The sequence below is a fragment of the Capsicum annuum genome, chromosome 1 (assembly GCF_002878395.1).
Source record: "Capsicum annuum cultivar UCD-10X-F1 chromosome 1, UCD10Xv1.1, whole genome shotgun sequence".
Taxonomy (NCBI): domain Eukaryota; kingdom Viridiplantae; phylum Streptophyta; class Magnoliopsida; order Solanales; family Solanaceae; genus Capsicum; species Capsicum annuum.
Window position 1 is genome coordinate 40,676,705 of NC_061111.1, and position 72,089 is coordinate 40,748,793.

The window sequence follows — 72,089 nt, forward strand, 5'->3', positions numbered from 1 at the left end:
TCAAAAAATAGATGATGCATATTTTAAATAGAAAAAATACAAATTCCCTATATGTTACCCTCTAAAATGATATTGACAAATCCAACACCGTTCAAAATATATATAGCTTTGCATATGTATCTATATCTATATTTATATCTATATCTATATCTATATCTATATCTATATTTATATCTGTATTAAAAGTGTGAAAACCCTTAGAAAAGTGATTCGAACTTCTTGTCCTTCATTAAAACACTCTGCAATAGACAAAATCGTCTTTTCACCTATTTCCTTCAATATATGAAAATATCCTGATAAAATAAATATATGGGAGATTAAGAATCCTAACCTACATAAAATATATGAATCCTAAAATATTGATGAATCCTAAAATATATGAAAATAAATTAGCAGTCCTAAAATAATATATGTAAAGAATCACATTAAATTCTTTTTTACCTTTTTCAATGTTTTCTTTTGATTGCAAATAAGTTCGTCTGGGGTTTTAAGCTTCTATATTTGATGCCTTTTTTTGTTTGTTCGTTTAAATTTACCTTCAAAATAAGTTCGCTTTTTTTTTTATTGCTTTAAATTAGGCTTAACAAAATTGAACATCCTTTAACTTCTAAGATGATTTTTTCATAATCTTTTATTATTTGTACTTGCCTTCATAAATAAATCGTTATTGATTGATTCTTTAATATGTTTGTGCAGATGAAGAAATATTTATGTGAAACATGCGGACAAAACTTCGTATCGATTACAAGTGAATTTAAGGTATTTTTTTTCTATTCTAAATTTTATTTTTTTTATTCATATTAGTTCTACTTCTTATTGAGGCGTAATTCATGTTAATACTCTTTTGTCAAAATCATACTTACATTAAAAAAAAAACTATTGAGATAAAAATAAAGTGAAAATTGTGGTTTCTCATAATAGCAAACAAATCATAGTGTCAAACAAGTATTAAACAAAGTCATTAGTTGGCTAGAAGATAAAACATAATGGTAATTGGTGATTTCATGCTTTAATAAATCAAATTTATAATCAATTTCATTTTTCCATCAGGGATAATTTGAATTGCTTATTTTACATTTTAGTATCGTCATCAAGACTCCAAAGTATATTTTTTCTTTCAAAGTATACTATTAAATAATTGATATTTCAATGTCATATTTTTTTCAAATTTTTGTGCATATCTTTATTTCTAATTTATAATTATTTGTCTTTGATGAGGAGATGCATGAAATGGAATGTGATTTTACGTGTCTTGACGTGAACAGTATGAAAAGAGAGAAATAAGAGATCTTTTGAAGGGCAAGCTTTTCTTTATCAAGAAATAAGCCTTATGCGACTTTAAATGGATCTGATTCATAGTAATAAATTTTTTAAAGGTAGATCAAGTATATGGTTCGATATAAATGATAGAAATTTATTCTTTTATATACACTTATTATTACCTTCATACACATGTGCAAAACACCTACACTTGACTAGTTTACAGAATACATACCTGATCCATATGTATAATATCATATAAAAAATACAAATATGACTCTGATATGTATTCACGAAATACATTATCAGATTCATACTAAACATCATCGAACATAACAATAATATATATCTTGATATGTACTTCCGAAATACAAATGTGACTCATATAAAACAATAAATGCAAATGCAAATCTTAAATGGTAATACATATACATATAACTAAATCAAAAAATACATAATACATATCATGAACATTAAAAAATACTACTAATATATATGTTACCCTCTAAAAAAATACATCAATATAATCATATGTGTATAGAAAATACATAAACTGCACATGACCTATAAGCTAATAAAAATACAAATACAAATACTTCTTTAAACTAAACTAAGAACATGCCACGTGGAGTTCAAAAACTTCAAATACAGAGAATAATATTTCAACGATATTTCAAATATAAATACAAATACATGTCTGATCCACATGTATATTACCATACAAAAAATACAAATATGACTCTGAAATTGAAATTAAGGGAGAAAAAGAAGGGAGAATTGAGAGAGACAGTGATCGAAAAGAGGGAGAGAGACGCACGAGAGAGAAAATAGTGAATGGAGAAAAAAACTAGCGAGTGAGTCACTATTCTGGCAGTAAATCCACTACCGAGGCTGACCAAAATGCCATTTTCATTGATGAATCAATCCCACCAACTTCGATTGCGGACCAAAACATCGCCAGATCTGCCCCATCGGAAAACAACAACAACCATCCATGTACACCCATTAAATCCCCCAATTTCTCCATTAACAATAAAAAATCTAACCTTCAAAACAACACACACAAAAATTCTCATCACCGGTGAGCTGCCAGTGGACCAACACTGTCCAGCCACAAAACAGAGTTGAGGTTGGGTTTGTCAACAATTTCAGAAAAAAAAAGGCAGAAATTCAAAAATAAAGGGATATACCTTAATTGATGGAGCACAATATTATCAACAATTCCAGAAAAAAGACAAAATTCAAAAATAAAGGGTAGAAAATACGGCTATATTTGGAGGGGGGAGTGAAATAGTGGAGTAAAAATAGGAAAAAGGTAAAGTAGTGAGAATAAAAAAGGTGCTTGTCCAGTTAATGGATAAAAATAATGCTACTTTTGTCATAAATTGTAATTTTATAAAAGTATTGCTATTTCTTGTAATTATAGCCTTAAGTATGATATTTTTTTGTATATTTTTTTTTTCAAAAGTCCAAAACAAAAAATAACCGGACGAGGCCCAAATCAGTAGCCCAACCCGAAAAACAAAAGAAACAAAAAAGGTCCAAATTAGCCAATCTTGTCCGATGCACTTCCATGAACTCAGCTTCCATTGATTTCCGGCGTTCCGACTCACTCAGGTTACTTCCGATGAGCTGTATACTTTTTAGTTACTTTTTAAAATTAGTAGTAGTATTTTCTTTTATATGGAAAAACAAATTTTTTTCAGTTAGGAGTAGTATTTGAGAAATCAAACAGTGAACAGATCTAGATGAATTAGGTTACTTTTTAAATATAATTTATTTTTAACAAATACAACCACTCATCATCAACACCGACAATACGTATCTGAGCAGAACCATTCTCTTTCTTCGCCCATCGAAGCTTTCCTCCCCAAGGAAAAATTGAAATTCCAACAATTACCCTTCCGACGACAAGCCTTCCTCTGACGACAACAATTACACTCGCCGATTTTCTTTGTTCCTTCCGACGACGACAACAATTACAGTCGCCGGTTTCTCCCTTTCGACGACGAAGCCAACTTTCTTCTTGATATTGGTCAACGTCTCCGGATTGTTTGAGCGAATCGGAGATGAATCCCGCGCCCGCTTCCCCACCAGTGTCGCGTCGGGAGACGGCATAACCGCCGAGTCCGAGCAACATACTTGCTGTCTAAATTGAAATCGAGCAACTACTAGTCGTAGGTCATAAACTACTACGTGAATTTCTGTACACTCATTATGCACTTTCTATGTGATTTTCTGCTTTCTTTCTGAAGAAGGTGACTTCATAAGATGACGGAGTTTTTAAAATGGCGAGTATGATGGCGGCCAATCGGAAGATAATTTTAGCAAGCATATAGTTAACCTAAATAAGAATTTCACATTGTTCGCAAGCTTTTCAATTAGTATTTTTGGGGTTTATAGATTGAACTTGAGCAATTAGTCGTTGGTTGTGAACACCTCCTCTCTGCATCTCACGTAGAGCCTTAACCCTAGCTTGTTAGGTTTTTGATTCTGATTTTGATTCCGTTTTCCATCACTTTATCCACCATAACTTACGCAACGTGCTCGTACAGATCATTTGGCATAAACAGATTCTTTTGTCTTAATTGATAAGGAGAAATTATTAGGTTTGGAATCGTACTTCTGCCTGTAGATGCTAAGTTGTCATTTAGGCTGGCGTCTTTCTTACGCTGTTGTTTTCTGGTTTTGTTATCTTAATAATGGATCTTCTTGCCGTTTCCTTGTTTTTATTCATTTCGCGGTATAATGCATATACCTAATGTATTGACTTTTTTTTCTTTGAGTTATTATATGTTCGTGTAATTAGCTCCTTTAATTTGGTTGAACTTGTTAGAGATGTATACACCTACTTCAACAAGCAATTGAATTATCTGCCTGTTCTGTCCTTTTTGTAGATTAACTCTGGACCTTCAACAACTATTGTGAAAGATCTGATTTTCAAACCATGTTCGGGTCCACGAATCGTAAGTACTTGCAGCTGTCTTGGAATTCTTTTTTTGTACTTGAGAAATCTACCTGCATCTTCTGTCCTTCTACCCTCGTTACTTATTTCTATTGAAGATACTCATGACATAGTTTTACTCATATGTTCCTTCAAAACTGATGCTCCTAAAGAATTAATAGAGGACTTGCTTATTCTTATTTTCAATAGCTGCTCTTCTCGATGACTCTCGGTGCGCCCTCTCATTTTTCCATTTGTGTGCTTTATTTCATAGAAACAATAGTAGAGTATTTCTTTTTAACTTGTGTTGTGTTTTATGAACTTTTCTCGTCTTAGATGCTATTGTTGGTCCTTTTTTCCTATTATCTTATACAGTGAGGGGTGATCTCTGCCGACTGTTTTATGTTTCTTGCAGCTTTCGGGCAGTCATCTACTAGCCCATTTGGGTCACAATCAGGTTTCGGGCAGACAAGCAATAACCCATTTGCTCCCAAACCTTTTGGCAGTACAAATCCTTTTGGTTCACAATCAGGTGGTTCCTTTTTTGGTAGCACTTCCACTGGAGTGTTTGGAGCCACCCCATCTTCTTCACCTCTAGGGTCTACATCAGTTTTTGGTGCATCATCGTCCCCTGCATTTGGAAGCACTACATCTGCATTTGGAGCTTCTTCTACTCCTACTTTTGGCAGTTCATCATCAGCATTTGGGAGTGAGTATATTATTACCACAAGCTTCCTTCCAAAGTTGTATTTTGTGTGTCTTTTTTCAGAATGCAATCTATGCTCTATTCTATTCTCTATTACTGCTAGGGCCAATTATCTTAGTGCCATTCATCATGATTCTGGGTTCACATATTAGGGGCTTGGGAGGTCAATAGTTAATGATTATTTATTGTGCATGTTCCAGTGACATTAGGGTTGGGCTACCATTATCAACTACGTCCAGTCACCATCCTCGAAAGTCACAACCACCACTACTGCTGCCAATTACTACAATCAAGTATCACCACTTTTATACACCATTTACAATCATCATAGCCACTAACTACCGAGCACTGCTGACAATCGCCACTATCCGCCACCATTATGCATAGCCTGCCATTATCATCATTCACAATCACCATTAATTATCATTATCATCCACCACCACCATCACCATTAACCATAACCTTGCGTCACCACTAGTTCCTAACCTCAACACCTGCATTATCCAACACCATCCCACCCATAATTACCGACGCTAGCTAGCACCACAACAAGAAGTGGAACAAAGCGACAAGGACTCACATCACCGAAGTGAGAAACGTGAAACGAAGTGAGCACTTTCTTCAACTAAAGAGCAACTTGATACAAAATAAAAATATTAAAAATGCATAGATAAATAACCTAGAAAACTCAATAGAAATACTAACATATTAAGTAAATCTTTTAATTCTTAAATTAAATAAATAGATACTAGACCTAGATATCTTAAATTAAAAAGTAAATAGATACTAGAACTAGATAAACAGAGGGAAAATTGCATCGGTATGCATAGATAAACACGGGGAAAATTGCATAGATAAATAGAGAGAAAAATGCAGAACATGGACAAAAAATAAAGCACAACAGTGAAACCAAGCAAGAAACACAAAGCAGAGACAAGAATTGCAAAATAGAAAAGAATTGAGCTCTTTCTTCAGCTAAAAAGCAATTTAATACAAAAATAATAATATTGAAAATGCATATATAAATAATCAAAAGCTCAATAGAAATAACATATTCAGTAAAACTTTCAATTTTTAAATTAAGAAGTTGTAGATACTAGAACTAGATTAACAGTGGTAAAATTGCATTGGTATGCATAGATAAACGGGAGGAAAATTGCATAAATAGAGAGAAAATTGCTGAACATGAACAAGAAGAAGAGCATAACAGAGCAACTGGGCAAGAGACACAAAACAGAGACAAGAATTGCAAAACAGAGAAGATTATATTGTAGCAAAATCGTAGAGAAGCTTATATGTTAATTAAAAAAAAAAAAAAGAAACTGGGAAAATTGCAAAAATTACGTACTGCAAGTCAAGAAAAAACCCTAGCAGGCTCAAAACAGATATATAGAGAAAAGAAGAAGAAAAAAGAGAAGAAGAAGAGATAAAAACTTACCTTGCAGTCGCATGAACATATCTTGCAGTCGCATGAAGAACTTATCTTGCTGTTGCATGAAGAAGAGAGTCACAACAGCCGCAGCAAGAGAAGTGAAACAGAGGGGAACGTTTGGAAAGAAGTTGCTTAAGCGTTTCTACAAAAATTTTAAAAAACACTAGTTAAGCTGTCAACCTCACTTATCTGGGCTTTTTCTCGCTTTTAATACTGTCTAGCTTTGATTCTGGGACTGAAGTGCTTGCTTTTTCACTTTCGTCTGGCTTCAAGGCAGAAAAGTGATACAAAAGCATTTCCTTCCTGTATTAAGCGACAAAGCACTCGCTGTTAACTCCCTTGGCTTTGGTACTTAGCATCTGTTTTTATTGAGACGAAGGCGTCTAAGGCCGCATTTGTTTTCATTAAAATTAAGATGCCTATATTTGAATATACATATAATATTAAGATGTGAATTAAGATCTAGATGTTTGAATTCAAATACACATCTAAATATTAGGACGTAGTGGAAGGGGAGCCTTGGAGTAACTGGTAAAGTTGCTGCCATGTGACCAGGAGGTCACGGGTTCAAGCCTTGGAAACAGCCTCTGGCAGAAATGCAAGGTAAGAATGCGTACGATACACCCTTGTGGTGGGACCCTTCCCCGGACACCGCGCATAGTGATAGCTTTAGTGCACCGGGCTGTCCTTTTTAGTGTCTAGATCTAAATATTGAATGATCTAGACGTCTTAATAGTTAACTAACACTCACAACCCCAATGGCCCAATCTATATGGCCTAAAAGAATTTGGAAGCGGATGTTTCTTTTCATTCACTGGTAGCTGCAATCCCAACCTATATGGCCTAATGAGTCTGAATAGTATTAAAAATTAAACCTCCATTAAGTGCAAACAAATGAGATCTTAATACACGCCTGAATATAAAGATGTTGTATTAAGGTCTGAATATAACTCTTCTACTTGTATGAGCTTGTTTGCATTGCCTGTTCCAAGCTTGAATAAAGGAGAAGGGTTGCCAAGGATCACGCGGGAACAACCTCTCTAACCCATAAAGGTAGATGTAAGGTTGTGATGCTGTGTGCGTTTTTATCTTACCCTCCCTAGACCCTACTTGTGGGATTACACGGGGATTGTTATATTTGTTGTTGTTGTATTAAGAAGTGAAAACTATATAATTAAGGTTGTTTTATCAACATGTGAATGCATAATATTTGAAAATTAATAAACATTAAGACTTAGTAAATTACCAAATCAATCTGACACTATATATCAACAAATATTTTCAAAAATCATGTGACACTTTAGGGTTGTTAAAAACGAGCGCTTCATCGCTTAAAGCGAGAAGTGAAGCGCTCTTGTATCACTTTTCTGCCTTGCGTGATAGTGAAAGAGCGAGCACTTCAGTCTTAGAAGCGAGAAAAGCGCGCTTAAGTGAGGTTGACCCCTTAACTAGTTCTTTTTTAAAATTTTGGATAAACACTTGCTTCCCTCCTAACATTTCCCTCTGTTTCACTTCTGTTGCTGGGACTATCTTCTTCACGCAATTGCAAGGTAAGTTTTTCATCTCTTCATCTTCTCTTTTGCTCTTCTTCTTTTCTCTATTTATTATCTATTTATCATCTGTTGGCTGTTGTGATCCTGCTAGGGTTTCTTGTTTGACTTGCAGTCTGCATTTTTTTGCAATTTCTGTTTCCTTTTTCCTGTTTTACAATATAATCTCTTTGCGACTGTGCTGCAATATATTCTTCTCTGTTTTTTATTCTGTTTTGCAATTCCTTTCTCTGTTTTGTGTTTCTTTCTTAGTTTCTCTGATATGCTCTGTATTTAGTCCATGTTCTGCGATTTTCTCTCTATTTATCTAAGCAATTTTCCCTCTTTTGATCAACTTCTGGTATCTATTATTTACGCTTTGATTAAGAATTGAAAGATTTACTTAATATGTTATTTCTTTTGAGTTCTTGGTTATTTATCTAAGCATTTTTAATATTTTTATTTTTGTATTAAATTGGTCTTTAGTTGAAAAAAGCGCTCGCTTCACTTCACGCTTCTCACTTCGGTGAAGCAACCTTTTTTCGCTTTTTTCCTCTTCTCGCTCTCCTACACACTGCCAATGCATGCATAGGTGTATACTATGTGTATTCAGATGATTTTGTTTTGTAATTCTCTTACATGATTACTCTAGTGATATTTCCTATTTAAACCTTGTTTTCCTGATTTGTATTTTTGGATTACCGATAACTCTGCTGTTTTGAGCTTCTATACATGATAAGTAGGGATGTGCCTCTACCCTCAAATCCTCTACCCTCCACTTGAAGCCTTTGTAAATGAGGAGTACAATGTGAATTTTAGTGCTAATATTTTTTCCTGGAAAAAAATCTGATTTTGTTGGGTAGGTTGCTATTGCTAATGCAATTTTTGTGGATGCCACTATAGGACACTTTCTTTCTTGATGAGAAGTGATCTCTATCATATCTTTTTCCTTCATTCCCTGTTGTCCTTTGCACTTTTTCTGTTCTGCTATAACAGCGAATGCATATTCTTCTAATTTTCTGAGGTCAAACCATCTTTACTACTCACTCCGTCCCATTTTACTCGTCCCAAATTTCCTAATTTGTTGTCCCATTTTACTTGTCCTTTTTTACTTATCAAGACTAGACAATTTTTTTTTTCCATTATACCCTTGGTGTAATTGATTACTCCTTATTATTAGCATTCTTGAAAAATGTTGCAAAGAGGAGTACTATTAAGAGTACACCATTAAGAATATAAATGGTGCTTTGGTATTAGCCATCCATCAATATTGGAACTAACAACAAGACACAATTAAGAGGGGAAAAATGGTAAAGTTACATTACCAATCATTGTTTTCTTAATAGCTGTGCCATCCCAATTTGGGACGGGTAAAATGGGACGGAGGGAGTATTTTTTTGTGGCTTATAACTATATGTTGTTTGCATTTTCCGGCATTACGCCCTTAGAGTGGGAATCAATTGACATTATTTAAGTAATTGGTGTAATTTTGTGTATAAATGTCTTGTAAACTCAATGTGAGTAGAACAATATTTGTTTGTTCTTCAGTTCTGACGCTGTCTTGATTGTGAAGGTTCGTCTGTATTTGGGCAAAAACCGGCTTTTGGCGGCTTTGGTTCAAGCAGTGCCCAAACAAGCCCGTTTGGCAGCTCATTTCAACAATCACAGCCGGCATTTGGGAGTGGTCTATTTGGCTCATCTTCACCTTTTAGTACCTCAAGTCAACCTGCATTTGGTACTCCGAGTACCCCGACATTTGCTTCATCAAGCACCCCTGCTTTTGGTGCCCCGACTACACCAGCATTTGGTACATCAAGTACTCCAGCTTTTGGTTCTACACCTAACCCAACCTTTGGCAGTACAAGTAACCCATTTGGTGTTACAAGTTCTCCTATGTTTGGATCTACCACCTCAGCCTTTGGTGTCACCAGCACCCCGGCCTTTGGTACCACAACTGCTCCTGCCTTTGGTTCCACATCAACTCCTGGTTTTGGTGCTCAGAGTGCTCCTTCATTTAGTTTTGGATCCTCTCCTGCATTTGGCCAGTCAACATCTGCTTTTGGCAGTAGCCCATTTGGCATATCAACGTCAACTTTTAATCCTCAAAGTTCTGCATTTGGTAAGCTGCTTTTACTCGCACAAGACCGGCTGATATTTGTTACTACATTCATCTCAGTTTATGCGATACTTCCCATTTTAGTGTATCCAAAGGGATTGATATCTTTCTATATGGAGGAACAATTTAACTTCAAACTATCCATTTTACTCTTAAAGAGATAATGTTGTAGCCACAGAAATATCTATGGCTTGTTTTAGACGACAAATTTCAGAAGTCTGTTCTATTTTTTCTTGAACTCCGTGCCTATTCAAACAACATCATGTAAATTTTGGCTGTAGAGTTTGTATTACTTGTATTTTCTCTAACAAAATGTTTGAAAATCAAAGTTAGTTTTTCATATTATTAGTCTCTGATGATGCTTGGTCTCATATGGTTTAGGAACCCAAACTTCTGCAGCATCTTTTGTAAACCCTGGTTTTGGTCAGTCTCCTGGTGGTGGTCAACGGGGTGGAACAAGAGTTGCTGCTTACCAGGCAACACCTGAAGCAGATGGTGGCAGTGGTACCCAGAACAGTGGGAAACTAGAATCTATTTCAGCCATGCCAGTTTACAAAGATAAGAGCCATGAGGAACTTAGGTGGGAGGATTACCAGTTGGGAGACAAGGGTAAGTTTTAATATAAATTATGCTCTTGACATTAGCTGATCTTTATGTTGTTGATAGTCTGATTTCACATTACAGGAGGTCCTGCTCCTGCGGCTCAGGCAACTAGTGGAATCAATTTTGGAAGCTCGGCCTTCGCGTCATCATCAACTTCCCCGTTTGGCCAGTCATCTGCAAATCCATTTTCGTCCTCTACATCTTCCAACCCTTTTGCCCCCAAACCATCCACATTCAATGCTCCAGGTTTTGGAGTCTCAACTACTCCGGCTTTTAATTCCTCTACCTTTGCAAGCTCAAGTGTGTCTAATCCTTTTGGCTCTACATCCTCGGCTTCCCCTTCCTTATTTGGATCGACTCCAGCTTTTGGACCAAGTACATCTCCCACCCTCTTTGGATCATCTAGTGCTTCGGGTTTTGGGTCATCAACATCAATTTTTGGCTCTTCTTCAGCTCAGGCTACTGCTCCAGCATTCGGTCCTAGCTTAAGCTTTGGTAACACTCAATCGTCTCCATTATTCCAATCAACTACCCCTTCATTTGGACAGACGACGTCGGCCTTTGGACAGACTGCATCATCTTTTGCCCAGAGTACACCAGCTTTTGGTCAATCCAATTTGTTCAGTACTCCTTCTACTGGCTTTGGTGGTAACTTGTTTTCAAGTGCACCATTGCTAAATACAAGCAATACAGTGGGATTTGGTCAAACAACGGTAATTTAATCATAAATTAAATTATATGAAGTATTCTTATCGAGCTTCTTTAGATTCCTTCATCTATGGCTGGCTTCCGTTGCCTTCATGGTTATGAGATGATTTTCACAAATGTTTACTGTATGGATTTGTATGATGATTCGCAAGTTTTTTTCACCAACCTTGGGCTGCTTTGTCATCTCAACGTGAACTTCAGCATTTAAGCTATTACTTGACAAGGATAGCACTCTTTGGTACAACTTTTTTAATTTTTTTTTTTGTTTGAGACATGAGTCGGTCGCTTTCATGGTTTTAATGCATCACTGCGGTCACTTGTAGCATGCATTCATGCTTGATTTGTGTTATTTTAGTAGGAAGTGGAAGAGTACATAACCCTCATATAAAGGAGAAGCCCACAGGGTGATAACATTACATAGGCCATCATTTATATGGTTTCACAGGGTGTTCAATGCTGGGGAATTGTTAAGACATCACAATCACGACTGAGAAATAAAAACACCTAAACTCTTATGCATTTATCGTCAATGCTCTATCATTTGAATTGTCGTTATTTCTCTCTCAAGGTTGACTTGCTTAATGTATCTGTTTGATCGACCTTTTCGTCTTTCTTCTTGCTGTAAAATTATATTAGATGCTCCCATCAGTTATACAAGCTGTTTGTTTATTCAGTTATCTGCCTAATAACCCTTTTTCTTTGGATTTGAAGCCCTCTCTTTCGACTCCTTTTCAACAACAGCCTTCTCAGAATACTGCTTTTGGGTTCAATAACTTTGGTCAGACACAAGGAGGTAATTGAAATGTGATAGTTCCTCTTATAGTTGGTGAGATTGGTGCAACTACTAAATCTGTCTCTTGCTCTCCTTTACAGCTGTTGCAAGTGGTTTTGGTGGCACACCCAGCCTTTTCAGTCAGCCGTATGTAACAGGCTCTTCAAATAATCCTTAAAATTTCTTTTTGCCCTATAAGCACATGCATATGCAGCATTTCAGGAAGTTATCATTTTGATTTGGTCTAATAGGTTGTGAATATAGTCTTGGTGTCACCAACAGCCCCTTTTTATCAGTTTATCTGTAGTGTTACTTCCATTTAGCCGTATTAATCATATTTGCCTTAATTCTGGAATTATGCAGTAATTTCCTTTAAGATTTGTCAATTTTCTTTAAATTGATTCCCACCCCCAAAAGAAAATGAAGAAAAAGGACTAAAGGGCGGAATGTTTCTTCAGGTGACCTATTATGACCTTAATAAGAGTTTATGTTATTAAGATGACGGTACACATGAGCTGTGTGTTTTCATGGATAATAGACTTTCATGAGTTACTGCCTGCCAGAGGACATATACATGTCTTGTTTTACATCTTGATCCTTTTATTTCAGTTTTCCGCCTATGTACTTCTCTTCTTTCATGCCTATTTGTATGGAACTTATGAAAACATGTTGCCTCAGGTCCGCTATCCAAAGCTCAGTTGTTGCACAACCTGTAATTGTTACTAATCCATTCGGAACTTTACCAGCCATGCCTCAGATGTCAATTGGTCGTACTGGCACCTCTTCGTCTATACAGTATGGGATTTCTAGCTTACCAGTAAGTGTGTATGACATGTCTTCTTTACTTTAAAGTGGTTGTGGTGGTGGGGAAGAGGCAACGCTTCCCTCCATGGCTTCTCTATGATTTTGTTATTTTGGTTTGTGGATGGGATATATCTTTTTTATTCTACTACACTTTTTCTTTTTATTGTTAACATAAAGAAAAACAGATGAATAATTTGGTGCTCTTACATGTTTTAACTTTATTGTTTAACAGGTGGTTGACAAACCTGTACCTGTCAGGGTATCATCATTACTGACTTCTCGACACCTTTCTCAAAGACGGCTTAGATTGCCGGCAAGGAAATATCATCCTAAAACTGAGGGCACTAAGGTGAAACGATTTTTTATTTATTGTAGACCTCTAGTTTATCCTAAATGAATTTCTGAATCTACTTTTTAAGTGCAACACATTGACTAACTTCAGTTGACTTATATTTCCTTGTAGGTACCGTTCTTTAGTGACGATGAGGAAACACCAAGCACGCCTAAGGCAGATGCATTGTTTGTTCCGAGAGAGAATCCAAGAGCTTTAGTGATTCGTCCATTGGACCAATGGCGTTCGAAAGTTGGTTTGGAGAAAGTATCCCCATCAAAGCACACGTCTTCCCCAGCACATGAGAATGGTAGGTCATGGATTGTGTTTTTCCTTACTGAGTAGTTTTAAAGCTAACAACAATCCTCTCGTCGAAGAGAAATTTCTTTTAATGATAGAGCCAGTTGCCCTGATTTTTTTGCAAAATTATTGGGCAGTTTCCAACCTCATCTTGAATCATATCTCTAGGATTGCAATGGTCCTAGAGTAAAGGTTATTCTTGTTGTTTTTTGTGTTGATTTTGACCGTCAACGGGGGAGTTTTGACTTTTGATCAGTCCTGCCATTCTTAGGTAAGCATCTACTTTCTATAAGGAGTGATAGCATCTGTAGCAAGAACGATAACTTTAGCGTGTGAGAAGTTTCTGCACTCAATCCAAATCACACACTATAACACAGTAGACCCATGGTAGAGTCTCGATATTTCTGTTCATTTTGACTCATCCAACATGTGAGATACCACTCAACCAAGTTGCACCCGGTATACAATAGACACATGATTGTGATTTTGACTCATCCGGCATATAAGAAGCATTGTGCTTCATTTATATATTGCAGTTTTCTGATTTAAGGCAATGGGTTAATTTGCACGTTGCTTTTGAACTGATAGGAACCCCTAGTTAGGGGTGTTCATGATTTGGATTTGGACTAAAACCAGAACTTGACCAATTTAATCGGTTAATGAATTTCTAAAATCAAACCAAACAAAATAAAAGTCGTCGGCTTGGGTTGATTTTCTGGTTTTTAACTTGCTAATGATAAACTAATAATAGGAAAATAATAGACACGAGACAACTATTTCAGTGTTGATTAGGAATCAACAAATTTCTCTCTATTATCACAAGATGAATTCCTCTGTATCTTCTATTATTTTTCTACACTATATGAAGTTTTAGCATGTTTAAGTTGCATAACTGTAGAGATTCCACCAGTTACATTTCTAACATCCACATGAGTAATATACAACTTTAAATAGAGTGGTCAACCCTTCAAAAATCAAAGGGACAAGCCATTAAAGAGTAGATGAATGTCTTAACCAAGTAAATTAAAAACTGACAATATGTCCCACCACATATACAGTTTCAAAAACAATACATCACCCCACATAGAGACAATTAGACTTAAAATGTTGGCTTTGGGCATATTTTTAAAGCAGTGGAACTTAGAATTGTTGTATTGCATGTGAAATAATACACTAAAATCAAATTAATGATTAAAACGTTATAGTATTTATAATTATTTTTGATAAAATAATATCATATATTTCAAATATTATAAAATTTATGTGTATAATCTATTGGTTCGTTTTGGTAACTTTTTCGGGTATTTTAGTAGAACAAAACCAAATTAAATATTGTAGGTTTATTAAATTTTAAACCAAACTGAACCGATATATTGGGTCCAGCTGAACCTGCAGCCGACACTCTAGCCCTGCCCCCATGTCTGATTAGACCCAAAGATAACGGGCAAAGTTGCCGAATTTTATTTTGGCCCCCTTTTCCATAAAATAATTGAGCTGAGGGCCTACGGACACTCTAACATCCCCTAACCCCACTTTGTGGGACTACACTCGGATGTTGTTATTGTTGTTGTTCCCATAAAATAATTGAGCGAACCTTAGATTATAGAGTTTATGTTTTTGCTTTCCGACAAGAAAATTATAGTGGTCATGCCTTAAAATTATTGTTGCAGCCAAGCAAAGATGAATGTTTCAGAAGTTTCACCAGGGCTATACATTTGGCTGCCTCATGATATCTTACCCTTTGATAGGGAAGCCAAAAAATCTAGGGAATCGACATACCCTAAACCATTCCCAATATTAGTGTCACCTTAGCAAAATCACGTTCATTAAGAAATCAACAAATACAATGGTAGTTTACTAAACTACCCCTATTAATAAATGACCTTTGAAAACTGAAATACTATTAGGAAGATGGAGTATAATGGTATAGTTGGAAAAACATGCTAATTTTGTTTTGAATTTGTAACGCGACACTTACTTTGGGATGGAGGGAATAAAATGTTATTGATCACTTCGTGGTGCTCTAAATCTTTAAATGAAATGGCCATACTGAGATGGGTACTTTTGGTCTCCACCTTTCTGAGGAAAGGAATTAAGCTCTCACTGTCTTGTTGTTTCACTTGACTGATTACTTCACTAAGTATGTTACTTGACCTCTTACAGTCAATATGATAAGGGACTACAGAAGCAATTGTTGAGCGTCCAACGTCCAACTTGTGCATCTTGCGAGTAGAGGATATGTACATTTTAAGATTAAAGATAAATTTCTTTAGTACTGGAATGAAAGAACCTGAATAATTTGTTAGTAAATAATGTGATTCCTTTCTTTAGATGATGTAACAGAGCTAAATCCGTAATCTTTATGATGTGATTAGCAGGAGCATTGATATGAATAAAAGAAGAATAGGTAGAATTGTCATAGATTAAGCCAATGGATCGTGTTTTAGTCAATAAGCAATAAAATAAGACAAACTGCTAACACTGCCATTTAGTTGATATATTGGGGTTAAACTAGTTGTCCACGAAGTGATAAATGTGGGATTTAGAGTGTGTCTAGTTTGATTCAAAAAAGTATTTTTTATTGGAATGAGACTGACCTGATTTGAGCGGAATCAACATAGGGATTTATGTAACTGATCCAAACTGGTTTGGATTGTGGCATCGTTGATTGATTGTTTGATTTATGTAATAGAGAATGGACACCCTTTTTGGCTTGGGTTTATTGTTTCTCTCAAGTAGTTTTAGTCTGTACTATATCGAGTCTTGCTTTCAGAACTATATTGATGCATAATTCTTGTTGTATATGGGTGTTGTTTTGTTGAAGAGGGCACTTCTTGTTCAGGTAAAATTGCTGAAGTTGCTTGTGCTCCAGTTAACGAAACCAGTGCAAAAGATAAAAGCAGTAAGTAATTATTGGAGATATGCTACGTGTTATTTCTTTTCTCATACCTTGTTGAAGTTTTCAATAAGCAAAAATGTTACTATCAATTTGTCAAAAGGATTTTGGTTCTAAAAAAATTGATGTGAGCATTTCTTCTTTGAATGCAAAGTTTATTAGTACTATATATACTACAAACAAATTCAACACAGTACTATGATTCTAAACAATCTAGGATATCTAATCCTCATCAACCATTAAACCACGTTTCTAGAAAAGCATCTTCAAGATAAGAAAAAGTTCACATCTCTAATTTTTGAGTCTAGAAGTTTGCATCATGAAAATTATTAACTCCTTGCTGCGCAGGGCAGTAGATTCTCTTCCATGATTCTGTTCAATGGTTTAGGCTACTTTCTCAAGCATAGGAAGATTGAGCTCTTGATTGAAACTCCCTGCATCTCTTACATCTATCCTCCTTGGTTCTAGTCCACCTGTTTCAATTTTGTGTCATTTTAATTGGCCTAAAATACCCTTGGGGCTTGGACTATCTGCACCTAAGATGGGGTTTAGTAGTATTATCCTACATAGAATCTAATGTTTATCATGCTTGAGGTCCCCTTTTATTTGGAAAGGGTAACTTGCATTTTATATCCAAACAAAACTCAACACTGTCAAAACATGGTGCTTAGCTAAAGTGTTACATTCACAAAAGGATCAAGGGGGTTCGTTGTCTATCTCCTATTTTACAAACTGGCAATAACTCTACAAAATATCCCATCTTCCCCAACATGCTTTAAATCCTCTTCTCAAATAATGCAAGAGCTCAAGAACCTAAAATTGTGAAGTGGGCGGACAGAAAAACACTAGATCTCTTTCCATTGTCTAAGCCTCTGGGTGGACAGTTATCTGGTATTTTTGCTGGTGGAAGATAACAGGGCTCAGACACCACACTTGTCCAAAATAATTAAGTGATCCTAAAATTTGAATTGTTAAACTCTTGTCGGGTCATAAATACAATTGCAATAACGTTTACAAACATAATTGAGTTAGTCCAACAGTTAGTTTAACCATGCTATCTTATTTTCCCAATTAGACGGGCTTTTGATAACCAACTCCCAAAAAAGGAAAAAAAAGTGGAACTATGCCTTCACTCTTTTCTGCTATCATGATAATAATAGCTGTTAACTGTATGTAGTTAGAAGCTCGTTATTGACTTGTTAATATGAATGTTGCTTCTGTCTTACGATGTCGGTTACCCAGTTGTCACCAGAATTAAAATTCTGTACAGTATATTGCCTCATCAGCTGTATGTCATCTATTCCTGCAGAAGATTTAGTTGAGAATGGCCTTGATAAATGATAAAGAGGGTCTCCATACTGCCAAATAGCTGTTAATTGTATGTAGTTAGAAGCTTGTTATGGCATGTTAGTATGAATGTTGCTTCTGTCTTACAATGTCGGTTACCCAGTTGTCACCAGAATTAAAATTTTGTAGTCTATTGCCTCATTAGCTGTATTTCATCTATTCCTGCAGAAGATTTGGTTGAGAATGGTCTTGATAAAGAGGGGGGTCTCCATACTGCCAAACTGAACCAAAAGACTAATGGTCTCCATGAAGTGCAACACCCCCGGAAAGGATCTTCCATTACCCTTACTGGCCATCGAGCTGGTGAGGCAGCAATCGTTTACGAACATGGGGCTGACATTGAGGCTCTGATGCCAAAGCTCTGTCATTCCGATTACTACACAGAGCCACGGATTCAGGAATTGGCAGCCAAAGAAAGGGCTGAACCTGGGTTCTGTCGCCGTGTGAAGGATTTTGTGGTTGGAAGACATGGGTATGGTAGCATCAAGTTCATGGGGGAAACAGATGTTCGCAGGCTTGATCTGGAGTCTTTAATTCAGTTTAACAATCGGGAGGTGATAGTCTATATGGATGAAAGTAAGAAACCTCCTGTTGGTCAAGGTCTTAACAAGCCCACTGAGGTGACACTTCTCAACATAAAATGTTTTGATAAGAAGACTGGACAACAGTTTACAGAGGGTCCTAGAATCGAGAAATATAAGGATATGCTTCAGAGGAAGGCTGCAGATCAAGGTGCTGAATTTGTGTCGTACGATCCAGTTAAAGGAGAATGGAAGTTCAGGGTTCAGCATTTCAGCAAATATAGGTTTCAAGAGGACAACGAAGATGATGAATATGGCGAAAATTGTGATGCCAAGCAGCAAGAAGAAAGAAAGAAAGCTTAATTTCTGATAAAGGTACTTTCTGTTAAGATCCTAGCTAGCAAACTTGTGGAATATGGACTGTGCAGTTACTTTTTGAGCTTTTGTTGTGGATTCGGTTGTATTTGTTTGCGTTTACTGGTTTTTATTGTCATTACAAATTTTAGATTTATTTTGTATGTACAAAAAGGTTTTAACATAAAAATATGATATTGCAGCTTGATCAATATTCTACCGGTATCAACTAAAATTTAGCATAAATAAGATAAAGTTACCTAATTTACAAATATTTTCAAGTATTGTTTTGTCTATTATGAACACATTCATTTCTTAATGTTTGCACTAAGGATTTAAAATTTAATTTGCTTTTCAATATCGCATAACGCTATAAATTTATTGCGATTGAAATATAATTCATCTTGTTAGATTGAATTAGATTATACGTGAAATATATTTTATTTAAGGATGTCAAAAATCACATAGTATATTTAATTAATTTTCGACAGTGTTCCGAACTCTTTTATTTCCTTGGGAAGTTCTTTTAAGTACATGGTTTCTATACTTTTTATTATTATTTGCACATAAATTGTTACTTGTATAATATTATTAATTATTAAAATAATGTTGAGTTTTAATTGATACAATTTACTATGGTTAATTAAATGTTGATTTAATCAATTTAAAAATATAAAGATTTTTTTTTTGCTTTTACACTCTGTGTTTGATAGTCGCATTGAAGCTCCGACTAATTCGGATTGCTCATTGCAGGGGGAGGCACTTTCAACAAAATTTTCTTCATTTTTAAGGCTCAAATCTGAAATCTTTGATTAATGGTGGGGCAATTCTAACACTGCACCACTATCCACGTTGATAATTTAAAGATATTTTATTATCAATATACGTTAATTGGATGAAGTTACTCTTTCGGCACTTCAAATTCAAGTCCAGCTTACATTAATTCAAATGAAACAAAATGCTAGAATTTGTTTGATGAAGTTAAAAAAATATAAAAACTGAAAATAAACTTGAAAAGTTTTAGAATTTTATGAAAATTGAGTTATTTTATGAAAATAAAAATAAATTAAAGAATACAAAAAGTGAATTAAAAAATAGTGAAACAACTCTTGAGTTTTTTAGAGGTGTTTTTTAAAAATTCAAAAATAGTGAAAAAATATTTTGAAATATTTATTTTGAAATATCGTGAATAATATTTATGGTCAAACACCTACTTAGTTTACTTTAAATTTCAAGCATTCCATCCGATTTATTTATTTGTTTTGATATTTTTATGTTCTATTAAATATTAAAAATAATAATTCAATAAATTATTTTTATTTATTATTATTATTTCAATTTAACATATACTAATTGTTTTTTTTCACACTAATTTCATTCTATTTTATTATATTAAAGGAAAAATAAAATTTAAAAATATTTTATTTATTTAATTTTAAAATAATAAATAGTTTATACTCACATTAGTTATGTTATGAATTAAAGTGAAGCAACTGCAAAAAGTAATTAGATCAAAATCTTAGATTTATTTAAAAGAAGAAGAAAAAAATGTATGGTATTGAATATTACCTTTTTGAAAAAAAATTTCTCTGATAAGGGCGATAATTAATGACCATTTGAAGACAAAAATTGAGTCCTTTTTTTTTACACGTAAACATAATTTGTTTTTGTTGTTTCAATGTGTCGTTTCACGTGTTAATTAGAATTTAGTATAACTCAGAAATTTAATATAATCTTTGTTTGTTGTAAAACTGCTTGAAGCTACATTATGTTGTTAAATTACGATTTTGTTGATATAATCTTTGCTTGTTTACAATTGCTTGAAGCTGGATTATGTTGTTAAATTACGAAACTGATGAAATGGTATTTTTATCCTTGATCATCATTCAACTCATCTACATAATAAAAATAGGTTAGTATGTATTCACGATATGTATGAATGTATTTGTATCCATTTCGATTTTAAAGTTCATCAATTTTGTATGTATCTAAGAGCGTATTCATGATATATATGTACTCAGTTGTATATACATGTATTTAAATGTTTATTTTGTTGGATATATCAAATTGATAATAGATACATCAAATTAATAAATTTAATATTTAAATAATAATAATAATAATAAATTGAAATCAATCAAATTACATAAACAAGATATATATGGTCATGTCTTATATTAATGAAATTAATGAATTTAGTATTTTAAAGAGTAATAAAATGAAATTAATCATATATAGAAACATTATTTGATTTTTGTCTTATATTAAAGAATTTGATTAATTTAAAGTTTTAAAATTAATTAATCATGGATCATAAATCACAATATATCCGGCTCTCTAATATCCGCCTACCTTTTTATGAATTTTTATGTAATATTGTAAAGTTGTGAGAGAGAAAGTAATTAGCTTCTACAGTTATAAAATTTGTGCAAATTGCTCAAAAATTATTTATATTCTCATAGTTAATTTAAAAATTAACATTTTCTCACATTTTCTCTCTTTTATCATAACTTTAAAAAATGTCTATTTTTCCTTACACTGCCAGTCTTTTTCGTTTTTACTTCTTCAAATCATGATTTTTTTTAAATAAATTTATATAATAAATCTCTACAGAAAAAAATAAGCATTATTAGTTAGACAAAAAAGAAAAGTGAGAAATAGTAACTTAAGTGCATACATTATTGACGTTTAATAATAAAATGAATGAACATAGTTAAATTTTTTTTATTAATAATAATAAAATTTTAGTATCTATTTATACAAGTAAAAATCACCGAAAGGGATAGTTTTATAGATATATTTTGATATAAGTAATAAAAATAATTAATAAAAAATAGAGGTATATTTTATAATAAATTCGTAAAAGATCATTCATTTATATTGTTATTAAATTATAATTTAAAAATAATAATTAATGATAAAACTCGTTTATCTATATAGACAATTAAGAATAAGAGATAAATAAAACTTAAATATACATATATACTTAATACATGTAATATATAATATCATAAAAGTTAGCATTAGATTTTGTAATAAATTTATAAAATTATTCTACTTATATTGTTAATAAATTTATATAGAAATCATTAAATATCAAGAAATGGTGAAAGAGAGCAAAGAGCCGAGATTTCTAGAATTGTGTTGAGTAATAGCGTGAAATGACTATATTGGCCTTGGTTGTCCTCTAACTCACCTTTCTACATACACTAGATAATTAAGTGCTCTTTTACGGACCCAATATTACAACTTTAAATATATTTAATTAATTACTAATTATTTTAATTAAATATAATAAAAAATGATAATAGTGATCACAATTTATACTTTTTATTTTATAAAATCTATAAATTACAACTTATTTAACCTTAAAATACAATATACTCTAATGCTTATTTTTATTTCAGACCTAACATATTCTCTTGAGTTAAACAACTATTTTTAAATATTTTTCTACTTTTGACTTTATTTGAAATTATACAAGAAAATAAATTAAAATTATAAATGTCAATATATTAAAGATTTATTTGATTTAACGATAATTTTTTTGACATATTTATTTGATAATTAACAAAAATAAATATCTTAAAATAGGTTAACAATTATAAATTTTAGCCTACTAAATTGCAAGTAAGAAAACTAAATTACTGTATTATATGTTTTTAAGATATGATTTACATAATTAATTCTGCATAATTTTTATAAATTTGCTTGTAGAATTTCATGTGTGACAGTGTTTATTGGGCTAAAAACTAATAATATTTAGAAATGGAGCATTGAAAGTAGTCGCGGAGTCACTATTTTTACTTAAAATTTTTGAGATATAAAAAAGTAAACATATGAAGCAGTAAAAAAACTCAACATCTACCATATAAAAATAAAAATACTTTTAGTTCTATGTAAACAATCTAATATTTTGTGGAAGAGAATTCGAATAAACCCAATAGCCTTATTTAATTCCATCCTTGGTTGAAAATACATATGATTGCAAGAGATAATATCTTTGTATAAATTTAAATTTATTTGAAGTAGTACTTTGTACATAATATAGTTGAATAAATTGACATTTAAAATAAGAAAAATCGTTATTAGCCACACAACGACAAATAAATGGAGAACACATAAGCTAGAAAGAAAGAAATGACCAATGAAATTCTTTATTTGAGATACTATAATTGTACTATCTAGCTATTAAATTACATTAATACCCAACCTCACATTTCTATATAGTAAAAAAAATTATATTAATATCCTTGGTCGTCCCTTAACTCACATTTCTATATAGTAGATTTTTTTTTGATCTTTCATTCAACATTCATGATATTCAGCTACAACAACAACAACAATAATATACCAATATAGTCCCACAAAGTAGGATCTGAGAGTATAGAGTGTACGCAGACCTTACATCTACCTTGGATATGAGATAGAGTTGTTTCCAATCAATTCTGATTCAATGCAAAAATGGCCCGGAATGAAATTCAACCATGGAAATAGAAAATCTAAAGAGAACAGAAAACAAATTCGGAAAAAAATGTTTTACACACTTAAGGGTCGTTTGGTTGAAAACAAGTTATGATGAAATTAGTTATGTTGGGTTAGTTATACTTGGATTAGTTGTCCTCGAATTAGTTATCCTGTTATTATTTTTTAGTGGTTGTTTGGTTTATGGTACTAAAAATAGTATACGTTGCATTCTTCCTAAGAATAAATAGATTGTTTGCAAAATACCCTTCATCTTATTTAGCTTAATTATTTTCCTTCATATTAAATCATACAAAAGAAATTGAAAGTTACTAGTTTTTTTTTAACTTTAGTAGTATCTTTTTCTAAAAAATACATGTTAAAAAATTTATATTGATATTTCTTAAACGTGTATGAAGCTTTAATATTTCATGTTAAATTACTTATTTTGTCCTAAATTCTATAAAATGTTGATAATCCCATTTTTTGTTAAAAAATTCATCATCAAAGAATGTGAAAAAGAATTACTCTCATTTTACATTATTTAGTATCATTAATATCACGATGATCCCATTATATAAGAACAAGGGTGACATTCAGAGTTGCAACAACTACTGGGGTATTAAGTTGTTGAGTCACACGATGAAGATTTGGGAGAGGGTGGTGGAGTGGAGGTTGAGGAAGATTGTGCCTATTTCGGAGAATCAATTTGGTTTTATGCCTGGTCGCTCGACGACTGAGGCAATTCACCTAGTGCGTAGACTGGTAGAGCAGTATAGAGAGAGGAAGAAGGACTTTCATATGGTGTTTATTGACTTGGAAAAGGCGTATGACAAGGTCCCTAGGGAGGTTTTTTGGAGATGCTTGGAGGCGAGGGGGGTTCCTGTGGCATACATCAGAGTGATTAAGGATATGTATGAGGGGGCGAAGACTTGAGTAAGGACGGTGGGAGGAGATTCTAAGCATTTTTCGGTCTTGACAGGGTTGCACCAGGGATCAACTCTTAGTCCATTTTTATTTGTTGTGGTGATGGATGTGTTGACGCGGAGTATACAAGGCGAGATGCCTTGGTGTATGTTTTTTCCGGATGATGTAGTTTTGATTGAGGAGTCGCGGTAAGGTGTTTGCGATAAACTGGAGGTTTAGAGGCAAACCCTGGAGTCTAAAGGTTTCAGATTGAGTAGGACTAAGACGGAGTATTTGGAGTGCAAGTTTAGTGACTCGAGGCAAGAGGAGGAGGTGGTAGTGAAGTTGGAATCTCAGGCAGTCTGTAAAAGTGATAGTTTTAAGTATCTTGGGTCTACGATCTAGGGGAATGGAGAGATAGATGAGGATGTATCTCACCGTATTAGGGCAGGTTGGATAAAATGGAGGCTCGCTTCGGGAATTTTATGTGATAAGAAGGTACCTCCCAAGCTTAAAGGCAAATTCTATAGAGTTGCGGTCCAGCCGGTTATGTTGTATGGAGCGAAGTGTTGGCCAGTTAAGAATTCTCATATCCAAAAGTTGAAGGTGGTGGAAATGAGGATGTTGCGTTGGATGTGTGGTCTTACAAGGGCGGACAAGGTTAGGAATGAGATTATTCGGGAGAAGGCGGGAGTGGTATCTGTAACGCCTCGAAAAATGGGTCCCGGAGCGTCACACGGTGCTTGAGGCTACGAGTAGCCCCAAGCTAACCCTTTGAGCCATTTTCATTCAGTTCAACACATATCAACGGGGTTTCCATAAATAATCCTCAAATATCAACAGAGTAATCATCATCCAAGAATAAAAGAATTTTAGAAAGATAGCAAAATACGACTTATTAGTCAACTTCCAACATCTATACTAGTCTGACAAGCCTCTAAGAGAATCAATAAAACCAGCGAGCCATTGAGACATGCCCCAACTGACTCATACTCAGTTATCAAATGTAAACAATTCCGTGAAACCAACATCAGACATCACGTCCTCGGAACATGAGGACTCACCACGATAGCGGATGTAGAACAGCGTGCCCTAAGAATCGCTGTCGAACCTGGAACTGAGCACCTGAACCTACATTCCGAGAAAATGCAGCCCACATCCAAAGATGTGGGTCAGTACCATGGAAAGGAACTAAGTATATGGGGATGTATGCAGTTTTATAAACATCATCATCATAAATATTTATAAGAAATATGCAGGATGTATGAAAGACTCATATAGCCCGAAGAAAATCATCATAATCATGAGAGGATGAAATAAGTACAATAACACATGTGAGTCATCATATAATTTGTCAATCACTTTCAGTTCATCAAGAATATCAATTCTCATAATGTAAATATCATTTAAATCTTTCGAAAGAATAACTTTCACAATTCCACTTTCAAATCACTTCACCATTCACCATAGACACAAGGAAACGCACACACACTGGGAGATCCTATAACCGACATAAACCATGTGAGCTACATGGAGTCCAACGTACAACCCACGTTGGGGAGATCTATCCTATCCTTGCCATCGGAGTAGGACTATCGATATCAAATCCACACAAACTAGTGATCACTATATAAATCAGCCTCAGGCTCACTCTTACGGGGGCACGTAGTTCTAGGAAAGCAAGGTCGCTTTTACCTCCCACTCGGTGCTAAAGATTTCTCTCAGACTTAGCTCAGATCATTTCAAAGACAATCCACAACAAAACAATTTCAGTAATATATAAATATACTTCGAGAGCCATTATGCTTCCCATCTATCAAAATCAACCACGTTGTGAATTTCTTTCACACTCGAGTTCAAAACAACTCCATTATGACCAAAAGGTCAAATCATTTAAAATATCTCAAATATTCAACATCAACGTGCTTATAACACACACTTTCTAAAAAAAAACACAATTTCCAATGGGGATTCACGACCCAAATATGAAAATCATGATAAATATCGTTCAAGATTCATGCTTTATATCTCCACACATGTAAATTCATCTTTCAAAATCATAAACATGAAGATTTCATAATAATGATCATAAGATATGGGTTCATGCTTCAAATTCGTAAAAATCAAATAAAAATCATGCCTTTGTAAAGAAAATTACTTTTGGGCATAAGAACGAAAGAGAGTTCTTGTTGAAAAACCCCACATACCTTGAATGATGAACTTTAGATCGATACTCATTTTTGAGATGTTAATCGTGCCTTTGAATGATGGTTCTTGGAGTTCTTGAACTAGGAACTTGGAATCTTGAATAAATTTGCAAAATTAATGGTGAACTTTGGAGGTTCTTGAAGTTCTTGAACTAGGAACTTGAAATCTTGAATAAATTTGCAGAATTAATGGTGAACTTTGGAGGTTCTTGAAGTTGGATGTAGGAGCTTAGGGTTTTCTTTTTGAGGGAATTTGATGAAATATAACATATAATGCTTCTAATAGGCTTTAATATAGGGTTTGGACGGATTTTGGGTGAGGGGGAATGACCAAAACGCCCCTAAAAATCAAATAATTCTCAAATCTTTCCTTTGGTGGACTGTTTTGATAGTTTGAAGTAGATCAACCATAACGTTTTCCTCCGATATCCAAATTGAATGAAACTAATTTCATTAGAAAGAGGACTCTCATATCTTTCCGTTGATATATAGTATCTAACCCAGATCATTATGTACGAGGAGTTATGATCGTTTGAAGTTGACCCAAAAATTCGCTTTTGATAGGATGAAGTAGATTGACCATAACTTTTTGCTCCGATACACAAATTGGATGAAACCAATTTCATTAGAAAGAGGACTCGCAGAGCTTTCCGTTAATATATAGTAGATCACCAAGATCATTATGTACAAGGAGTTATGATCGTTTAAAGTTGGACCAAAACTACGCCAGGCCTCAGTACTTTTTCCTGCACGTTTTACTGTTCACTACTATTCATGGTTCGATCGGAATGTTCATAACTCGTTGCTCGGGTGTCTGTTTTGGATGATCCACATATCGTTGGAAATCTTATTCGATACTCTACGTAATGGTGGGTCATAATCTAAGACATTCCACACGGAAAAATTTATAATTCATTCTAGAAGATAGAACCCAACACGTTTACGCATTCAACAAAAATTTCCTGGGTTATTATAGTATCGGTGGAGGATAAAATGCAGGAAGTGAGGTTGAGTTGGTTTGGTCATGTGATGAGGAGGGGAACGAATGCCCCAGTTCATAGATGTGAGAGGCTGACATTAGATGGTTTCAAACGGGAAAGGGATAGACCAAAAAAATACTGGAGAGAAGTGATTAGACGTGACATGGAGCAGTTACAGCTCACCGAGGACATGACCATGGATATGAAGGTTTGGAGGAAGAACACTAGGATAGAGGGATAAGGTGGGTGTTTGAATCGTAGTCAATAGTTAGGTTTTGTTTGGTGTCTTTTGTTTGGTAGTGTACTTTATTTGTGTGGTTGTCGTATCTATGTTAGTTTTATCACGTTTCTTGCTTTGGAAGTTCTGGTTTATTGTCCTGTGTCTTGAGCCGGGGGTCTATCGGAAATAGCCTCTCTACTTCTTTAGAGGTAGTGGTATGGACTGCGTATATTCTACCCTCCCCAAACCCCGCTAGGTGGGAATATACTGGGTTTGTTGTTGTTGTTAGTATCATTAATATTTGAACAGTTAAATTCTATTTTTAAAATAAATTAATTTTTCAAATATTTTTAGCTATATATAAAAAATAATTTTTTATTTAATGATTAAGCATGTACTAAGTTAGAAAGAGAAAGTCAAGATACTTTAATTACTTGTTCATGATAAATTTGTTTGGAAAATAAAATTTGGAAGTAAAATTAATAAACATTTCTACAAAATAGAAAGACAATAAACCCCTGGATCAATTTTGAATTTGATTGTATAAATAGTTTTGTGGTGTCACTATCAATTTTCATGATTCATCACTTTTGTAGCATTTAATTAGTTCAAATAATTGTTCAAATTTATCAGAGTGGATACAAATTTGTAGAGTAATTAAAATTTAAATTACAGATAAAATTGACAAAAAAATTGATATGAGGACTACCAAAATGTCAAATTCTCTCTTGTATATACCAATGATCATGGCACTAAAAGAAAGTTAAAGATTTTTTTGTTTTGAAAATTGGTGGATGTTTCTAGAAATATTTTGGAGAAGAGAGAATATTTTTTAAGTGAGTTTAATGAATGCTGAAAAGATGATTTTACCCTTGGTCGTTCTTGAACTCATTATTCTATAATATCTATGTTTAATGTAGGAATTTGTTCAAATAAAAAATTAAGAATATTTATATTCTTGGAGTAGTAGGGATCAATTTGGGAAAAAACTAATGTCTTGATATTTCAAAGGATAAATAAGAAAGTTAAACTAATAGAGAAGATCACAGAACATAATAACCTAGGTAAAAATATAATGTTTATAATGTATGCGTTAAGATGTATAACGGTATACAAATAACATGTTTTTAAGGTATTTTTATTTTATATCAATAAGCTTGAAAAAAAGAGTGAAGAAAGAGATATTTTCAAGTTAAAGACCTTTTGTCCTTGATAATGATTATAATTACAAATTTACCCTTGGTCGTCCTCAACTCTCCTTTCTATGTAGTAGAAATACATGCATACAAACATACATATTGATAATAATAATAATAATAATAATAATAATAATAATAATAATAATAATAAATACTAGATGATTTACCCCGTGCTATGCACGACCCAATATTTTTTGTTTAATATATTTCATGATTTACTGTCAATTAAACATCTTTAGACCTTTTAAAATGAAAAAAATATAAATGTTTTTTGTGTTATGACAAAAAAGAGACAAATTTCATATATATATGCACATTTTTTTTTGAGATCTTAGTAATATCACAGAATTCTCAATCACTTTGTAATATTACCTATCAAATTTGACACTTTACATGATAATTCCCAGTAAATTAATTTTTTTAACCCGATTTATAGTATTATTATATAGATTTTAAACTATTTATTTTATTTTTAAAAAGATTGTTCACCACTAAATTTAAAAAATTGATCAAATTATCCTAAAATATTATTTGTAACATAATTTCTTATTAATTTAGAATATATAGCTATACTTCTCTAGTATTTTCAATTATTTTAAATTTTTTAGTCCTTTGTAATAGAAATTATTTACTTTTCATATTTTTCTCTCGTTTCGTTTCTTTGTTTATTGAAAGAGTTCTTAATTATATATTCATGTATTTTGAATTTATGTAACATTGAATATTTAGTGAAATAGAAAAAGTATCAAACTAAGTTTCATCATAAACGTAGTATACTCCTACATAATGATACTTCTCATGCTACATATATGAAATGACTATATGTTTTTTAAAATTTTCTTTCAAATTATTTTCAAGTAGTGTATTAACGAGGGAGGTCTTTTCATATACAATTTGAGAGTATTTTAAAATTTTATTATCAAAAAATAACTTGAAATAAAATTTTATTATATTTTTTGATTGAATAACTGCCAACTAAATGCAGCGTCTGAAATTCAATTAAATGATATTAATTTAAAATAGAATAATAACATTAAATTGTAGATTATTTTGAGATTTTTCTATTGGGTGATATACGTAAGGTGGTAAGTGGGGGATTTGAGCTAAAAGTGACAAAAGAGTTTGAAAATGAGGTGTAGGTGACTCAAGTCTTAATAATTGAGTGTAAGTGACAATTACTTTATTATGGATTAAGAAAGTTGGGTAAGTTTGAGAATAGCCCACAAGTTTTTAAATTTACACTTTGATCCAAATGTTTACCTAATATAATAGGAAACAGAGGGAAAAAGGCACGTTTCTCTCTCTTCTCATCCATTGTTGTTTTCTCTCTCTTAGCGATTTTTATTGTTCATTGTTGCTGCTGCTTTATTCATCATCTTCTGCTTCATTATCATCATCTTTTACTTCATTATCATCTTCATCTTCTTCTTGTTGACCATTGTTGTTGTTGTTGTTACCGCTACTGCTACTATTTGACCAATTTCTTAGGTCAAATTTTATTTCGTACATCACTTTTCACTTTGGCATTACTTCACATGAGACTTTGGTAAGTCAAATTATGATTCTTAGTTGAATTTGTCATTTGGATAACTGCTATTGTGCTTTTTTTCAACAATAGCTAGCACGCGAACATGAATGCAACATAAGAGCCATCTGTTTAAACAGATCAATCATCTGTTGCGACAGATGAGCCATCTGTTTCAATGGAAGACTCATATGGTGGATTCATGTTTATGTTTCTATAGTACCGTAACATGAATCAAACATATAGGTCATCTGTTGCAACATATGACCCATTTATTGTAATAGACTAGTTATCTGTTGCAACAGGGTAAATATTTGTTACAATAGATTAGTAACCTGTTGCAACAGAACCTGAACTTAATTCCAACAGACGTGTCATCTATTTCAACAGGGTAAATATCTATTACAATAGATTAGTAACCTGTTGCAATAGAACCTAAACTCGATTTCAACAGACGTGTCTTCTATTGCAACAGGTAAGTCATCTGTTGCAATAGGTTAATTATCTGTTGCAACATGTCACTTATCTGTTGGAATCAACTTCAAAAGTTCCTTAGTACTGTAATATCTATCCCAATAGCTGCTTCATCTGTTGCAACAGATGTATAGTCTATTGCAACATATGATTCGCCTGTTACAATAGATGACTCGTCTGTTGAAATCAGCTCCATGAGCGTAACATGAATCCCAACAGGTACGTAATCTATTGTGACTAATCACTTACTTGTTGCAACTTATTTTTCACCCATGGCAACAGATTACACATCTGTTGGGATTTATGTTACGACACTATAAAATCACTATTAACTTTTTTTAACAAATAACTTTATTTAGGTACCACTAATGGAGGGATCAATAACAATAGGGGTGGATTGTCATAGTCAATGGATCGAGTAGAGCAATTGATATGTATGACAAATTCTTCATTCATAAACTTGAAAAGTATACACATGTGGTTCAGAGCATATTTTGGGCCAAAATCCTCCCGCCACGGCAAAGGTCCTCGGTGAATATTTCAAGAATAGATTCGCTGATGGCAAAGGCCCTTCTACAAAGGTTATGTCCAATCAACTCCTTATGGAATTGGGTGTCCTGGTCATTTATTGGAAGATATATACGGCCATGGGGATTCCAAGGACTTGGTTAGGGGGACACACGAGCATGGGTATGCAGTCCTTGATGCCTACCGTTACATGCTTGAGTCCAAAAATCCTGAAAGTAAGACGAAGTTGCATGTTGATGAAAATGGAAGGTTCAAGTACTTTTTTGCATCCTATGATGCTTGGATTCAAGCTTTTTGACATTTGAGATAAGGCATAGCCGTCGACGGTACCTTCTTGGGGAGAAGGTATAATGGAGTTCTGCTAGCGGCGGTGGTGCAGGATGCAGAGAATCACATCTTTCCTAGCGCTTTTTGTGTAGCAGACAACGAATGTGATGTCTCTTATGGATTTTTTTGAACAACTGCAAAGCTGCGTCGAAGATACCGAAGAGTTGTGTTTTATTTTGGATAGGCATCCAAGTATTCCAAGGATGGGTTCAATTTTCTTCACTTCAGCTCATTTTGGTTGTTGCATCAGGCATCTTGGAGAGAACATTCAGACCAAATTTCACAATGAAAGAGTCATGTCCTTTTTTTATAGAGCAGCTAAAGCATATAGTAGAGAGGAATTTTTAGACCATTTCAATCAAATAGCGGATATGCATCCCAGGACAGTAGAACATCTCGTACTTGTCTGTTTTAATAGATGGAGCCGGACATTCTTTCCGGCAAATAGGTACATTTTTATAAATTTAATATCTTGTTTGATTTACAATTTTAGTATGATGTCGTACTAAGTGATTCTTTTGTATAGGTATAATATTATGATGTCAAACATAGTTTAATCGGTGAATTCATTGTTTGGTGATGAAAGAGAATTTCCCATCGTGGCTCTGTTTGAAATAATAAACAAGAAGTATGGCCAATTTTTTCATGAAAGATGTGTGGAGTTCGAGGACGCAGGAACCCTATTGGTTATAAAAGTGGAAAAAATAATATCAACGAACATCAGTCTGAGGAATAGATTATTATCTCATCAAATAGTAGATTATAAGTTCAGTATCAATGATCATGGTGATGTTTCCAAGGTCGATCTTCAAACAAGATCTTGTACGTGAAGAGTTTTTGACTTGGACAAAATACCCTGTCCACATGCTATGGAAACGCTTCAAGATCAATACGGTGCAAAATATGGAACTAAAATTTTTGATTACTCCTCTCCATATTATTCGATGGAAAAATATACAATGGCATATAGTGGGCATATTACTCCGGTGCCTCCCAAAGAATCTTGGGTTGTTCCTGCAGAGCTTTTGGAGAGATTAACACCTCCTTCATATATTGGTACAAACACTATCAAATTAGGAAGAAGGCCATATAAGAGAAGACGTGGAGTCGTAGAATCATTTTCATCAAGAAGAAATAAGTGCTCCGTATGTAAGAGCGCTGGCCGCAAAAGAACTACATGTCCACATCGTAATCCACCATGATCGTTGTAATTGTAAAAACTTGTGTTGTTGTTTGTTGTGGACTTTTATATATTTAACTCATTGATGTGAACGCAAATATTATCATTTATTATATAAAATATCTTTTTAATAACTTGTGCATCAATAAAAAGAGGCAAAACATGAACTAAATACAACAAACCGTAAAATTGTTTTCAACAGATTATCCATCTATTGCAACAGATGGACATTAGCTGGAAGAACACAATACAATTCATCAAACTGGAATGTGTTCCTCCAACAGAGGACAAAACTGTCGCAACAGATGGATAATCTATTAACAGAAACCCGATTGATGACCAATCTGTTCCAACACATGTCCATCTATTGAAAGAACTCAAAAGCCAAAATTGCTATTGTTACTGGATTCAAAATTGCTCCTTACCTCCAACCATTGACATGTTAACATGTTTAGAAGAAGAAATAGACAATAAAAATTAAAGAAGAATTAAAAACCAAAGTCGATCAAAAATAAATTTTTCATTAAATAAAAAATAAAATACATTAGGTATAGATCCGATATATAAAAATTAAAATATATATGCAAAAAGAAAAAACACATTTTAATTATTATTATTATCATCATCATCATTATTATTGTCAGACAACCAATTGTCAACCGGCAACAACAGGGCCCTCATCATCCTCTGCATCTCTCTGAACGTCCTTGCTCTCACGGCGATCAACTCCCTCTACAGGTTGTTAACCTGCCTCTGAAGTTCCCGCATGATACCGTGTAGAATAGCAATGTCCCAAATAGGATCGGCCATATCTAGAACACGCATGAATTGACAAAAAACGTAAACACAAAAGTAAAGAAAAGAGTCTGAATGTAATACAATGTATACTACCAACTGATAGATTAACACAGAAAAAACTTATCTCAACGAGAAAGGAATATGCTCTTTGAATAGAAGTGGTTGAAGATGTAATACGAAAAGACAAAATGCAAGAAATAAATAAAAGTGGAGTAGAATAAAGATTAAAGAGGTACCTATTTATAGAGGATTGAATCTAAATGTTTTAGGCAAAAAGGCACAACTGTTCAGCTCCATCGTATTAATTACATTCAAACTGCTGGATTTTCGTTTTTTGTGGAAAGATGTGACTTTTTCTTTTACATTCAAACTTCTCACCTTTTCAAAATGGTTTGAGACTTAATAACAACCACTATTGTTGATCTGTTGTAACAAATCATCCATCTTTCACAACAGATAACCTACTGTCGCAACAAATTTACCATATGTTGCAACAGATTTACCATCTATTGTAATAGATGGTCTGTATGTGCAACAAATGAGACATCTATTGCAACGTATGGATTATCTGTTACGATAGATGGACCATTTGTTAGAGGATATGTTTTGATTTCTTCTAATAGCTGATTCATTAGTTACAACAGATGGGGAATTTGATTCATCAGCTATTTTGAATGTGTTAGACAAAAAGTCATGACTGTTCACCTCTTTTTTAATAGTCATCACATACCTTAATTAATCCAAATTAGTGACTATTTTATTATATAAACATATTTAAAAACAAAAAAGGTAAAAAGTCACGACTTGTAGCACTTGTTTTTTCTTGATGGGTAAGTAGTCATCTGACATTGAAAATAGTAACCCTTTGAGCCTCTGTAGTTTTGTACACTACTTAATGATGGGAAGTAAAGAATAAACACTGTCTGACATTGATGAGGTAGGAAGAATAAGGTGCGTGCAGATGAATAGATCCAATTTCATGAGTGGGAGTTATGTATTATTGATCAGGCTATCATGACAGACACACATAAAGTACAATGATTTTGTGAATGTAATTTTTTATCGATTAGACATTGTACTTCAAACAAGATTCTACATTTTACAGTTTAGTTTGATAGATACGAACTGATAAGGATGAAGGGTTCTGATACAAGTGTAACTAGCTCAAGACCATTCACACATAGCCAAGCTCGGGAGTTACAAAAACTCCAAGCATGTTCATGCAAATGGCTGTGTGAGTGTGCAATTAATACATCTAAGGGATTCCATGTTTTGAAGTGTGAAGAGGGGATTTGAAGTGTAAGTTTATTACACTCCAAACAGCCCAAGGCCAAGGCTAGAATGGTCATTTTTCTTTTATTTTGTGGTGTACTATATATATACAATATTAGGGTTATTTCTCTCACTTATTTTTCATTATTGATATCTTAAAATTCAAGACTTGTAATATTTGAGAACTTCTCTCCCCATTGAGAAGTCCAAACCATAGCTTACAAGTGTGGTGACACTTGATTTGTATCATGGCTAGAAACTTGGGTTTTGAGGGATCTCGAGTTCATCTTGATCTAAGTAAGAACTTGGTGTTAACGTATTTTAATCTTAGGGTCCTTTCTTGTTTTTAGGTTTCTTAGAATCTAGGATATTTCATGTCAAGTTTCTATCCTTCTACTTGTAATCTTGTAACCTTATTGTTTTGAATCTTGATATGGTGAAGCCTTGTGGGGCCTTTTTGATTCACCTTTGTAATCTTGTGATGTTAATATTTGTATCTTGAAATCTAGTGAAGCCCTGTAGGGCCTTTTTCGATTCACTAGTGTTGTTGACATCTTGTTGTTTGCTTGTTTCTCTTGTTGTATATTTGATCTTGTATCATTTGGTATCAAATCTTAAGGCTTGATTTTTTCCTCCCAAAAGCAATCTTGGGAAGATCTTACCAAAGTTAGAAACATTGTGTTGGTGTTGGACCTTGGCCGAAACATGTAGTCTTGTGGTGTTGACTTGGCCAAGAGTTTTGTGACTAGATCTAGTAGAATTTTGCTTGTTTAGTGTGTTTCTAGTGTTGGTTTATTTCTCACCAACACTAAAAATGTCTAGATCTAAAGTTGAGCTTATAATATTGACTAATGTCGTGGTGACTTGAAGTTGGCCGTATGTTGAGCCTTGTTGTTGAAGATTGGTGGACGATTGGTGTTGTTGTTGTTGTGTTCATGATAAGTTGTTGATGTTTTCTTGAAGGTTTGTTGATGTGTTCATCTTGTTCTTCACCTATTCTTATAACTTAACCAACAAAAGTGCAACATAGATTCAAAAAAGGTGAAGATAAAAGTTGTAAAGCTTGTTGTGAGAAGACTTAAACCCATCACTTCCTAGACTTGACATCTATTTTTCAACTACTTTTCCTTGTTTCAAGTACCTTGTTTTGTGGGACTAGTACAAGTCAAGTCTAATTTTTTTGGGATTGAACTTACAAAGGACTCAAAACTTATACTTTCCCTAGAAAACCAATTGTCTTCCATTCCAAATTGTGTGAAGATTGAAAATTCCAATTTGTGACTAAAATTGTGTGGGACCAAGATAAATCATATGCTGCCACATCACCCTTGCTACTGTATGCGTCAATATTAAGCTCAAGTATGGACTTTTTAGTTTCTAGTTGTTGATTCTTAGTTTCAATAGTTGATCCTAGAACTAATTAACAAGCTAGTAAACTCCTACTAGGTCGTCAATTAGTCCTTTGAATCCTTTTGTTCGTGTCAACGTTTACTAGGGTGCTTTTTATCTTTTGAATACGTTGTTACTTCTTTGTTCTAGTCCGACGAGAATTCTTTGAGTCTTCAAATGAGAATTTACTCTGGACAAGAGCATACTCATACCTCGAGGATTCACGGGTTACTAGCCAATTTACAATACTTGGGGAACTAAAAGTGTGAGGTGATCCAAAAAGAGTATGAGTGAAGACAGATTTACACTAACTTGTTTGTTGATTTGGTAGGTAATACATTGTAATGGAAGGAAACGACCTTCCAAACCTTGTGCAGCAATGATACCAATATCCTCATGGCTTCTATTGAGGGCCCCAACCGAACTTTGAAAAGAATGCAAGTGAGTCTTGGGAAGTTAGAAATGGATGTGTCTCCGGTGAAAGGTGATGTAACATCATTAAAAGGGGAAGTGACAACCATGAGTGGGAGGTTGGAACATGTGGAGAGTCAAAGAAACTCCCGCCCTACTACTCCTCAACACTACTATGTTTCTTCAAGCGGACATGACCAAAACACTTCTGCTACCATTTGCCCCGAAACCTCATGCCCAATTCTCAATCCACCAAGACCACCACTAAATGCCTCAATCCAAGCTCCTCCCTACCCACAAGGCCGAGACTTCAATAGGTCATTTCATTCATAATCTCCTCAAGTCCTACAAGAAGGAATTGGTCGTCAAATATCTCCACCAAATCCAAACCCTCTCTTCCAAGATCTACTAAACCAAAGACCACAACCTCTACAAAATCCAATTTCTCCAAATCAAGTTCCAAATAACCAAAATCTCCCTATCCACTTTGATAAATATGGTAGAGAGGATTATGAAAGGTATAGAGCCTTTGATGATACTTACATGAGAGAGGAGGAGATGAGAGGAGGCCGTGTGGACCCAAGGATATACCAAAGGTATGGGGAAAGGGTAAACCGTCACCAAGAAAGAGACATAGGCATCAATACCATCAAATTGAACCTACCTATCTTTAAGGGTGAAAGTGATCCCGAGACCTACCTTGCTTGGGAATTGGCTTTGTGACAAGGTTTTTCAAGTCAATAACATCTCGAAAGAAAAGAAAAGTTGTTATTCAATAGTTTACTTTGAGGGTTATGCTAACACTTGATGGGAATACGTCAATCGATTTGGTAATGAGTTGATAGATGGGCGGCCACCACCTTGGTTTAGGTTGAGGTATCTCATAAGACAACGGTAGCTTCCCGAGAGTTATAGACATGAATTTCTTACTAGGTTGTACAACTTGCGACAAGGGAACAAAAGTGTGATAGCATATTATGATGAGTTTCAACAACTCATGTTGAAGCTTGATTATCGGGGGGAACAAATTGACCATGACATCATTTGGTTCAAGTGTGGGTTGAACAAATAGATCTCTACTTATTTGATACTTCACAAGTTTGATAGCATTGGTGGTATTTTCCAAGCGGCTCTTGATATTGAAAGGGAACTTAAAGAGAGGTCTTCGTTGAAGGCAAGGGGACAATCAACCCTGGGTTGGCCTAGAAGCAAGGAGATGGCTCAATCCTCCCCGGGTTGGCCTAAAAACAAGGATCAACCCATCACTACAAGGCTGATCGAGCCCAAAATAGTCCATAAATTCCCTCCAAAGTGAGAAGCTCACAAGTATCCTAATCCTAAAGGGTTCCAATGTTTCAAGTTCCAAGATTGAGGACATAAATCCAATGAATGTTCAAACTGATGCAATGTGATCCTAAGAAAAGAAAGGTTGTATTACCTTGGTGAGAAGGTGGGTGTTGAAATAGAAGAGAATAAGGCTGAGCCTCAAGATGGAGAGGAAACCGAGGGTGATCCATATAATGATGATGATGGGGAAGATTTTTATCCACAAGAAGAAGGGTGTATGGTTCCAAACTTTGTCGTGAGACGTGCCATGATTAGTAAGGCAATAGATGATCCTAGCCAAAGGAAGAATCTATTCCATACTAAGTACCTTGTAAATGGTAGTGTGTGTACATTGGTGATAGATAGTGGTAGTTGTGCAAATATTGTTAGTGTTGCCATGGTGAACTTCTTGAAATTGCCGACTATACCTCATACTAGTCCTTACAAGTTGCAATGGTTGAATGAATGTGGTGAATTGAAGGTCATAAGTCAATGTGTAATATGGTTTAAGGTGGGAAACTACCATGACGAAGTGCTTTGTGACATGATATCGATGCAAGATTGTCACTTATTGTTAGGTAGACCTTGGAAATATGATAGGCCTACCAAACATGATGGAAGGTATAATCGATATACTCTTGAGAAGGATGGCCGAAAGGTCGCACTTCACCCTCTCTTGCCATCACAAGTAAATGAGTTGCACCAAAAAATGAGAGAATTGAAGGAAAAGGGAAAGAAAGCCGAGAGTATAAAAAAAGGGGGAGAATTCAAGGGTGGGGAAGTAAAGGAATCTGGGGCTGCCTCAACATCAAATGGGATAGAAAACATGGTGATGTTGGTTATAAAGAAGGAACTCTTCGTGGATCATGATGAGGACACACCTATGCTTCTCTTGGCTCATTTTTTAAACACTAACCCCACTACTTCTTCTATTTCTCCTTTGATTTCTCTTGTGTTGTAGGACTATGAAGATGTTTTTCCCAACGAACTTTCATGAGGGTTGTCCCCACTTTGAGGTATTGAGCATCAAATTGACTTTGTGTTGGGTTCACAATTGCCAAACAAGCCAGCTTATAAAAGCAACCCTACGAACACCAAATAACTACAATGCCAAGTTGAAGAACTTCTCAACAAAAGATACATCAAAGAGAGCATGAGTCCATGTGCTATTCTGGTATTATTAGTCCCAAAGAAGTATGAAACTTCGCGTATGTGTGTGGACTGTCGATCCATCAACAAGATTACGGTAAAATATCGTCATCCTATTCCTAGATTAGATGACATGCTTGATGAGTTGAATGGTTCTTGTATATTTTCTAAGATAGATCTTCAGAGTGGTTATCACCAAATTCATATGCAACCCGGTGATGAATGAAAAACCACCTTCAAGACCAAATTTGGTCTCTATGAATGGATGGTTATTCCATTCGGCCTAACCAATGCTCCAAGTACTTTCATGCGGCTAATGAATCATGTGATGAAACCTTTTATTGGAAAGTTTGTTATTGTTTATTTTGATGATATCTTGGTATATGGAAAGTCCATAGATGAGCATGTATTGCATTTACGAAGTGTCTTTGATGTGCTTAGAAAAGAGAAGTTGTATGCCAATCTTGAAAAGTGTTCCTTTGGAGTTATATTATTTTCTTGGGATTTGTTGTTAGTTCAAGAGGGGTCAAAATGGATGAATCCAAGATAGACGCTAGCGAAAATTGGCCAATCTCACAAACCGTTGGTGAAGTAAGAAGCTTCCACGGGTTGGCTAGTTTTTATTGAAGGTTTTTCAAAGGATTTAGCACCATAGCCGCCCCCTTGACCGAGGTCATTCGGAAAGACCAACCCTTCAAGTGGGATGAAGGGCAAGCTAAGGCTTTTAAGCCTTGAAAGCTATGCTTATTTTCGTGCCTTTGCTACAATTGCTCAACTTTGATAAGATGTTTGAAGTTGAATGTGAAGCTAGTAAGGTAGGTATAGGGGCTGTTTTGATGCAAGACTTAAAACCCATTGCTTATTTTAGTGAAAAGCTCAAAGGTACTACTCTAAACTACTTCACGTATGATTTAGAGTTGTATGCCTTGATTAGAGCATTGGGCAATTGTCAACACTACTTGTGTCCCAAGGAATTTGTGATCCAAACGGACCTTGAATCCTTGAAACACATACGGGCACAAGACAAGCTTAAAAAATGGCATGCCAAATATATTAAGTTTCTAGAAACCTTCCCTTATGTTATTCAATACAAGAAGGGTAAGGACAATGTGGTTGGCAATGCCTTGTCTGTAAAACACGTACTTGTGCCCACTTTGTCTTCAAAGTTAATGGGTTTTGAGAGCCTAAAGGCATTGTATCCCAAGGACCCTTATTTTTCTCCTATCTTTAAGGAATACGAATAATTGGGTAGGGATAAGTGGGTTTCGGATAGGGGTTCAAATCCCTATGCCAAGTTTGATGGTTACTTGTTTAAAGGTAGACGATTGTGTGTACCTTCTAGCTCTTGGAGAAAGTTTTTTGTAAGGAAAGCACACGATGGCGGCCTAATGGGCCATTTTGGGAATGATAAGACCCTCTGGATATTGGAGGAACAATTCTATTGGCCTAGGATGCACAAGGATATGGCTAGGATTTGCGACCAATGTGTAGATTGCAAGGGAGCCAAGTCTCAGCTCCTACCTCACGGGTTGTATACCCCTCTTCCCACTCTTTTACGTCCTTAGATTGATATATTTATGGATTTTGTGTTAGGATTGCCGAGGACTAGACGAGGTAGAGATAATATTTTTGTTGTGGTTGATCGATTTTCTAAGATGGCACACTTTATCCCTTGTTCAAAAAGTGAAGATGCATCAAGTGTGGCTTCTTTATTTGTTGAAAATATTGTCAAATTGCATGGTGTTACGAGGACCATTGTAAGTGATAGGGACTCTGAGTTCCTTAGTCACTTTTGGAAGTCAATGTGCGGTAGGCTTGGCACTAGATTGCTATTCTCTATATCTTGCCACCCACAAACCGATGGCCAAACAGAGGTTGTAAATAGGACTTTGGGTTTTATGTTACGATCAATGGTTAAATGCAAAGTGACTTCATAAGAGGACTACCTAGCTTTGGTGGAATTTATATACAATTGGGTTAGACACTCAAGTACGGGAATGACTCCCTTTGGATGTGTATACAGCATCAACCCCCTCACCCCTTTGGATTTAACTCCTTTGCCAAGTGATCTTATGATTAGCTTAGATGGAAGCAAAAAGGCCGAAGCCATGAAGAAATTGCATGAGAAAGTGAGGAAAAAGCTTGAGAAAAAAAATCAAGAGATTGCTAAGAGAGTAAACAAGGGGAGAAGAAAGCTTATTCTTGAACCAGGTGATTGGGTTTGGGTACACCTTAGAAAAGAATAGTTTCCTTCACAAAGGAAAACCAAGTTGATGTCGAGGGGTGATGGTCCCTTTTAAGTACTTGAAAGAATCAATGATAATGCCTACAAAATTGACCTTCCTCCAGAGTATCAAGTGCACAACACCTTCAATATATGTGATCTCTCTCCTATTGCCATGGTTGAGGATGAAAATCTACCAAATTTGAGGAAAAATTCCCTTCAAGATGGAGAGGATAATAGAAGTGCAACTAGCTCAAGACTATTCATACGTAGCCAAGCTCGGGAGTTACAAAATCTCCAATCCATGTTCATGTAAATGACCATGAATGAGTGTGCAATTAATCTATCTAGGGACTGCGACTAGTGAGCGTGGCCTCAATGAAGACCCACAAATTGCAGGACCAAAACTCTAAGGAAACAGCTTGGCGAGTACATGGGATTGGTAAGATTTTCAGTCAAGAATGAAACCTGAACCAACAACCCCAGAAGTAAAACTAAGGGAAGCCAAGGCATCAATTTTTGAAGTCTAACTTGCATCCCATGCCTTCTGTTTGTGGTTCTGATCAGGTCAATGGCAGTAGAAATAAAAAGGTCTGAAGCTGCACAGAAATCCCATGCCTTATTGTTTCCACTGCCTTTGACCAGACCAGAGCCATAAACAGGAGGCATGGGATGCAAGTTTAATTTGAGAAATTGCCACCTTGGCATAATCCCTTATTTTACTTCAGGAGTTGTTGATTCAGGATTCATTCCTGACCGGTAATCTTACCACCATCGGTGCTCACAAAGATGAAATCTTAGAGTTCTAGTCCTGCATTTTGTGGGTCTTCATTCAGGCCACGCTAGCTAGTTGTAGTCCCCTAATAAAGTGCACAGCTCCAATCATTCTTCTTTTCAAAATAGACTGGTGGATTTTCATTTTTGGATACACTTTCACATTTGCAGCTCATTTAATTTTTTTTATTTTTCATGTCAATTTCATCAGCCATTTTCACTACACTTTCCTTCCTACCCTGTGTTTCCACTTTAATAAGGGATGAGTTGATATATGGTCTTCTCCACCTCCCTCTTCCTGCACAGGTATTTTTCCAATCACCTTCTGCTGTATAATAGTCTCTTCGAGCAACCCATCCATATAAATTTGGACCAGAGCAATAACTATATTCATTTCCATTCTTGTTTGATCAATGTGAGGCTTCGGAGGCCTTTCAAAAGTCCATTGAACCCTTAAAATCAGTCCAATCACTATTTAAATGTTTACACTGCTACAAAAAACTTGAACCCTTCTCCAAACTTGACACATAAATATTAGAAAAATCTTCATTTAACTATAATAGGGTGTCGACACCACCTACTTGGTCCCTCAGCCTTACCATTTCGAACCTAACAATCTTAACTGTAAAAATGCTATATCTCATTTGAAATATTAACGTCTAATAGGTAAAGAACCAACATTCACAAACTCAGTGTACTAGATGTGTGTTTTAATGATAGGTTAATTAGTAATACATAACTCCCACACATGAAGTGGTTCCATATGCAAACATCTCATTCCTTCGAACCCATCTTTAATCTAACCTTTAATGCTAGTCGGGCAAAAGTTGATCCAGTTGATGAGTGGTGATTTTACCACTCATTCTCACTAAACATTTGTGCATATTACCTTGTTTTGAAAGAATGAATGAAACTTATTGGTGATAAAATGCACTAATATTGAGGAGATCAAATGATGTGGATTGGAGCTTAAATTGATCAAAGGGAGCAAGAAAAGTGCAACTGAAGACTTGGAACAGAAAGGCCTTAGGTACCGCAGTCGTGATTTGCTGATTATGATTGCGGTAGTTAAGCAAAAGTCATTCAACCACGATCTCAAAAGTTAACCGCAGTTGCGAGACTACGGTTGCAGCCATATACACACTATCACGGTTTAGCGGAAGAAATCAGCCCAAGGACAAAACTGGAAATGCACATGGCTGATCCCAATTTTGACAAAAAGACTCAAACCCTAACATTATGAGGATTGCATCTTCCTTAATTTTCTTAGGTTTTAGTTCTTGGATTCATAGCCTCTATTCTTGGAGAAGAAAATATTGTATAAATTTTGGGCGAAGAATACAATGGAGACTTTATAAATCCTTTGTTGATTTGTGGTAGTGTCAAATTTGAAATAACATTCACTTAATCTTCAACAAGTCATTTCAATGGAGATTTTGGGTATATCTATACTTATTTATCTTATGTGTAGCTAGATCTCCCTCTTGGGGTTATGTGTGAATTAGGGTTAAAGTGTGTGTGGGTTATTATTGATTAGCTTTTATTTAGTAGTTCATATTTATGGGTTTTATCATTGCTAAGCTAATTTGGTTGGGATTTTATGGGTGAAAGCCCCAAATACCCACATGGGTATGATGAGTGAAAGCTCCATGCTCTAGAAAACCCAAAGCCATCTTCGAAAGAAGGGTTTTGGGTGAAGTTTAGGGATCCATATCATCCTTGAAAGAGGGATGTGGAGACCAAAACAATGATACACAATTGTGTGTGTAGTTTGTTAAATGTTCACTATCTTAGACATAAGGGTGAATGTGAGATTGACTACACCATAGGTATCATCCTAGAAATAGAGATGCCTAGATTAAGGTTGTGGTTACCAATTGTTGAATACACCTATTAGGTATTCGATAGAATTAATAGGTGAAAGTTTGGTGTTTTGTTGAAAGACTAGCATTAAAATCTTTAACCAAACCTACCTATAATTGGCTTACTAAATTGATGTTAATTGCTAACACCCACATATCACTCCCTTAGTAATGCATAATCCCAAGATCCGTGCATAATTGTAAAAACTCTAATTATTCGTAGCCCCAAATTTGTACTAGAAAAAAACCAAAAAGAAATAGTAGTGTAGATATCTATGTCCCCTATTTTTATCTTCGTGTAACATTGGTTTGAATTTAACTCGTGTCTATTATTTTGAATTAACTTGATTTCCACTCACATTGTTCCTCATGGATTCAACCCCGACTCCAAAGTTGGGTAAATATATTGACGGTAATCGTCTTGCACTAAATTGGACGTGTAAGTTAAGCGTTATCACTAGTTTCACTTTCTTTTATCTGTAAACAAGAGAAAAACATTTGATGTCAAACAAGAGAAGAACAAAAAGAACATTACAAAAGGGTAACACAAAATTGAATGAATCAACATATGACCATCTGATGCAATAGATTCCCCATCTGTTCAACAGACGAGTTATCTATTGCAACAGGCGATGCATCTGTCACAACAGATGGGTCATCTATTGGAATAAATCAAACCAGCCTTGCTACTGGTTTGATTTCTTCCAACAGTTGCTCCGTCTGTTCCAATCACTGATTCATCAGTTGCAACAGTTGAGGAAATTATTGCAATACCACCAACAACATCAATAACAAAAAAAACAACACTTTATATTCCAACAACATCAACAACACAAACACCACATATTCCAACAACACCAATACCCCCAACAACACCACCACCAAAGCAACAAACAAAAGACATAAAAAAACGATACCAATAATAATGCTTTTTAAGTTCTCCCAACATATGACTTTTTTTTTGCATATTTTAATAAAAATAATGGTTCATTCATTCAAGACTTAAAAGTCACCTTTCCTTTAATTTTCTCAATAAATAAGAAACTGGTAATGGGTAAATCAATAATAACAACAGATGTAAATAGCTAATTTAAATAACATACAAAGAAGAAGACGAGAAGGAAAGAGTAATAGTGAACCATACCTGCAATGTCAAAAAAGCAAAGGGATCAGAACACCCATTTCAGTCGAGAATAAATATTAATCGATTGAGATCTAAAAGGATCCTTATGCGAAAGAGGAGACAAAAAAAACGAAAAAAGAAAACAGTTGTGATTACCTCAAAAAAGAGAGAAAGAGAATTCTGAATAAAGAAGAGAGATGAGTTGAGTTAATTTATGGATGAAGGAGAGAGAATTCTAGAGATGGGTTTTAAATATTGATTAATAACTTTGAGGGGCACGAGGATACGGTGACATTGAAGATAAGACTACTCAATGAGGATATTTTTGAGTTATCCAAGTAATATTTTTTACCGCCTTAGTATTTTATCTTTTTTTTTTATCTCAAACAAGTAATTAGGAAATAGCTTTAAAATTTAAAAAGATCCTAAAACATATAAGTCATCTCTTGCAATAGATGACAATTTCTATTTGAAAATTTCTAACGGCTCAGTCATCTGTCGCAACAGATGGCAACGTCTATTTGATAATTTACAACAGATAGTTAATTTATTGCAATAGATGACTTAATCTGTTTGATAAATTCCAATAGGTAAGCCATCTATTGCAACAGGTTGAACATTTGTTTTTATACAATTTTAATTGAGTTCATATGCTCAACTACAACTTCAATTGATTTAGCTACAACTAGGGGTGAGTTGATAGGGTCAACTAAAACTTCAATTGAGTCTTTGCAATTGCATTATGTTGGTATTGCATTCCTCCCAACCTGAGTCGCCGATCAATCACTCTTAGTTGAAATGATTCTTAACGCCTCATTATAGAGCTAATACCTAAAATTAATTTAGCTAGAACTAGGGGTTAGTTCATAGGGTCAACTTCAAATTTAATTGAGTCTTTGCAATTGCATTATGTTGGTATTGCGTTCCTCTCGACCTGAGTCGTCGATCGATTACTCTGATTTGAAATGATTCTTATTACCTCATTATCAAGCTAATACCTAAAATTTATCAGTGTTCCAGTTGAACTTAATACACTTTATTATGATGAGATGGTTAAAAATTACGTATATCTTTTAAATTTTTTAAAAATAATTAAGATCAATTTGGAGCAAATTAACATTTTCAAAACTTGTCATTCTTTTTCAAAATACAAATCAACCCATACAAATCGTCTATTTGCGGGAAAAATATTTCATCATTTCAAATCTCGAGTTCTCGCACTTTTATATCTCTCAATAATACAGACGACAACTACTCAACAAATTTCTCAACCCTTCATAACAGATTGATTTTCTTCTCATTTTTGACAACATAGGTGTTATTTTCGACTTTATTCTTTCTTGTATCCATCATTTTCTCTGTCTTCATAGGTAACAGAGTTTGAGAAGAGTTCTATATTTGTTATTTTTTTAAAAAATTAGGGCTTTTAAGTTAATGATGGAAAATAAGACTTTTAGTTGTATTATCTTCGAGAATAGGTTTACAATTTTGAGTTTTGATGGTAAAATCGTAGGACGAACCCGAAAAAATCCTAGTTTTTGTCACAGTGTTCCATTGACTTTCGTGGTATTATTGGATGGTGTTTGTGGTATTAGTGGTCGTGGTGGTGGTCATCGTGGTGGCACTGGTGGGGTTTATAGTGGCTGTTGGTGGTGGTGTTGGTGGCTTGGTTGGTGGTATTTGTGGTGGTTGTTGGTGGTGTTTGTAGTGTTTGTAATGTATTTTTTAAAATTTATGCATACACCACTTATAATGTAATTTTTGTTTTTCTGTTATTTGTAGGTAAAACATGTCTCCCCAAAGAAAAGAAAGTGAAAGTGGATCAACTTCTGACCACCTAACAAAAAGGCTAAAATACAGAGGGATTCAGAGGAGCTTATTGAACAATCTCAGTCAGGGAAAAGTAAGCTGAGGAAAGTAATGAAAATGACATTGAGGGAGGTGGACAAAGGTATGTAGATGGTGATGAGGAAAATAAAAGTGAGAAGGAGGAAGAAGAAGATAAACAGGAAGAGAAATAAGAAGAAAGTGAGAAAGAGGATGATAATACATCACCAATGAGGCATGAATTAATATCGAAATCCCAACATGAGGCTTTTAAAATTATTAGTATTGACAGGTTTCAAGTTGTAATGCCGATAGATGACCCTCCAGAACTAACTGATGATCTTGTACTTGAATGTCAGTTAGGGAAACCTTTTGACAAATTTAGGAATATTATGAAGAATGAAAACATAGACAGACTTTTTAAGAAGAGCTACTTTGGATACTTTCTTGAACTGCCTAGGGAAGACACTGTCGGTTTCCAAATAAGCATGGTATGTGGTCTACTCAAGTGCAGGGTCAAGTACATGGGAGATGATAAAGATTTGAAGAAGGATGGAAAAGATGGATGAAACCTGGATCAACTACTGTGGTGTGCCAATTTATTTTGACTTGAAAGAGTTTACCATAGTGATGGGCTTGAGATGCGATCGTCCAGAAGAACCTATCACCAAGGAAACACCGTGCAAAAAGCCCAAAGCAAGCAGGACAACCAAACCACCACCATCAAATAATGGGAAGGCATTGTCCCAGTGACCACCGACCAAAACCAACAAATGCAAGGAAAAAATAGATGGGTTGTTGGACATTGCAAGACGTGGGTACAAATCCAATAAGTTTATAGAACATCTCAAGGATAAAACCATATCAAAGAAGTCCAAGGAGCAATTGTGCATAGTTGGGTTTGTCCATTCCATTATATTGGCAAGAGACGTCAACAAAGTCATAAAAGATGATTTGTTGAAGCTTGCTGAGGATTTTGAGAAATTCAACAATTATCCCTGGGAATATGACAGTTATTACTTGACTGTCAAATATTTACTGACAAAGTTATCCGTAAAGACGATCACATTATACGGCTTTCCTTGGGCTTTCATGGTAAATTTAATCACTATTTGTTTACTGAATCATTAATTTATATTGAATAATTATTATGAATTTTTTTGCTTGCCTCCTGTTTACATTTTTTAGGATTGGGAATTTTAAACCATTCCTCACCTTCGAAAGCAGGTCAAGGATTACCCAAATGAGGTTTCTCATCCAAGGATCCTTAGGTAGTTGACTGCAAAGAGCAATACAAGAATTAAGGAGGCTGATCTCATTAACCCTTCGGATGGTGCAGTACGTCTTCTTTCAAGTAAAATAATTTGACTCAAAGAAAGATATTAAAACAGATGTGCCATCTGTTGTGATAGATGGGTCATCTATTACAACAGATTACCCATACACTGTAACTAGTACAACAAATGTGTAATCTGTTGTGATAGACAATTCATATTTCACATCAGATTACCCATCTATTGCTTTGTTTCTCTGAACCCAACTCAATAAATTACCCATCTACTACAAATTATGCAATAAATGGGTAATATGATGCAATATATTGTTAATGTATTACGGCAGACAGATCAACTATTGTGGCAAAAAGATCTTCTGTTGCATAAGTTGTCTGTGTTAACATGTAACCCAACTGACTACAAATTATTATTGAAATAGATGTGCCATCTATTGGCGATTGATGGGATATCTATTATAATAGATTACCCATCCACTGCAACTGGTACAATAGATGGGTAATCTGTTGTGATAGATGATTTATATTTCACATCAGATTACCCATCTATTTCTTTGGTTTTATGAACCCAACTCAACAGATTACCCATCTACTACAAATTGTGCAACAGATGGATAATCTGATGCAACATATTGTTAATCTATTATGACAGACAGATCAGTTATTGCGATATAAAGATCATTTATTGTATAAGTTGTCTGTGTTAATATGTAACCCAACTGACTGCAAATTATTATATGATTTAAATATATCTATCTTTTTTATAGGTTGTGCATCCATGGATCATACCTACTGATCAGGAGTTGGGGATGACTTTTTTTATTACTCTAGGTCTTGTTAATACAATAACAAACCCAATGGTTAAGTTAATAAAGAAGGAATTGGCTGGAGAAACAGCCATACGAAGAGCAGTTAGGCAAGGTCGGCCTAATATTGAGGCTCTTCATGACCAATCTGCTGAAATCGATCTGGGTGCTTCTTCTAGGGGTGTTACTAGTGGAGTTATTGATGTTGGTGGCAGACATGCTGATACTACTGCCAGTCGTGATAATGAGCATGTTGATGCTCAAGAAAAAATAAATATGTTTGAAAACACCCCTTTCATAGTTCCCTCTCACCTTTACACTGGTCTCTCTCACCCTTACATCGGTACCTCTCACCCCTCTTCACCCTCATGTTCTCATCGTAAATGCGAAGAGTGCAAGGATATCTGGGATAAACTCTTTGAAAAATTAAAGGCTATCACTAAAGCTGTTGAGAAATTAAATCCAAGAGAGGTGTCATACAATCCAAAAAGGTAAGGGAGCCATACACTCCTACAATGGTGGTTAGGAGGAAGAAAAGAGCAATTAGCCAAGTACTCTCCAATCAGAAATAAAAAAATTACAACTCCTCCCTCTCAAAAAGTTGTTGAAGTTTAGGGGACATTCAAGAAGGTGGACATATACGTGGAACTTGGCACCAAAGAGAAGATAGATCTGCGATGGGACAAGAATCCCAAGTAAGGCACACAAGATTACCCCATCCACACCTTTTCCACCCAAGACTTTAAGAGTATGACAGATATGCGTACGGAGTACGTGGACAGGGCAAGTTTACTTTTCCTAACCTAGCCTTCTAATCTACTCCATGAAGAAGAAGATGTGCAATAGATGTGTCATCTGTTGCAACAGCTGTGTATTCTGGTGCAACTTATGGTGGTTCTGTTGTAACATATTACCCATTTCTTGCATAAGTTGCGTTAGATAGGTAATCTGTGAATAGATTAAGAGAATCCTCTATAATAGATGGACCATCCGTTGCATCTTTCCACTATGTTTTCCTTTTTTACAATTACTAACCTATTTAAAAATTGACTTCTTATATCACAATATGTTGAAGAAATTCTCTGCCTCATAAGGGCAGGCAATTAGCATACCCGGAAGCTTATGATGCTACCGATAGGATAATGGACCTCGACTTCAACAAGAATTTCAAGGATAGGTATGATGATCTCAGTAAGCTAGCGTCAACTCCTGGTAGCACAAGATTTTATTCGTTAGTTTTTGCGTTCCAATGGGATGAAGAAATGATAAAATACATTTGAGGGGAGAGGCCACATCCACACAGCAAAAGCTGGACTGAGGCAAAGAGGATTCTTGGAGTCATGAATGTGGATGGCATATATTATTGGGCTATTGAGATACCATTCGGGGAGGGAAAGATCAAGGTTTATGACTATAATTTACCTTTCTTGGACGTGGCTGATTTTTTTATCCACATACAACCACTGTTGGAATTGTTCCCCATCTTGTTGAGGCAGAGTAAACTGATGAGTCATTTGCCAATGGAAGTATTGATGAAACAACTATGGGATTTTAAAGGTCGAAACAAGGACATGGACCTTCCAAAAAATGAAACTAGTGTTGCGTGTGGGTCACACACACTTGCACATATTAAATATTTATTGACTGACACAGAAATGGCCAAGAAAATGACCTTTCTGTGCGACAACACTGTGGAAAACATGCAAGAGGTCTGGGCTTATGGGGTACTAACTAGACGCTTGGAGCTTGTGTATAAAGAAGAGTGTGAAATAATAATTTTTTATTTTAAGTCACTTCACTTTACATACTTTACATGTAGTGGCAATTTTTTTTGTTTGATGAAAGTTGAATTTTTATAATAATTTCCAATAGATGACCTACATGTTGTAACATATGTCTAAATTTGTTTGATATTTTCCAACAATTACTCTTGAATATCCATGTGCTTAACAACACCAAACCAGTAGCAAATACAAATACACCACCATGAAAATTTCAGCAATTAAACTTGAATATCCATGTGCCCAACAACGCCAAACCAGCAACAATAATGCTAATAATGTAGTATCTTCTTGCTTGATTTTTTTCTCTTCAAAAGCCTTGACTTTCTTCAACAAACTCAGATTACATGATTTATTTGTGAAGGGTGTCGTTCTTCATACCAAACAAAGTAATCGCATCCAACCAATTTCTATAAAAACAAGAACACAATTACTGTAACGCCCCAAGAACCTATCCCGAGACGTCACATGGTGCTTAAGGCCACACGTGGCCTCAAGCTAACCCTCTAAGATTGTCATCACTTTCATAACTCATTATAGCGTAAATCATGCTAAGATAAAAAGGAATAACCATGTCATGAACATACTGAAATCTCTGTACACGTTGGTACACTAGTAAGACAAAGCCTCTACTACATAGGACTGAGGAGCCATTAGGACAGATCCCCAACTGACACGTACTGAACTGAAAGTAAACAAACATCTATTAACAAGACAAAATTGGAGACATAGGTCCTCGAACTATGAGGACTCACCAATCGTAGAAATGTAGATGAAGGTACTCAAAGATCACTGTCGCTGCTGAGACTGACTCCTGAACCTATATCATGAGGAAATATAAATACAAAAGAGTATGTGAGTTAGTACTTGGGAATTCACTGAGTATGTGGGGGTGGATGCAACATTTTAAATAATATCATAACGTATAAGAAAATCATGCATGCTGACAATAATAACTCTCTTCACTTGAATTATCTAAAACATCATTTTCGTAAGTCATCAGTAATAACATATGCTTTATAAATCTCATAAATCATTTAACTCAACTCAAACTCTTTGGCTCATGACTTAGAGTGACTCGGTAACTCATGGTACTTAGATCATTATGGACGTGGAAGTTTATTATAACCAACATAACTACACCATGTGAGCCACATGGAGTCCAGCGATTTGCGTTCCTAAGGAGAGAACCCCACATTGGTGGGGGTGTCGTACTCTTTCCAGGGAGTACAACCTCAATCTCATTATCATAATCCCATACTCAGCCTCTAGCCCACAATTATCAACATCAATCCTACGGTGGCACGTAGTTTTGGGGAAATACCATATTTTATGCTCGGTGCTAAATACTCCTCCCAGACTTTGCTCAGAACGCGTTAGGAAATCCACCTCAATCAATATCAACTCATGGGTCTATTATAAAGACCAAAACATAAATATATATCTCATCTGTAAATCATAAACATCTTATGGATTCCTAACTCGACTCAACTCAACACAATCTTTCTCAATATCTAGTACATTTGCTTTTCGAATCATTTTCAAATATCAAAAACTTCAAGAAAACATCATAGGACTCATTCTTGACTTTCAATCTCAAATATCGATATATATTCAATAGTCAAATTTCTCATGGAAAGGCATAACTCATGACACTTGTCTTAAATCGCTTAGAAATCATCAATACATAATGACAATATACAATTCATGGAATAAATTCTCAATTTAAGAAACATGATGGTGAAATAATCATAAATATCAAACTTATTCAATTCAAATCTCATAAATCATAAATAAAGAAATTTGGGTGTAAACCCACTTGTAAAATCATGTAAATCAATAATAGAAAGTAAATTTTTAGGCACAAGAACGAAAGGATTGTTCTTGTTCAAGCCCCACATACCTTGGATTATAATTTTGGAGATGTAGAAACTTGTTTGGAACTTCTTCCTTACACTTTTGAGCTAAGATCCTTGATGCCTTTGAAAAAGCTGAAATTCGTTGATCGGGGCCTGTGACGGTCGATCTGATGGTCCGTCAAGTCTCCTGACGGTCCACCAGATCGTCCATCACTCGAGTGACAAAACTGGAACATTTTGCCTCAACGTGATGGTCGAAGTGACTGTCTGTCAGGAAACTGATGGTCCACCAAGTCGTTCGTCACTCGAGTACAAAATTTGGGCCATTCTGCCTCAACGTGACGGTTGAAGTGACGGTCCTTCAGGAAACTGACAGACCACCAAGTCGTCCGTCACTCAAGGGCTAGAAATGAGACATTCTGTCTCGACCTAACGGACCCCTTGACGGTTGGTCGTCACACGGTGACTAGGAAGAGGGGTCACTGCCTTGGCTTGACGGGACACTTGATGGTCCACCAAAGACCTGACGGTCTGCCAGGTCAACCGTCATATCTGGGTGATCCGATATCGCTGAATAAAATGGATATAACTCCCTCGTCTGAAGTCGTATTTCAATGAAATTGGTATCGATGGAAAGCTTATTCAATGCTCTACATGACAAAAAGTAGAAATTAGAGAAATACAATATGGTTTAAACATCAATCACTTTGGAAGTCATACATATCTACTCAAAAGACGGATTTAGACTTAAGAAATGATCGGGGTATTACAATTACAAAATAATTACAAGTCAATAATTAATCAACTAATTAAATAAAAAAATATTACCTTTGAAATCTTACAAGTAAAAAACCTACGATCTGAATTTTTTTGAGTTCAAGAAGTCTTTAATAGAGCTTCATGACCACACTTACAATATAAAAAATCTTTATCATAAAAACTGTGGAAGATGAGCTCGACATTGTCAAGCTAAGTTGGAAAAAATAAAAAAATATGCAGAAAAAAACAAATACAAATAATTTAAAGAATTTGGATAGAGAAGAAAAGATGACGAAGAAGAAAATTTAGGAATTTAGGGTTTTAGAAAGAAGATGAATATATAAGACAATAGGGGGAAAATAACCATTGAGGGCCAAATCAGATGCCAAGTCAGCAAAAATGAGGGTTCAATTAGCCTTGGCTGCATGAATTACGCGAGAGCTGGCAATAGGAAAAAAAATAGCAAACAAACTCATTTGATGCCTATTTTAGGTGTTTAAAATAAACACTGTCTATTTGAGGTGCCAAAGTGAAAGATCGCTGCAACTTTAGGTTCCTGTCGATGGATTCCGTCTTTTTTATTTCAAGTCACTTCACTTTACATGTAGTGACAATTTTTTATGTCTAATGAAAGTTGAATTTTTTATAATGCAACAGATTGTCTATCTATTGAAACGATATTCTACCTATTCTAACAGATAGTTTATCTGTTGCAATAGGTTGGTCATCTGTTGTATTATATTGATGTTCTTATAAGTCTATCTGTTGCAACAGTGGAAAGACCTGTTTGATAATTTCCAATAGTTTACCTACATATTGCAATATATGTCTAAATTTGTTTGATATTTTCCAACAGATATGTCATCTGTTGCAACATATACCTTATCTATTGTAATATTTGAATCAAGTATTCCATGTCAATCAATTAGTTCAAATCAAAGGATAAAATAAAATTCATAGATAAAATAAAATAAATCAAAGCCTTCAAAAATTACATGAAATAAATCAACAAATAAATGAAATGTAAAAAAAAATTTATGGGTACAAATCTCAATAAATAAATCAACAATTTAAGTTTGATGCTAACAATTCCTAAGGAGGGGTGAGGTTATTACTTTAACAGACTCAAGCTATAAAGATCTACTCAATATGGATAAGTTGTTCTTCATTCGGTGCTATGAAATTTGGCTTTGGTCGTCATAGATATTTAATGTCGCCTGCGTACGATTTCTGTGCTTTCACTTCTCCGTAGTTCCATAAAAAGAGTACCATATTGTCAATGTTGTTCAACAGTAGCCTTTATAGTGACATCTACCTGGAAATACAGAATCGGTCAATGCTAATCACAAGATACAAAAAAAAAAAAGAAAAATGATAACTCATCTATTTTAGCAAATCAAACAAGTCTTCCTTCTATTTTAAATTGTTCCAAATAGATTATATTTTTGTTTCAACAGATGGATCAACTGTTGGGACAAATTATAACATGAGGAATACCTGTATGATAATTTCCCACGGATGAACCATCTGTTGTAATATATGACTCATCTGTTTGGAAAAACTAAAATGATAGGAAGTCTTGATTTAATTTATCCCAACAGATGACCGGTCCGTTGCAGCAGTTAGGTCATATATTGGTACAAAAAATGGTAAGTAGAGCAGTTTGATTTGCTAAAATAGATGAGACATATGTTGCAACAGATACTGTATCTGATGCAACAGGTTAGTCAACTGTTGCAACAGATGCATATATCTATTGATAATTTTTTGCAGATGTGTCATCTGTTTACATCTGTTGAAATAGATATGTATCTACTTTTTAGTTGGAACAAATTATATACATTCACCTTCTTCAGCTCGTGCTGCTCTCATTTGGCCCTTGTACATTGCTCAATAGTGCAACACACAGAAAGGGGAGTTGCAATTTTTTTTAAGGATGTTTGATAATTGTAACGCCCCAATTTTCTGAATCGAAATACTACACGGTGATCATGACCCCGAAGGACCACAAGCTGACCCATGACTGATATCTGTACCTGTAACTGCATAATATACATATAAAATACGGAAATATGAACAAAGAGGGCGTAAGGTTCAATCTTCAATAATAAAATATCTGAAATAAGGTGGTATCATAGTACCAAAACAAAATTGAAAATACTAAAGTCTAAATTTGAAAACTCTATAGTTGTCTGAAAGCCTCTAAGCTGTCTGAATAAGAAGTTGAAGGAACATGTCTCTAACTAACTCCTTAAACTGAAATACTGGAATAATAATTGTAATGATCATGTCCTCAAAAGATGAGGACTCACTGCTAACTGAACTGCTACTGTTGGTTTGGAATCTGTGCCTCGGAACCTATGGTGTAACATAAAAGAAAGCACCATAGCATAAATGCGTCAGTACAACTAAAGTACTGAGTATACGTGGGGGTAGGATAAATGCATGGGGTTTATATGCATGAATATGCTGACTAATATGAACGTAAGAATACATACATACATAAGTAACTGCTATTGAACTCGTGGAGATACTGACTACTTGAGTTTGAACTCTGACAACATGAGTTTCGCGATACTGAGATACTGAATGACTGATAACATGGATGAATGTATCTAACAGTCCTAATTCTGGGGAAAACTATCTGAGTTCCAATCTGTATCTAAACATCTAAGTCTGAGATGAGTCCTAGCTAACAAGTGATCTCTGAAACTGATAATGAGAATACTCGACTGAATCTGAGATTGAGATCAAGCCTGTCTACCTGGTGATCTCTAGATATAATAATAAGCATCTGAATATGGGACCAAGCCTATCTGACGGGATGGTCCAGGAATCAATGGAACTATCTGAGTTCCTTACTGAGGTTGATGACTGTATCTAACAATCCCAATTCCTGATTTCTACTCTGAAGACTGATACTGAAATTGTAACTTTAACTATGACTGTGGGAGGTAGTAACCTAACTGACATGCCCTGATACTGTACTAGTGGGGTCCAATATTTGCCCTTATTGGAAGGATGTCAATACCGTGCCACGGGTAGAGACCTCTACTATGGTCAAGCCTCTCTGACGGGTCACCTTGAACAAGAAATCAAGCCTAAGGCAATATAATAGTCGAGTATAGCCTTAATCTGACGGGTGAATCCTATCCTGCGCTGGCTACACAGTTCTAGAGTACAGGGATTACTGCTAATGACTCTGCCTTTATAACGGGAAAACCGCCATCCGTGCACTCGCTCGGTGCTAGTCCCTACTCCCAACTGAAAGACTCTAAAAAGATTAACTGCACTGAACTGACTAACTGAACTAAACTGATTTATAAACTGATTAACTGAGCTGATAATATTTTATTAGCTGAACTAAGCTGAATTCACTGAGTTCCGTTGACTGACGAAAAAGCTACTTGAGATCTGAGGTCTGACTGAGAATACTGAAACTACTGGGACTAATGAACTACTGAGATTTCTGAGTTTTTCTAAGTCACGTGACTAACTGAATCTATGGAGCATAGCTTGACTAAGGATGTCTTGAAACATGACACTAGCTCTAGGCACACAGCTATAGTTTTTGGGTACAAGTAAACTGACACACATGACTGACTTGATCATAAGAGTAGAGTCCACAATTCACAATATCATAAGTAAGGATTTCACAATAAGAATGATTCTCAACAAATTATCACATGATCGGGAATGCACACAACATGTATATACTTGCATGGCTTCAATAACATGGTCATTTCATATCACAACAATATCATGAGCAATCCATACAACATCTTCAATTCAAGACAATAGCATGGGGATCACGTTGAACATAAACTTAGAACATGGAATAGTCATTTAGGACTTATTATGTTATAAAAGCATGATTTCTATTCCCTTAGGTATTTTCACAAACACCTTATATGCACATCTTAGGCATAGGTGGATTCATCAAGATTACAAATATTCAACCACCAATTTCACATATTTATACATTAAATACCACCATATCCTCACACAAAACATACAAAGATCCCATATTAGGCATCATCAAACTCCAACCATATGAACATCAACCACCAACAACATAAAAATCATAATACATAATTTAGAAGATAGTTCTTGAGCTTCATGGATGAAAGGAGTCCATGAATCAACTCATGCATACCTTAGAAGGAAGATTTTTGATGATTGACGGAGGAATTTCCTTGAAATTGAATCTTCAAGCTTAATTATGCAACCCTAGTTTTTTTTCTCTTTTAGTGATCTTGGATGATGAACTTAAAATATTAGTAGGGTTGTAATGTAATTAGGAGCTATATATTTCGTAGGGTTAAGTTTAAGGACGTGTAAGGAGTGTTAAAAGACTTAATTACCCTCAAAATAACTCAAAACGGAGTGTTTAAGTCACTTGAAACCATAAGATATGCGCCGCATATGATATCGTATATATTTACATAGGCGCCGCATATGATATCGCCTAAATTTACATAGGCACCGCATATGATATCGCCTATATCTACATAGGCACCGCATATGATATTGCCTATATCTACATAGGTGCCGTATATGCTATCGTCTATATTTACATAGGCGCCGCATATGCTATCGCATATGCTTTCCAGTGGCCATGTGCGATTGGTTAGGCGACGCACTCTACTTCGCAAAGCCATAACTCCTAGCTCGGGTGTCGGATTTTGATAAAATTGGTATCTTTGGAAAGATAATTCGATTCTCTATAATTTGTGGGTAGAAATATGCATAAATACCCCATTAAAATCGAGTTATACTCGTTCAAATATGACCCTTACGAAATCAAACACTAAAACTTGATGGATTCAAAAACTCTTAGCTTGTATTACCTTAAGTGACTCATATGAACATGCTTAACTCATCATAAGCTATCTTATCGCTAGGATACTTATTGTAAGTCATGTACTCAAGTATGAATCACAGGATAGGAGATTTCATATGTAGGAAAATGGTTCGTCTCCTAGCTTAGAAACATACGGGGTATTACAATAATACCTTGGAAATTACTTTCCTTCTCCTCTTAGCCTTAATCTATAATGGAGTGGATGGATATAAAATCCTTTTTGATGGAATAAAACCCCTCTTAGATGTCAATTCCTTTTCAGAAGCAGTTAATGCATTAATAACATTAATCACTACGTCAAGTTTCACCTTGTAGTCTTGACATTTGCATGCAGAAATTCGCTAGGAGAGGCAAAATCTGTATAACCTGTATGATTATACTCATAATGATTTATTTTTAAAACTGTAAGAGGAGCATCATTAACAACAACAGTAGCACCACTACCACCCCCAAAAACTCCATCACCACTAAGACCATCATCAACAACAAGCCCACCCTCCAAAATTATTTTTCTTGTGACAGTTATTGCTCAAAAAAATTCAATTTTTATTTTGTCAATGACCTTAGGGTTCAATAAATTTTGCACAAACCATAAAGTAAGAAAAAATGGCATCTTCAATTCTCGATTTGTCGAAACAAGTGATAGATGTACAATATAACATAAATCATTACATATATTAGAATGATGATTAGATCATTCAAAAAATCATTAATTAAAATAAAAACTTAATTATAATTATACTTACTGCATCCTCGGGGGGTTGAAGAGATTAAGAAATTTTGTATTTTTATCAGTTTTGACCGAAAACCATCTCAGAATTCTTGGATGGGAAACTTCTTCCTGGTAGTCCACTTGTTGTCTCAAATAAGGAATGACTTCAAACGCCCAAGCCTTTAAAATAACGCCAATAAATCAAAACTATTATTGAATAAAAAAATGAATCATATCATAATAAGAGAAATATTTACCATGAAAGCCCATGGAAAGCCATATAAGTTGACTGTCTTTGACGTTAACGGAGTCAACAAATATTTAATAGTAATTTTGAAGCTCTCATAACCCCAAGGATAGTTGTTAAATGCCTCAAGATCTGCGAAGATCTTTATTAAATCAATGTTGATGTTGTTGTTAACGTCTCTCGCCCAAAGAATATTATGTACAAACCAAACCAAGCACAATGATTGCTTGTGCTTCTTTGAAATTTGTTTACCTTTCAACGCTTTTGTCAAATTTTTATTTTTGAATCTTGGACCAACAATGGACACCAGGTCATCACAATTATTCGACTTTCCTTTGCCTTTTTTGGGTATGCGTGGTGCTTTTTAGGGTTAGAATAGGTATAATTTGTGAAGGAGAAGGAGGATAACATTTTAGTCCAGTAAATATGGCAAACTCCTTCCAACCAAAATAAATAGGCATGCCACAATAATTTATCCACACCTCTTCCATCTTATCTTTGTTTTCATACATAAACCTACGCTTGAGAAGATTATATACTATTTTCATTTGGAAACAAGCACTATTGTCCTCCGACAAATCAAGATATTATCCAAAGTAGCTGTCCCTGAAATATACATCCAATTTTTGTTCTCTAATTATTTTTTTAAAGGCGTCGAAATATTTTTCCATGGCTGACTTAACCACGAAATCACCTATTAAATCTGTGGTACCATCGCACTGTATTCTTATTGGATAACAATCAATGCTGAAGGTTTTGACTAACTCTTCAGTGTAAGGGTTATTAGCATTTGGATCATCTCTTTTGAAATATTCCTCCACCCCATGTTCGTCATATTCTGCTCCTGATTGAGATAACGCTTGTAAAGAAAGCTCATAGAGTGGTGGATGCAGCTTAGCTGCTTCATCACTTGTTTCTTTACTTGGACTTTTGGGAGCCATATAATCTAAAAATAATAGGAACATAAAATAGATTAGAATTGAATAATGCATCGTTAAAAATGGATAACAGTATATCTAACATGTACAATAGTAAAATGACAATTCTGGTGAATCACATATCTGTTGCACCAGGTAGGTAATTTGTTTGAACATACAACTAACCTGTTGAAATGGATGAATAATCTATTGAAACAATAAAAATATATCACTCACCTGTTGAAATAGATGATTGGTCTGTGCAACAGATCACACATCTGTTACAACATATGAGATATCTGTTGGAACTGTTATCAACGATCAATATTGTTTATATTTTATCCAACAGAAGGGTCGTCTATCACAACAGATGAATGATCAGTTGGAAAAATCAAGTCTTGGACATGTCCTGTTGGAATAGTTGATAGGATTTTAACCATCAGAAAGTTCATATGTTGCATCAGATGATTGATCTATTGCATTAGCTTTTTAATCTGATGGTCCCTTTATTACATCAGATGGTTGATCTGTTACATCAAAAGGTTAATCTGTTGCATCATATTGTAAATTGGTTGGTTCCTCTGTTGTATTAGATGGTAAATCTGTTGTAATAAATGTTTCATCTATTATATCAGATTACAAAACTATTGCATCAGATGTTTAATCTGTTGTATCAGATGGTTAATATGTTGCACCAGATGCTTAATCTATTACGTCAGATGATTAATCTATTATGTCAGAAGGTTAATCAGCTATATCAAATGATTAATCTGATTATTTTGTTTAATAAAACAATAACAATATCACCATTTTTACTAAGAACAAGAACAAATCAACCCAGCAACGGGCGTAACAACAAAAACACCAACATCTTTGTTTTGTTTGTACAAACACAATCAACAAAAATCAAACTTTAAAAAATGCAACAAACAACAAAAATCATATTTCACTCTGAAAAGAGAAGAGAAGAAATACCAAAAATTAGGATTTTATTCAAACCGCATTTCAAATTAAAATAGCAAATATTGAAGTTGTTAACTAATACTAGAAGAAAGGTTGACTCAAGCTCCTCTTTTTCTTCAAAACTAAAAAGGCCATAAATTTTTAACTGTGAAAGAAGAAAAGGGACGATGAAGAACTCCAAGTTATTGTGATCGAAGAGCAAGGCTTTCATGTCAATTGACGGTTGAATGTCGAAAAGAAACTCGAAGCCCAACTATTTGTCGCGGAGGTTGAAGTCGCTGGGGATTGAAAGGAGAAATTTGCAAAACTATTGGTTGGGAGAAGCTGTTGAGAGAGAGAGAGAGGAGAGAGACGGTTGATGATTTGGAGAGGGGAGGGGTGTGGGTTGATTTGTATTTTTGAAAAGATTAAAAAGTTTTGAAAATATTAATCAAGTCCACAATTAACTTAATCAAGTTTTTAAATTATGTTTGACCCTTTAAGTTGGTCAATGTCACCTATCCTTCATTCAAGACTTAAATAACACATTTCCTTCAATTTTCTCTGGTAAGTGAGAAGTAGTGTATTTTAAAGAAGAGATAAAATATTGAATGGGAAATGGGGCCTACAAAAAGAAATAGATTTTGGATGATGAATTTGTATTGTGAAATAACTATAATGCCCTTGGTCGTCCCATTACTCACTCCTTATATATATATATATATATGTATATATATATATATATATATATATATATATGTATGTATGTATGTATGTATGTATATATATATATATGTATGTATGTATGTATGTATGTATGTATATATATATATATATGTATGTATGTATGTATGTATGTATGTATGTATATACTTGACTAGATGATGTATCCCATGCTATGCACAGACCCAACATTTTTTTATTTAATAATATTTCATGCTTTATTGTCAATTAAACATCTTATAAACCTTTTAAAATGAAATCATATAAATATGCTTTTTGTGTTATGACAAAAAAAGACAGATTTTCATATATTATTTTTCTTTTCTATTATATTTTTTTTTGAGATCTTAGTAGTATCTCCGAACTCTCAATAACTTTGTAATAATACTTATCAAATTTGACATTTTACATGATAATTTATAATATATTAATTTTTTTAACTCGATTTATAGTATTATTACATAGGTTTTAAACTATTTATTTTATCTTTAAAAATGTTGTACACCACTAAATTTAAGAAATTAATCAAATTGTCCTAAAATATTATGTGTCACGACCCAATAACGAGGGTCATGACACATATCCCAAACAGATAAGAAAAGAGAAAAAGACAAAAATATCCCAAAGTAAGGCTTCTAGAACGAAACCGAACCATATAATTAATCATAACAATGCGTAAAGAACTTATCCAAATATCAATCATGCCCAAAACCAGGTGTCAATAGCGTAAGAACTACTAATACAATCCAACAGTCAAATACATCGAAAAAAATAACCACAAAAGATTAATAACTGTCTTTGAATACTAATAAAGACATAACTACTATAGAAAGATAGAGGTGAACTTCGGACACATAAATGTCCAATCGCTACCTTGGAAACACCAACAATCGCCCGAGATAATCAAGTTGAGGTGCACTCGAGCTAGGACCTGCATCGAAAGGGCGTAGTAGGCATGAGTACGATCCACTTGTACTCAGTAGGTATCATAGGCCGACCAAGCAAAGTAGTAAATAAAGCATACAAAATACACAATAAGGGAACGTCACCGGCAATCAGAAAATATCACACAATGGTAGCCCACACCGCTTGCACTAACAGTTCTAATGTATATCATATATATTACAAAAACACACCAAGATATAGATCACAAGTATACAGTATGTCACATATAAATAGAACAAGAGAAAAAATGTAGATACAAGATCATCAAATACAAGTAAAGGAAGGTAAGACAAATACATAGATGACAAGTCAATATGGCAATACAACACAACATAAACACATAAAGTAAGTGCAATGTATATGATGATGATGATGCACGAGGTCGTCGCACAATCTCTGAGATCATCGCACAACCTCCGAGATCGTCACACAATCCCCGTATACACCTACGAAGCTAAAGCTTCCCGATGTAGGACCCATGGGGGGATCATAAACCCATATACAATCCATATATCTCATATCTCCTTTCCGGCACATTCCTTGGAAAGGGTTTTATGAAGTGTTACAATATCTCTTAAAAATGTGTTGCCAGTGTTTCTCAGATGTTGCCACGGTGTTACCAATGTTTCATGAATGAGTATGATATAAAGATGTAATGCTCACAACCAATCACAATGAGTATTTCCACAAACAAACACATGATATATTTCCACAACCAACCACAATGGTACTTTTCCACAACCACATGAGCCAATATCCACACATTAGTTTTGTATCATCCATTATTTTTCACATGTCTCATTTTCCAATAAAGTATGAATATAATCATAATACACCAATGGTACCACATTAAGCATTTTAATAACACAATACAACTATTCATATGTATTCAAGGCTATCCATATCACATAGGACCCCACACGGTCACAAATATCACATAATATCTCAGTTTCGACAATTACATCACATATAAGCCCTCACACAGGCACAACACATAGATAGCCATTTTTCATGATTAGTTCCCACTCTTAGCATGCATTTTGTACCATCATTTACTACCTAGCCCAGTCTGAAAGAGTTAAGCCATAACCTACCTCGAAAGCCGAAACCGGCCCGCTACACTTGAACCCGCAACCTTACTTTTCACGAACAATCTCAAACTCTACTAAAAACATCAAATATTAAATCTATGCATCATAATAAAATCAACAACAGCCATATTGACTACTTTTGGTTCAGGGTCAAAACGGACCCCCAAAATGGGTCTCCAAAAAAAAAAGGGCAAAATCAAAATTTTACTTCATAAATATGTTCCCCATAATTCTACGAACCTACAGCTGAAAATTCAAGTTAAATTGAGTAAAAAACGAGGTTCAAATAGAAGAAAAACCACTTTTGAGCTTTACCGAGTAAAATCTTTGAAATCCGAGTTAAAATCAAGAATCAGAGTTGTTTTGAAGGTTAAATTGATGAAAAACTAGTAATTATAAGATAAAACATTATTCAAGTGAAAAGAAGTGAATTGGAGTTTAAAATCAAGCCCTAAGATTTTTTGGGTTTTGAGAAATTAATCAAGAAATTACTAAGGGCGAATTCTTACCTTAAATCCGTAATAAAACCAAGAAATAGATGTTAATCTAGCTTCCCAAACTCCCACAAATTCTACTTTTAAGGTCCCACACTATTTTAGGGTTTAACTCTCAAGAGGCAAGATGAAAATGTGCAAAATGGGCCAAAAATATGTGGAAAAAGCTGTTATATTGCAGTTTTTCTGCAATATTAAGTGTTGTTTTTTCACTTAAGTCGAAACAGATTTTGAGGGGGTGTCCGGTATTTGTTCGGAGTCCGATATACACAAACGAACTAAGCAACCTTACTAAATTTGACATTCGGGTGCAATGGCAGTATCAGATTTTTTTAAAAATATCGTTTTCACAAAGTTAATCCCCGAAACCCGAAATCATAATTTTTAAAACTGAGGATCGAAATCAAATTTAAAAGCCGTAAAATCATACCAAATATGCTAACACCCTAAAATCGACATTCCAGATCTGCTAGCGTAGTCGGATTTTCCATCCGAGGTCGTTTTTATCAAATGTGGGTTCCACACCCATATTTCCAATTTTTCAATTTTCCGACCAATAGGTCGAAATGAGCTCGGGTGCACCGAAATCCAAACCAAAGGTCTACCCATCCTAAAGTCGATATTCCGAAGCTGCTGGCGCAGTCCATTCGGTCATCCATCACACGGATCAAAACATATCCACATAAGTTCAACATAAGACTCTTAAAGCCATCAAAAACCACAATATCACATAAATGATACCAAAATGCATTGAAAATCATGTCAATCACTCCCACACCCCGGAAATATCATAATGCAACTATGGGGAGAGGCAAAACAATCAAATCACACAAAATCATTAATTTCACATATTTCATCAAATGTTTAGGTCATTACATCATCCACCAATAAAAATCTAGTTCATCCTCGAACTAAGACAAAGAAATAACTGAATCAATGAAGAGTTGAGGATAATTATACGTATCAGACTCAACCTCTTAAGTAGCCTCATTTACAGGTCGATGTTGCCACTGGAACTTAACCACAGGGATCACTCTAGAGCGCAACTGCCTAATATCCCTAGCCAAAATGGAAATTGGCTCCTCAACAAAGGATAGCCGCTCATCTAAATGAACAGACTCCAAACGAATGACATGATACTTATCAGGAATATAGCGACGAAACATAGAAACATGAAAAACTAGATGAACAACTGATAGATAAGGGGACAAAGCTAACTCATAAGCCATATCACCAACTGTCCGAAGAATCTCAAATGGACCAATATACCTGGGGCTAAGCTTGCCCTTCTTCCAAAACCTATCACACCCTTCATGGGTGAAACTCGAAGAAAAACACGATCACCAGCACCAAATCTCAAGGCACGAAGTGTACGATCAACATAACACTTCTGCATACTCTAAGCTGCTCTGAGTCTATCCTGAAAGACCGAAAATCTATCCAAACTCACAAAGCAAGTACGTACCTCGAGGTCTCATCTCTGAAATGTCAAACCAACCCACTGGAGAGTGACAACACCTATCATACAACACCTCAAAAGAAGTCATATCAATGCTGGAATGGTAGCTATTATTATATACAAACTCTGCTAAAGCCAAATGCTACTCAGACTGGCCACTAAAATCCATCACGCATACGCGGAGCATATCCTCTAAAACCTGGATAGTCCGCTCTGTCAGGCCATTAATCTGGAGGTGAAATGTTGTGCTAAGATCAACCCAAGTAACCAACTCATCCTGAAAAGCCTTCCAAAAGTGAGATGTGAACACAAATGCTCAATCTAAAATAATGGACACCGACGCACCATGCAGATGCATAATCTCACGAATGAAGATATGGGCTAACCTCTCAGCACTGAATGAGACCTGAATCGAAATAAAATGAGCTGACTTGGTCAATCGATCCACAATGACCCAAACACTATCAAAACCACGAAAAGTATGAGGCAACCCAATCACGAAGTCTATAGTGATCCGTTCCCATTTTCACTCGGGAATGGATAACATCTAAAGCAAACCACTAGGTTTCATATGCTCGGCCTTTACCTACTGGTAACATAGGCAACGAGCCACAAAATCCTCTATATCTCTCCTCATACCACCCCATCAGTAATGTTGTCTCAAATCACGATACATCTTAGTCACACCTGGATGGATAGAATATCTGGAACAATGGGCCTCCTCCAAGATCAACCTAATCCAATCACCACTCTCGGCACACAAACTCAGCCACCAATCCTCAAAACTCCATATGAATCAAGTGAGGCTTCCTTAGCCTCCCCACTCAGCATCTTATCACGAATCAACCTCAATCCAACATCATCAAACTGATGACCTTGAATCTGCTCCATCAAAGAAGATCTAGCCTCCACAAATGCCAAAACACGTTCCGGTGTTGAAATATCAAGTCTAACCATCCGGTTAGCTAAAGACCGAAACTCTAAGGCCAAAGGCCTCTCCTGGATCAAAAAATGCGCTAAGCTACCCATGCTAGTCGACTTTCGGCTCAAGGTATACGCAACCACATTAGCCTTGCCGGAATAGAAGAGAATAGTCAAGTCATAATCCTTAAGCAACTCAAGCCAGTGGCGCTGCCTCATATGAAGATCTCGCTGGGTGAAGAAGTACTGAAGGCTACGATGATCTGAGAAGATTTCACAACGGACTCCATACAAGTAGTGTCTCCACAACTTTAAGGAAAACACAACTGCGTACAACTCCAAATCATGGGTAGGATAATTCCTCTCATGAGGCTTCAATCTTGACGAGACACATACGCAATTACCTTTCCCTCCTGCATCAGCACAACACCTAACCCAACACCTGAAGCATCACAAAAGACAATAAAGCCCACACCCTCCTTGGGAAAAGCCAATATAGGAGCTGAAGTCAACAAATCCTTGAGCTTTTGAAAGCTCACCTTACAAACATCAAACCACTGGAAGGAAATCTTCTTCTGAGTCAATTTGGTCGACGGAGCTATAATGGATGAAAAACCCTCAACAAAATGCCGATAATGACCTGTCAAGCCAACAAAACTCTGAATCTCTATGGGTGAAGTAGGTCTAGCCCAATCATGAACCGCTGCAGCCTTGGCTAGATCAACTATAATACCTTTCTTAGTCACCACATGACCCAAGAAAAAAACAGACTCCAACCAAAATTCGCACTTAGAGAACTTAATATACAACTTCTTATCTCTCAATCTCTAAAGCACAATCCACAAATGCTCCTCCTGCTCAGACTCACTCTTGGAATAAACCAAGATATCTTCTATAAATACAATAACAAAGGAGTTAAGACACGATCAAAATATTAGTTCATCAACTCCATGAATGCGGTAGGGGCATTGGTCAATCCCAAGGACATGACCAAGAACTCATAATGACCACATCGAGTCCAAAAAGCAATTTTTAGAATATCCGAAGCTCTAATCCTCAACTGGTGATAAATGGACCTCAAATCAATCTTCAAAAACATCTCAGCACCCTGAAGCTGATCAAACAAATTATCGATGCGAGGAAGAGGATACTTATTTTTAACCATCACCTTGTTCAACTGTCGATAATTAATACACATCCGCATAGACCCCTTTTTTTTCTTCACAAACAAGACAAACGCACCCTAAGGTGAAACACAAGGTCGAATAAATCCCTTATCCAACAACCCCTGCAACTGATCCTTCAGTTTCTGCAACTCTGTTGGGGCTATCCTATAAGGAGGAATAGAAATGGGCTTGGTGCCTGGCTCAACATCAATACTGAAATCAATATCTGGATCTGGGGGCATACCAGACAAGTTCGTAGGGAACACATCCATAAACTCACAAACGACACAGGCAAAATCTAAGGATGGAGGCAAAACAACACTGATGTCACGAATATGGGTCAAGTAAGATAAATATCCCCTCTCAACCAATTTACGAGCTTGAACATAAGATATAATCCTCTTAGGACCCAAATAAAGTGCACCCTTCCAAGCTATCCTTGTCATACCAGCCAAAGATAAGTCACAATCTTAGCAAAACAATCTAAGATAACATGATAAGGAGCCAACCAATCTATACCTAAAATAAAATCAAAATCGACCATAGCTAATACAATTAAGTCTACCAAAGTCTCACACTCGACAAAAGTCACAACACAAGATCGATGCACCCAATCCACCACTAAAGAATTACCTATCAGAGAAGATACACGAACAGGCATAGAAAGAGGCTCACTAACAGAATCAAAATCCAAAGTAAAATACACAGACACATAGGAGAAAGTCGATCCAGGATCAAATAATACAGATGCAGGTCTGAAACAAAAGGAACGGTACCTGAGATCACAACATCTGAAGCCTCTACCTTAAATCTGACTGGTATAGCATAACACTGTCCATGACTACCAACTGGCAGAGTAGCCCCACGACCACCAACACAGGCTCTACTATCTCTACCTCTTGCACCTTTAGTAGAACCCCTACCTCTTACAACTGAAATAGGAGTAGCTCTAAACATACGGTGAGAACAGTCCTTAGCTATATGGCCAATCTCATCACACATATAGCAACCTCTACGTCCAGTCTTAACAAGAGAGCCCAAACGACCACCCTGAACTGCTGAACTAAAAGATCCACCAGCTGAACTCTATAAAATCACTTGCACTGGTCGACCATGGTATCCACGAGAACTTCTAAAATATCTACCTCGATAGGTCTGACTTCTGAACTCACCAAAATGTAGTGCCTTCTTGGCGCCTCCCTGAGATGCACTAAGAATACCCTCTGTCATCTTAGCATGATCCATAATACTCTGAAAAGAAGCCCAAAACATAACCATATGAGACGTATCCAACTGAAGAGAGATATCCAAACCCTTTACAAACTTTCATATCTGCTCAAACTCGATGGAAATACTATCATAGGAATATCTACACAAGGCATAGAAGCTTGCCTCATACTCAACAACTGTCATGGAGCCTTTCTCCAAATGATCAAACTCGTCCCGCATACGGTCTCTCAAACCAAAAGACACAAATCTCTCTAAGAAAGCCTCAGCGAACTGATCCCAAGTTATTTTGGGAGAATCATGGGGTCTATAATTGACAAGCGACCTCCACCAATCTCTCGCTGCATCTCTTAACTGATAAGAGGTATAAGTAACTCTATTCATAAAAAGGGTGAAACACAACTCAGAACACAAGGTATGAAAGAACTTTGCACGATAAATAATGAAATAAGAAAAGTTTCCTAAAGACGTCCTATAGCCTCTTGAAGATAGAAATGAACGTCTATATACTGATCCGTGAGACTCTATTAGACATCCCATTCTTACACCGTTGAGACTAATAAAACCTGACTGCTCTGATACCAATTTGTTATGACCCAAAAATGAAGGTCATGATGACACTTATCGTGGTGTACCTTGACAAGTAAGCCTATCATTCAAACTGATACAAAAAGAGGAAAAGACAAAAATATCCTAAAGTAAGGCTTCTAGAATGAAGCCAAACCATATAAATAATCATAACAATGCAAAAAGAACTTATCCAAAATATCAATTAGGCCCAAAACTAAGTGTCAATAGTGTAAGAACTGCTAATACAATCCAAGAGTCAATTACATCAGAAAAATAACCACAAAGGAATAATAACTGTCTCTGAATACTAATAAAGACATAACTACTATAGAAAGATAGAGGTGAACTTCGGACGCATGAATGTCCAACCGCTACCTTGGAAGCTCTAACAATCGCCTGAGTCAATCAAGCTGAGGCGCACTCGAGCTAGGACCTGTACCAAAAGGGCGCAATAGACATGAATACGGTCCACTTATACTTAGTAGGTATCATAGGCCGACCAAGCAAAGTAGTAAATGAAGCATACAAAATACACAATAAGGGTACATCACCTACAATCAGAAAATATCGCACAACGGTAGCCCACACCGCTTGCACTAACAGTTCTAATGTATATCACATATATTACAACAATACACCAAGATATAGAACACAAGTATACATTATGTCACATATAGATAGAACAAGAGAGAACATGTAGATACAAGATCATCAAATACAAGTAAAAGAATGTAAGACAAATACATAGATGACAAGTCTATATTGCAATACAACACAACATAAACACAATAAAGTAACTGCAATGTATATGACGATGATGATGATGATGCACGAGGTCGTCGCACAACCTCCGAGATCGGCGCACAATCTCTGTATATACCTACAGAGCTAAAGCTTCCCAACGTAGGACCTATGGGGAGTTCATCAACCCATATACAATTAACATATCTCATATCTCCTTTCCAGCATATCCCTCAAAAAGGGTTTTATAAGGTGTTACAATATCTCTTAAAAAGATGTTGCTAGTGTTTCTCATATATTACCATAGTGGTACCAATGTTTCATGAATGAGTATGATATGAAGATGTAATGCTCACAACTAATCACAATGAGTATTTCCACAACCAACCACAATGATACTTTTACACAACCACATGAGCTAATATCCACTCATTATTATCGTATCATCCATGAATTTTCACATATCTCATTTGCTAATAAAGTATGAATATAATCACAATACACCAATGGTACCACATTAAGCATTTTAATACAATTATTCATATGTATTCAAGGCTATCAATATCACATAAGACCCCACACGGTCACACATATCACATAATATCTCAGTTTTGATAATTACATCACATATAAGCCCTACACGAGCACAACACATAGATAGCCATTTTTCATGATTAGTTCCCACCCGTAGCATGCATTTTACATCACATATAAGCCCCCACACGAACACAACACACAGATAGCCATTTTTCATGATTAGTTCCCACCCTTAGTATGCATTTTGTACCATCATTTACTATCCAACCCAGTCTGAAAGAGTTAAGTCATAACCAACCTCGAAAGCCAAAATCGATCTGCTACACTTGAACCCGCGACCTTACTTTTCACGAACAATCTTGAACTCGACTAAAAACATCAAATATGAAATCTACGCGTCAAAACAAAACCAACGACACCCATATTGACTACTTTTGATTCGGGGTCAAAATGGATCCCGAAATGGGTTTTCGAAAAAGAAGGGCAAAATCAGAATTTTACTTTAAAAACATGTTTTTCATATTTTTAGGAACCTACATATGAAAATCAAAGTTAAATCGAGTCAAAAACTAGGTTCAAATCGAAGAAAAATCATTTCTAGCTTTATTGGGTAAAATTTTTGAAATCCGGATTAAAATCAAGAATCAAAGTTGTTTTGAAGGTTAAATTGATGAAAAACTAGTATTTATAAGATAAAAATATTATTCAAGTGAAAAGGAGTGAAATTGAAGTTTAAAATCAAGCCTTAAGATTTTGGGGGTTTTGATAAATTAATCAACAAATTACTAAGAAAATAGTGAATTCTTACCTTAAATCCGTAATAAAACCAAGAAATAGATGTTAATCTAGCGTCCCAAACTCCCACAAACTCTACTTTTAAGCTCTCGCACTATTTTAGTGTTATATTGCAGTTTTTTCATTCATGAAAAAATATTCATTTGGAGTTATATTGGAATATTTTAGTGTTAATATTCAAGTGTTATATTGCAGTTTTTCTGCAATATTAAGTGCTGGTTTTTCTCTTAAGCCGAAACAGATTTCAACGGGGTGCTCGGGATTCATTTGGAGTTCGATATACACAAACAAACTATGCAACCATACTAAATTCGACACTCCGGACGCGATGGCAATATCAAATTTTAAAAAAAAAATCGTTTTCACAAAGTTGACCCTCGAAATCCGAAATTATAATTTTCCAAACCGAGGGTCGAAATGAAATTGAAAAGTCGTAAAATCATACCAAACATGC

The 72,089-nt window shown here is 35.1% G+C and overlaps 1 protein-coding gene across 4 annotated transcripts; it reads left to right on the forward strand.

The window, feature by feature from the left end:
• Window positions 1-2,740: 2,740 nt before the first annotated feature.
• LOC107872330 (nuclear pore complex protein NUP98A) lies at window positions 2,741-18,835 on the forward strand. 4 transcript variants are annotated; one of them, XM_016719080.2, is made up of 13 exons: window positions 2,741-2,877; window positions 4,158-4,226; window positions 4,620-4,913; window positions 9,445-9,990; window positions 10,369-10,596; window positions 10,672-11,303; window positions 12,010-12,091; window positions 12,172-12,217; window positions 12,749-12,887; window positions 13,107-13,223; window positions 13,338-13,515; window positions 16,348-16,407; window positions 17,917-18,835. In XM_016719080.2, exons 2-13 carry the CDS (start codon window positions 4,208-4,210, stop codon window positions 18,630-18,632), a joined length of 3,057 nt encoding a protein of 1,018 aa, XP_016574566.2. In that variant the 5' UTR covers window positions 2,741-2,877; window positions 4,158-4,207; the 3' UTR covers window positions 18,633-18,835. The 4 variants fall into 4 exon arrangements, with proteins under 4 accessions (XP_016574566.2, XP_047270941.1, XP_047270910.1 ...); XM_047414954.1 differs by lacking the exon at window positions 2,741-2,877 and adding an exon at window positions 2,949-3,437; XM_016719083.2 differs by lacking the exon at window positions 2,741-2,877 and adding an exon at window positions 3,063-3,441.
• Window positions 18,836-72,089: the final 53,254 nt, after the last annotated feature.

Bases quoted from the DNA above. Each gene is read 5' to 3' on its own strand.
- LOC107872330 (XM_016719080.2), top strand. The intron at 12,092-12,171 runs GTAATTGAAATG...TCTCCTTTACAG, and splicing joins CTTTGGTCAGACACAAGGAG to CTGTTGCAAGTGGTTTTGGT. The intron at 13,224-13,337 runs GTGAAACGATTT...ATTTCCTTGTAG, and splicing joins CTAAAACTGAGGGCACTAAG to GTACCGTTCTTTAGTGACGA.